The sequence below is a fragment of the Delphinus delphis genome, chromosome 4 (genome assembly GCF_949987515.2).
Source record: "Delphinus delphis chromosome 4, mDelDel1.2, whole genome shotgun sequence".
In the NCBI taxonomy this organism is placed as follows: Eukaryota; Metazoa; Chordata; class Mammalia; order Artiodactyla; family Delphinidae; genus Delphinus; species Delphinus delphis.
In genome coordinates this window covers 39,784,177-39,856,265 of record NC_082686.1, presented here as the reverse complement: position 1 = coordinate 39,856,265, position 72,089 = coordinate 39,784,177, and the positions used below count along the sequence as shown (strand labels likewise).

General features: G+C 35.5%; 2 protein-coding genes across 3 annotated transcripts in view; one reads left to right on the top strand and one right to left on the bottom strand.

The window, feature by feature from the left end:
• The window catches only part of POU1F1 (POU class 1 homeobox 1), a 14,786-nt gene extending 177 nt beyond the window's left edge, over window positions 1–14,609 (top strand). Inside the window, exons 2-6 of one of the 2 annotated variants that reach the window (XM_060009850.1) lie at window positions 2,861–2,932; window positions 10,082–10,306; window positions 12,356–12,520; window positions 13,255–13,315; window positions 14,399–14,609. In XM_060009850.1, the coding sequence (XP_059865833.1) occupies window positions 2,861–2,932; window positions 10,082–10,306; window positions 12,356–12,520; window positions 13,255–13,315; window positions 14,399–14,609 (734 nt within the window). Of the gene's footprint in view, window positions 1–2,782; window positions 2,933–10,081; window positions 10,307–12,355; window positions 12,521–13,254; window positions 13,316–14,398 lie in introns of both variants that reach the window. The other variant, XM_060009849.1, reaches the window with a different exon arrangement.
• A 4,685-nt stretch (window positions 14,610–19,294) lies between these two features.
• CHMP2B (charged multivesicular body protein 2B) lies at window positions 19,295–46,345 on the bottom strand. The gene is made up of 6 exons (XM_060010482.1): window positions 46,072–46,345; window positions 30,618–30,709; window positions 28,390–28,584; window positions 24,574–24,676; window positions 21,199–21,305; window positions 19,295–20,994 (listed from the first exon to the last, which is right to left on the bottom strand). The coding sequence occupies exons 1-6, from the start codon at window positions 46,103–46,105 to the stop codon at window positions 20,884–20,886; spliced, it is 642 nt and encodes a 213-aa protein (XP_059866465.1). The 5' UTR covers window positions 46,106–46,345; the 3' UTR covers window positions 19,295–20,883.
• Window positions 46,346–72,089: the final 25,744 nt, after the last annotated feature.

The following is a 72,089-nucleotide window of genomic DNA, read 5'->3' as shown; positions in this document are numbered from 1 at the left end:
CCTAACATGTCAGGGTGGACGCTTTGAATCTTGTTAGTTTAGAATCTCATTGCTTCTTTTATTTTCATTGGTGTTAAGTTAAATATTCAGGATATTGAAGAGGTCAAAATGCCTAAGAAAATTTTCAAGAAATATTAGTAAGTGTAGTAATTTCTATTATTGTTGGTTTTATTATAAAAAGAGATCTGTTTTCTATATAAGTAAACAGTGAGTCTGAGATTTATTTGGTTTTTAGATTACATTTACTACCATGTCTAAAAACAGTCATACACCTCACAGTAAACACAACTGAATGATTCCAAATACCAACAACAATGGGTTTCAAAGAATAAAATAATTAAGTGTTTAAATACTTAATTACTTTAATTACTTAAATACTTTAATTACTTAAATACTTTAATTTAAAGTATTACTTTAAATACTTTAATTTTTAGCATAATTAAAAACTCAGAAATCAAATCTAGAGGCAATATAATATTTAGAGCCCATGGACTGAGTTGAATTTTCTCAAAATTGAGTTCTGAAGAGACTTCAAAGTTTTTATATTTTCTTATATAACTTTCTTAAATGAAAATTAAACTTGAGAATTCAAATATATTGTCTCAAACACAACCAAGCAAATAAGTATATTTTTTTAATGTGTCCATTTTTTATGCAGTAACAAAGTGTTTTGAAGTTGATTTATAAACAGTCTTGAGTTGAGTAAATGTCTTCTGTTTAACAGCACTTTCCACTTGTTTTAAAAGCAATCTAAATATGAACTAAATTTTATACATTTAAAAATCAAAATTTGAGTTAATACATTTATATGCTGATTTAAAGTATTTTAGCCTTATCTTTTGTTATAATTAAGCAGCTTTCAAACTTATACGTAAGTTTAGCATTAATCTTCAGCTGAATTTTAAAGTATCTAGAGATCATATATTTAGACTCTGAGAAAATTATTAATGTAGTGATTTTTTATATACTAAACATTCTCAGAATTTAATTTAAAATGTACTAATGAAAATATCCTCAAACATATTTTTTGGAAAATGTAATAAAGTATTTTTATCAAAGAGGTGTGGTATAAATAAATTTAAACAACCATCACATAGCTAATTGTATATTTTACATAATAGGCATTTATATAGGTTGGTGATGAGAAGGAAAATGCATTGTTTGCTTAATCTACTGTGTGTGGATAGTATTTGGCTAGAATAAAAGTAAAATTTGGAATTGAGGTTAAAATTAAGCAAGTTTAGGTCAAAACCCTATTTATTTATTTAAAAATAAGTAAATAATGTATAAATAAATAATTTATAACTAAGTTATAAATATTTATAACTAATTTATACATAATTATAAATAATTATGTATAAATAAATAATTTAAAAATAAATAAATAGTGTATTTAGTAAGTTAGCCTACCCTTTTACACTACTTCCCCACATCAGAAAGACAAAAGGTATTTAAACCTTGGAAGTAAAAACATTCATAATCAATAAAAGTGACCTAACGTGTTTTAAATAACAATAACATTGATTTTTATAATTTTTCCATCAAATTGTAATCATATACATCTAATTTTCTAAGTAAGGAATTAAAAATAGTGATTATAATGAGAAGAGCACTTAGATATTGAATGCGTTTCATGTTTATTTGTTTAATTTTGGAATGCATAGTAATCATTATAAAGTAAAATGATTTCAGTTCTCTCTCTGTGTCAGTTGTAAAATGAAAATTTATGCAGATATTTTAAAATATTAAAAATTGAGTTATAGTTAGAGAAAATATGTTTTACGTTCTGAAGAAATTTTGTCTTTAATCGGTAGAACATATATTTTCAAAGGATTCTAAATCTATTCTTTATAATATCTCATATTATTCAAGAAGATAAAACTTTATTTATGAAAATCCACCACTACATTCAGGATATCATGAAAAAAAAGCGAAAATAAAATACATAAGAAAACGTTGGCTAGTGATTTTATTGTCAGTTGTCCATTGTTATTCATCTTTAAAGCTTGATAAAAGTTTAGTAATTCAAATTTATACTTTCAACATATACATTAATTCAATGAAACCTATAACTATTTATAAATGAGGTTAAGTTTATATGCTAGGTTCAACCTTTATAAACCTCAAGTTACTCAACAATCAACAAACTTATTTTTTGACCAGCTTCATCATTAGACTCATTGAATTAATTGTGTGCATGAAGAAAACCTACAACCTCAAGGTTTCAACACCAGCCTAAATACATCGTACATTGTCACAGGCTTTTCATAAGCCTCTGAACTTAGTGGGGTTTTTTATTATTATATCCAGTAAAAGGCTAGTGGCTCTGCCATTTCCTCTTTGATAGAAAAAATTTGTTAGGTGAATAAGCAGAAGTAAAGACTGATCAGGAGTTGATTTCTGTATTCATTGTTCCAGAAAAAGACCAGTATTATACTATGTTATACAAGAATTTTAAGAAAGTATCCTCTCGTCAGTTCTTTGCAATGTCTATATTGAGTGGAACCTGCGAGAATTCGGCTACTTCCGATTAGCCAAGTTTCAAACTGGTCAATCACCCCAACACAGAGCACAGGATATAATTAATGAAGGCTCTAGTCCACTTTGATGATTCATGATCTCATTATTTGAGACAAATTTCAACCTCTAGTTTTAACCTACTCATCAGAGAACCGCCCCCAAATGAGAATAAATTATTGGCATATAACTTTAAGAATAGCTTAAACGTGTACTTTTGAAATGAAATGAATGTGTCTTGAATCCTCGTACATTTTCTTACCAGTCCCGTCTATTTTTTCTTTGATCCAAACTCCTAAATGTTTGTGCACATATTTCTTGGTGACAACATTGGGAAACACAGCAACAGGACTTCATTATTCTGTTCCTTCCTGTCATTATGGAAACCAGTCATCGACCTATGGAGTGATGGCAGGTAAGAAAAATTGTCCTTACATATAAGATTGAGTTTGGGGACACTTGGATGGATTTCCTGAGTCTGAGGGAATCTTGACCAGAGTATATCATGAATTTCAGATCTCTTAACCTTGGAAATGCTGGTAAAACCACCGCTTATTGAAATGTTCTCTGATCTGTGATGTCTTCAGAGACCATAATAGTTATACCTGATTGCCCCTATTCTACCCAGCTCTGAGCTGCTATGCTTCTTAACTGTTGTGTTTGCTTTGTGTGATTTTTATTTTAATTCTCTACTGCCAAACTGCTCATTGTCACTTGTTTATGCCATTAGTGGGCTTGCCTACAGTAATAATAAGGTAGCTGCTAGCCTTATGTGTCTATTTAAATTTAGATGTAAATTAACTAAAATAAGGTCAAATTTAAAATTCAGTTCCTCAGTTGCACTAGTATTTCATATTTCAAGTGCTCAGTAATCTTACGTGGCTACCAAAGCAGATAGACCAACTTCTAGAGCATTCTCCTCACCACAATATTTCTTCTGGCCATTTGGTCCATAAAGATAAATAAGACATTGAAGGCTAAGAGTGATTTGCAGCTGCTTTAGCAATAGTTGAGTCTTTGGCAGCCCTGTCTGAGATGCTTCTGAGTCTTAGATGAGATTGAAATAGTTGAAGTTACGTATCTTTTTTCCCTTTGAATGAGTAAAACATCACTAGATCAAGATAAACTACTTGTTTATTGACACTTGCATGAAGATATTGATAGCACATTTCTTAAGGAAAAGAAAATATGACCTAAGAGATCCACTCATTACAAAATTCATGACTTAATTTTAGGATATGGCCATAGAAACAATTTTGCTGGGCACAGAAGTTTTTTGGGGGTATCCCTTAATCTTTTATATTTATTTCTGCAGCAGGGAGAGAAATACTGTGGGTAACAATAAACTACCAAGGATCTATGGGAGAATGTGAGTGTGTGTGTTTGTGTGTGTGTGCACGCTTGTGTGATATTGAGAAACTCTGGATAGAGAAATCACATATTAGGGAAATCTTTTCTTGTGTTTTGTTATCCAGAGTAGGTAATAAAACATCAAATATGGATTTATGCTTATACATTTGAAATAAAATTGAACAAAGAATTTAGTTCACCAACCTTTCATTTCTCAGAATTTCTCAGTTTAAGACTCAATAAAACATTAAAACTTTAAAATAAAATATTTCAGAACAAATTAGCTTCTTTTACCTTCTATTAGGCAGCATTCTGAATAAACTAGTATCCTCACCTTTATATAAAATGAAAATTGATGTTCTTAATGGTTACCTGTAAATCCTAATGTCTCTCTTTAATAAGTAAGAAATAAAGAAAGCCATATTTTTTCTTCCTCTTTGAAAACAGATCATTTATGATTCATATACGTAGTAGTTAATCAGTATTCATGGTTAATGAGAACAGCCCTTGATGATGAACTATTTTCATTATAAAATAGAATAATATGCATTTAGCCACTAGAGGTGCACGCAGAATTCTTTCTGTGGCCTCCACCACATTTTGATTATGGAGACTGGAAATAACAAGCTCATGGCCACGTGCTGCCCTTTCTTGGAGGAAAAAGGCCTTGCTCTTCCTTCACAGTAAGTTCCAGGAACGCCGGTACAACTATAGGCTCCCTCTATACCCAGCAAGTGGCAGGAATGGATTGAGGTTGGCACAAAGATAAAACCAGCCACAAACCAAATACTTTTAGACGGACTTTGCTACCACCTCCCTCTCACCAGATCTAGGCCAGTGTCTGTGGAGTTCACAGCAGGCCTGAGAAATCTAACACCCTTCCAATTTCCAGGATTGGAGACAACAGGCCCAGGTTCACACTGAGAGTTCACAGGCAGCTCAGATTGTGCTGGTACAAGTTTCCCTGGCAGGCTCAGCAAACTCTCTTCCTCATTAAAAGTTAAAAAGGAGAGGCCCCTGGAAAAGCCCTTTAAAATGATCCAAAGCCTGGGTTGGTGATAATCACGAGAAAACTTGCCCTAAGATTTGGAGGTATTGTTGTAGTCTTAAAACAAAGTTAAATATATTTTGTCACTGAAAGAAATATTCACCATAGCAAGCATAGAGATTATATTTGAATATTTTTTGAGAGGGATATCATTAAAATATGGTGTGCTTTATAATTTGTTACAATGTCACTATTTTGACATATATTTGGTAATTAGCCTTTGCATCATGGCCGATTAGATCTCAGAGAATCTGAACCTTTCTGCCATCATCCCCAGAGAAGCTACACAAATTGAGTTGTAAAACACAAGAATTCAGAAGTATTCAGGAATTCAGAAAAGGTATAAAAAACACAAGAGAAACCTGGCAATGTCATTTGAATTTTCTGAGAAGTCTCAAGGCGTTCATCAAATCAGCTGCTTCCACACAATCCACAGAAGCGTTTAATCATCAACAAAAAGGACAGATGCATTGTCACATACTCCATATAAAAGCGAAGCTGCAGAAAGAACCATATTTCAAAGGGTGTGAAATTGCTTTATTTGAATACGGTTATTTTGTCACTATACTCTGATGCTTACATTTAGTTTGAGCATTTCATTAAATTAATAACCCATCGGAAGACAAGAGCTATAGCTAATATTTTGTTAAGGTTGGTAGGGAGGATTCTAATCATCAGATGAATTCACTGTGCTTCATAGACCAGGTGTGGGCATACCAAAGAGAATGACTGATTGGATGAAATGAATTAGCCACACCAGGAACTAATTACAAACCTTGTTCAAGTCAGCATCTCCAAGTGTCAGTCTCTTCATATCCAAGTTGCAGTGGGTACCACAGGTCTATCAGAGTTGAGTTGTGGCAACTTCGTACCAACTCAACCTGGCTTTCTCCTTGATCTTCTCTTCAGATACATTCCCAGTTACATTTCTTCTTCTGTCTCTTTTCTCCTGAGAACTTAGATAGTTCAACAGCCTACAGTATAGATAATAGGAAACAGGGAATTATAAATGGTATTCAAAAATCTCTTCTGGAAAAACACAAAATAAAGCAAAATAACAACAAAAACCCTTCAAAACTCTGATTCCTGGGTATCTGACATTGTGTCTCTTCTCCAGTTTCTAAAGCTGGGTCCAAGTTAGAAAATAAGCTTAATGAGCTGTGTACTTTGTCCACCGTCCTGTGGAAACTGGGCAAATCAGCTACATGTTAATGATTGCTAAATCCAGCAAAGTTATGACATAATGGCCACCCAAGATGTGCTGTAAGAGTCCTTGCTTAAAAATGAATTTTATCAGGAAAGCAAAATAGCTGATATTGGAGAATTAATCAAGAAGATGGATGTTCTTTTCTTATGAGAAGTGGATAATAAGAGAAAAGACTAGTATGGCTGCAAGTGCCCTTTACACCTGGGCTAAGGCAAAGGGTAACAGAAATCTGTTTGACAGTGACATAGAGAAATAGTCTACGTTGGAGCCCATCTCTTCATTCTTAAGTTGTCTTTTTTTTTTTTCTGTTTCATTTTTTTCTTTTATTTAGTCTTACTTTTCCCTAACTTATTCTGGTTGTGTTGACAATAAGGGAAGGAGTAATTCTGACCATCTTTTGCCTCTGGATCATGAAAGGACTTTCAGTAGCACTGACTCTATGTATTTTCCCTAAATTTTGTATCCTCTGTCTCAACTACACAACTCGGTGATTGTAAAGCAGCCACAGGCAATATTTAAACAAACAAGCATGGCTATGCTCCAAATCAACCTAATTTATAAAACCAGGAAAAGGACCCTGTTGTACATGAATAGGATGTACAAATGCACAAAAGAGAAAAAAAAATCACAATTCAAATTTATGATTTGTTTCATGTTGTCATGCATGAGGACAAAAAAAAAAAAAACAAACAGAAATGGAGATATTCAAATGTACTTTGCTGTTCCAGTCTACAGCAAGGTGGGTGCATTTTACTGTGTCCCTCTGCTTCCCCTGTTTGTTCTTTTAAAGCTTCATAACCTCAGAGATGTTGTCAGTTAGCATCTGGCTGAGCCACGTGATGCAGAAGAGCCCCCTGCCCTGTATCACAGAACCTTGAGTCAGGTCCCCGCAAGGCAAGACCATCGCCTCCCCATCACCTGCTTTAAAAGACTCACCTCTGTTCCTCTCCCTCCTCCGCCACCCAGATGTACATGCAGAGCAGTTCAGAAAGGCTGTGGTAGATTAATCTGCAGTGTGAAAATACATCTTGGGCTGTAAAGAATGTACAAACACTTCCAAGATATTTAGGTGTGCACTTGTTCTAGGCTTATAGACAATTTTGCTTTAGCAATGCTTTGGAAATTGTTCATGAAACTTCTGCGGCACACGACTCAATGTATCTTATTCTCCTCCTCCCCAATCTGACTTTTCAATAATCCAGGCTTTAGAAAAAAATTTTAAATATCTTGTCATGTATACCATACCAATCACTCCCCATTTTCTGCCAAATATAGAATCATATGATAGAAACCACAGGTTGTTTGGCTGTGCTTGTGACTGTCATGAATTTCTGTTTAAGGTTAGCTCCAGGAAAACCGTGTCCTTGTAGATAATTGTGGATACTTTCAATTAACGGAAAATAAAAACATGTCACACATTGTGCTTTCCTTTTTCCTCTGGATGCCAGACTTTTGAACATGGTATTTTCTGTGTACTTCTTATGGACTCATGTTCAAATTTATTTGTTAAATGTGCATTTCTCCAGAGTATTTATAATGTATAAACTAGCTTTAAAATTTTCCAGAAATAGAGATGGCACACTTCCAATATTTTATTAAATAAATATAATACTTTTGTGTGAAAGCGTTTGTTTAATGTAACCAAATATGTTTAAGATGCAGAAATCCTTAAAGTCATTTGATTTCCCTGAGTACAGACTACCTGAAAAATGGACTGATTATTTTGATGTGGTTTACTGCAATGTTCATTGGAATTCACTTCTAGTTTCAACTGTGTAGTGAATTCATCATAGCACCCAAGAGAGAGTTATTTAACTTGTTTTCATTCAAATTTTAAATTGTGGGTAAAAAATACATATCTTTTCTACTTCATTTGTTTATATAAGGATAAGAAGATGACAAATGTAAAATGAACACAGCATGGAGATTTGTAGCAGTGCAACTATTATCAGCAAGAAAAATTGAAAAGAGTGATCAAGATTGCTAACAAATTCAGACCTTTCTGCATCTCATGTAAACGATATGCAACAAATTACTTATGTGAAATAAAAATAATTTGACACAGATTACATGAGTTATCCAAAGTGCCTTAAAATATATTAAATATGCAAAATAAAACAGCAGCCTGATTTGTCTCTGTTTTTACTGTTTCTCAGAGTATTTCATCATTAAGTGTATTAAGTAGCATTGCTCTTTCTGAATGACGAAAGAAGTGAAGATTTTTTCATATGTGTAAGATTCAACTCTGAAAGCAAAACAAAAGAAAAGTCTTGAGATAAATATTAAGTAAATGTAAAAATAAAAGTGATCAGTTTTCTTTTTTATATATTAGTCCTTTCTTTTAGTTCAACTAGCAGAAATCTAAAACTAATAGAAAGCTAAAAATGAACCCTAAAGGTAATAAACATTAACAAATTGAGTTATGTAATAAATTAAAAATTGATATTAAAAAAAGAATAAAACTGGATAATTTTGATTTTTAGAAGTAACATTAATTGCTCTAGACAGGAATAGTTTCTTTTGTATATTTTTTACATCTGTGAAATGGCTAAATTTATTTTATGCTATTTTGTTTAATTTCTCAATTGTGTGTGTATTTTGCTTCAGAAAAGTAATATAGTCTACTGGAGTACACTATATAATTACATATTCTCATGTAAATAATATAAGCCAACAATTTGCTGACTTACACTATTCTTTGCTCATTATGTGTTGATATATTAATGTAAGCTTTATATATCCTGGCAAAATACACTATTACTCATGTCTGACTTGTGAATGTATTTATAGAGAAATTATAGGTAGCATAAACTTGATGTATTTTTTCAGTAAGTTTCTAAGAATGATTACTGCAGGTATTCTGTAGTCATTTATTTTTAGTTTAAATACTTATTTGTACTCATAAGAAAGATTATTAATTATTGCATATTTTATTTACATCAAAATGTCTTGGTTATACAGGTGTCATTTAATATAAATTAAAGTTAAATCTCTGTGAATAAAAATGTAAAGTACTGATGAAGAAAACAAAAATAAAATGTGTGGGAGTTTGGCTTATACCATCCTCTCACCCACGCTCCACAACTGAGGCAGACTCTTCTTTCCAAATGAAGAATGAAATCTAGAAGCAATTTAAAAATTAAATCTTTTAGTTTTTTGGGATTTATTTAACTCACTAAATGGATTCAATGCTTCATCATTTATGGGTGATTACCTATCATATCTAGAACTGCACCCTTCCTTGCCACTTATTTTTGCTTCCTAAATAATTGTCGAGAAGTGATTCCATTATATTTTATACTTTTCAAGAACTCTTGTTGCTGACTTTTTAATAGAACTTTAAAAATTACTTTTTGTTAATGTCTGACGCTTGTTAACGTCGAATCTATTTAAACATATTAATGCATTTTGTGTTCTCATAATTTTATTTTTACCTGCCTGTACTAAATTAAGCATTTACTGAAAAAACAGTGGGGTTTCTTAATAATGTAAAATCAATTTTTCAATCCTACGAAAACTTCCCAGCATAGCCTTTAACCACGTGCCTGATTATAACAAACATCATAGATTATTTGTTCAATGAATTAAGAAAACAGAGATGAATATGTACATTCTGGTTAAAGTTGAACCTCAGATTCCCAGGAATAGATGTCTTTTAAGAGAAAAAAATGATGGAAAACTCACACTTCTGTGAAATTTGCTTATTTCTATTTTAATTATTTGCAAGTCCCTGCTTCTTCCCTTTGGCTTTGCAGTATCTTTGTTTTTGCTGCTCCCAGGAAGGTGGAAAATAAATCATCGCATTTATACTAAGTTACTCTTCTATTTCAGAAGACTGAATGTCAGGTAACCTTTCAGAATTGAGACTGGCTGTCACAATAATCTTATGGGCCAAACTCTTGCATGTATAGAAATGGGGGATAATTACAAACGGTCCTTTCCTTTTCTTGCTGTTACAGGGAGCTTAGCCCCTTGTCTTTATAAGTTTCCCGACCACACCTTGAGTCATGGCTTTCCTCCCATGCACCAGCCTCTCCTGGCAGAGGACCTCACAGCTGCTGATTTCAAGCAGGAGCTCAGGCGGAAAAGCAAGTTGGCTGAAGAGCCAATAGACATGGATTCTCCGGAAATCCGAGAACTTGAAAAGTTTGCCAATGAATTTAAAGTGAGAAGAATTAAGCTAGGTATGTGCTTGTTATGAGCAGTGGGGCACACAACCTGCTCTGCAAATTCTTACTCGGTTACTGTTCAGTCTCTTACACTCTGCTCAAAAGTCCAAGACAGTTCTCATTCTACATATCTACTGTGGATGTAAGTTACTCGAATGATGACACACCTACAAAAACCTTCATTTCCCTGTAAATTCTTAGTAGCCAAAATACATAGATTTCTAAATTAATGGTACTCTTTTTCAGAGATAAGTTTTGAAGTGCCTTTTTTACCTATATTTTATTTGAAGAGATACCTTTGTATGATTCAAAGGCTAAAAAGGTATAAGTGAAATATATCCCTTGTGCTTGTTTTTCCTGTTTATCAGTGTTGTGTGGCCTTCCAGAGGTATTTTATGCATATACATACAAGCAGATACATATATTTCTTCATACAGATTTTTTTTCATTTAACTATTTGTTTTGGAGAGCTTTCAATATTAGTTTTTTAGAGAGCTTTCTGTAATGCATCTGCCAATTTCCATTTTATGAATATACTACCAGTCTCCTGCTGATGGAATTTGTATGGCCTTTAATCTTATGCTACTGAAAACAATACCACAATAATTAACTTCATAAATGTCATTTTGCACCTATATAAATACATGTGAAGGGAAAGTGTTAAAAGCAAAATTGCCTGATCAAAGAGTATTCCAAAGTTTGGAATCTCGATAGATGTCAAATTGGTCTCTGTAGAAGTTGTACCAAATTTTACTACCACCATAGGTGTCTCTTTTGCCACCTTTCAGAATATGAGCTCCATGAAAGCAGGAGTTTTTTGTACTTTGTTTATTTATTTCTTTTTTGTTTTCTCCTTAGGGGCATATCCTCAGCACTTAGAACAGTGACTGGCACATAGAATAAAAAAATAGTTGTTGAAGGAAAAAGATGCTTAAATCTTTTGGATCTTTGCAAATCAGATAGGTCAAAGTGGTGCCTCATGGTAGTTCCATTTTAAATTTCTCTTATTATGAGTGAAGAGTGAAAGATGTTCTTTCATGTGTTTGACAGTCATGTGTAATTCCTTTTCTGTGAACTGTCTGTTCTCAGCCTTTGCTCACTTTCTATTGAAAAGTGTTTTTAATGTAAATAACCATAATAATTAACCTTGATTTTAATGCATGAAATGTATTTTTTAATGGATTGAAATGATGGTGCAAACTTTTGCATTTGTGAAATGAGCCACTGGTAATTTTTAATGATATTTATTGATGGGCATCATATGTAATCATTTTGTGCATACAGGTATATAGCCTTAGGCCCTGAATTAATATGTAGTAACTATTTGTCATAAACACGCAGTAGGCATCTTTATAACATTCATTTTCAATTTGCTATTTATATTGCTGTGAATGTTTCAAATTCTATATTGATGGCTTATATCAACTTGTATTCTAAAAATGTTTGAGACAATCTATGAGAACTTTTTGCCTGGAGATAGAAGCATTACTGAATGATATCATAAATATGCTTGGAGGTATACATAAAATATTGTGTGATCAAAGTCTCATAATAAACATGTTTTTAGGGAAAGTAAACACAATTCTTAGTTTTAGGGAAAGTAAACACAATTCTTAGTTTTATCTTCAACATGTTGAATCTTTCACTCTTAAAGTTGAGATAAAAATATTTATGATATACCACCATGTATTTTATGCATTATATTTAATATACTAGAGATTTTGAGTATATATCATCAGATGTTTAATAAAAATGATTAAGAGAGAATTTTTAAATGTCTTCTAAAGTGTTTATGACACATCTAACCAATCTGGCTAAATATTATGAGTGGCAGATGTTCCTACCTGAATTCTTTTGACTTCTAAAAAAGTAATTTATTAACTAGAAGGAATTTTTTTTTGAAATACTGAACAGTTCTACACTGAACCTTACTGTTATTCTAAGTTGCCAACAAATATATGGTTAAAAGTGGTAATTGACAAAGATACACAAAATTGTACAATAATGGACCAAAATGAATGCTTCTTGAAAAACAAGTTAATGGCCTTTGTTGTTTTTTCACAGGATACACCCAAACAAATGTTGGGGAAGCCCTGGCAGCTGTGCATGGCTCTGAATTCAGTCAAACGACTATCTGCCGATTTGAAAACCTGCAACTCAGCTTCAAAAATGCATGCAAACTAAAAGCAATATTATCCAAATGGCTGGAGGAAGCCGAGCAAGTAGGAGGTACTAAAGTTGTTTCTGGAGACTCAGTGATGTTCTAACCTGAACACAATGCCTTCCCTTGGTTGGATTAATGCTAAAGTGAGAGGCTTGAAGTTTGGTTTGGGTTTACTTTTTCTCTTTGACGTGAAAAATAAATATCTTGTTTCATCACACTAAAAAAAGCAAGGCCAGAGCGAGTGTAGAAATAAGCTTACTGGGAATGTAAATTGTGAGAGAATAAACGGTATAAGGAGAACTTCTAGACAATATGGCATAGGTGTGAAGTGGTAAAATGATTCTTTTTAACACATCCAGATTGTTTTGCCTCTGGGCTATATACGGTAGTAATTATACATGAATCATTTTCATAACCTAATATAAGTGTAGCCAGAGCATTTGCACACACAAGCAATTGCTAGATGAGCAATTTATTGTGATAAAATTATCTACTTATATTAATGTCAAGGCTGGATAAAGAGCAAGGTTTGAGAGCATTCAGAGCAAGTGTTCCAACCAAAAGTAGGGATATGATTTAAAAGACAATTGTTTTTGCTAAGTTAATATTTATTTCTGTGTTAACATTTTAATCTAGGGCTTGTAATCTAAAATGATGTAGACTGCAAAACTTTAAAACAAAAATGTGTGGTAATTTTATTTTGCATTGTTTTATAAAGAAAATTTTGAATCCAAATCTGATAGTTAAAATAAAAAGACTTACTTTGTTTTTGTAATTATTCATCTTTTCCCCATCACAGCTTTATACAATGAGAAAGTGGGTGCAAATGAAAGAAAAAGGAAACGGAGAACAACTATCAGGTATACTTTTGAGATATTAAGAGTTACTGGAGAAGAAAAAGATATTTTACAAATGGAATGAGCATTTAAGCATAATATAGATTCAATATAACATAAAAATGAATAGAGTCAATTGAGAAAATAAGATAGGTGAAAAAGCATAACATTTAATAAATTACTGGTGAGATATAGCTGGAAATTTAAAATCTGATGGAAAAGTATGTATTGTTTGATTCAAGAACAGTTTTACTCTGCAAGTTTTGGATAAAACAGAAACTGGACAATCACTTCTAAATAGAGTGACCGTTTCTATTGTCCTTTTTATTTTATTTTTTGCGGTACGCGGGCCTCTCACTGTTGTGGCCTCTCCCGTTGTAGAGCACAGGCTCTGGACGCGCAGGCTCAGCGGCCATGGCTCACGGGCCCAGCCGCTCCACGGCATGTGGGATCTTCCCGGACCGGGGCACGAACCCGTGTCCCCTGCATTGGCAGGCAGACTCTCAACCACTGCACCACCAGGGAAGCCCTCTATTGGCCTTTTAGACATAATTCTTGCTCTGGCAGTATGGTATCTATGTTATTACAAATAACAAAACTAGTCATCAGTATTTTAGCTGCTTAAAGTTCAAGGTAACTCCTTGCATTCAAGCCAGAAAGATTGTTCATTGATCTTTTTGTTATTTCCATGAGGCTCACAGAGGAATTGCTAAAATACAGTTTTTGTTTTAGTGGGTTAGTTGTACACAAAACATTTCATTTATTGTAAATAAATGATTTCTGGGGACATTTAGAAATGCCTACAGAATTATTTCCTTCTCAGTAAGTCAGTGCCCTCTTGTGGCACAAAGTGGGATAAACACAATGTCTGGGTTCCCCTACTTATTTCTTCCTGTGACTCCGGTATAGGTAGCCTACGTAAGACTAGCAAGCATCCAAATGTTCACATTTATCTTTGTTGAAGAGCTTTGAAGGTGTTTTCGGAGTCTTTAAATTTCCTTTTTATGTTAATATTTAGGAAATTCAACCTAACAATTTTGATCTGCCAAAAACATCCCTAAAAATATCCTATCTCCCTTTCTCTCCTGTCAACTCCCCACCTCCCAGTATTGCTGCTAAAGACGCTCTGGAGAGACATTTTGGAGAACAGAATAAACCTTCCTCTCAAGAGATCTTGCGGATGGCTGAAGAACTGAACCTGGAGAAAGAAGTAGTGAGGGTTTGGTTTTGCAACCGAAGGCAGAGAGAAAAACGGGTGAAAACAAGTCTGAATCAGAGTTTATTTACTATTTCTAAGGAGCATCTTGAATGCAGATAAGATTTCCTATTGTGTAATAGCCAGTTTTTCTATTTTTCATTCCTTTCTCTTCTCTAGCCAAAATACAAATTCCTTTTTTGGTTAGCTTCAAAAAAAATCCTATCAGTAACTTTTGCAGAAGCTTTTCTTTTCTACTTTAAAAATAAATACAATTTAAATTATATTGATGAATTATTCTCAGAAGCCACGTTGTACTTTTTAAACCAAAGACTAATAGGAATAAAACAGTGATTCTCTCTCTCAATATATCTCTCCCTCTCTCTTTATACACACACACACACACACACACACACACACACACACAGGGGAGTGGTCTTTAGTTTAAAGTTTCCTTTTCCAAAGGCTGTGTATTTGCTTTTTAATGTTTTAGTCAGTAATGTCACATAAAGAGTATCACCAGAGAAGATCCAATTAGAAAATTCCTTAACTGATGTCCTGCTTACCATCAGCTCTAATAGTTTGTTTGAACTAAATTTTTTTTAAAATTTATTTTATTATTTATTTATTTTTGGCTGCATTGGGTCTTTGTTGCTGTGTGCGGGCTTTCTCCAGTTACGGTGAGTGGGGGCTATTCTTGTTGTGATGCACGGGCTTCTCGTTGCAGTGGTTTCACTTGTTGCAGAGCATGGGCTCTAGGTGCACAGGCTTCAGTAGTTGTGGCACGTGGGCTCAGTAGTTGTGGCTCGCGGACTGTAGAGCGCCGGCTCAGTAGTTGTGGCGCACGGGTTTAGTTGCTCCGCTGCATGTGGGATCTTCCCGGACCAGGGCTCGAACCCGTGTCCCCTGCGTTGGCAGGCGGATTAACCACTGCGCCACTAGGGAAGTCCTGAACTAAAAGTTTTGCACTTAAGAACCACATTTTATTCTTGCATTTAGGAATAAATCTTAGAAGTGACACCATTGAAGTTAACATTTAGGGCATAGAGCCCAAAGAAGTGTTTCAAAAGAAATTTGTAGAAATACTGTTATGTTCTTTTTATTCTTCCCAGACATTAGCTTTTTTGATGTTTAGCTTTAGAAAACATGCTTTATTGATTCTTGAGCCCCACACTGCTATTTCTGTAAGCTGTAAAAGTGCAAGGAAGATGTCTGGCTTGTTTGCTGTTGTTTCTCCAGTGTCTGGGAAAGCCTGTGCTCACAAGGGGCATGCAGTCTTTGTTAAATGAACAAAGGGGTGTGCTCTTAACAATGGCTACAAACTTGAATGGAGTCTAATTTAATAACATAACTTATTTTTGAAATCTCACAACCTAGAAAATCACCTGGGGTCCTATCAGAAAAGATGATCATTTTTTATGTAATTGGTTAGAATATGATTTATTATTAATAAAAAAGTTTACTATATTGAGCTTTTCAATTCAGAGAGTTGTACCTTGAGGGACATATTTATTTAATTTATAAGAATGTGCACTGTACGGCACAGGGAATATAGCCACTATTTTATAATAATTTTAAATGGAGTATAATCTGTAAAAATATTGAATCGCTATGTGTACACCTGAAATTAACATAATATTGTAAATCAACTATACTTCAATTTAAAAATAGAATGCATTTCTTTAAAACTTGTAGGCAGAAGTAGACTGTAATGTGATAGCACTATCAAATAATGACTTTGTTTTGCATTTTGAATGTCAATCTGCTGGCAATGTTTATCTAACTTATTTTATGGAACAATTAGACTAAATTTTTTTATTTAGAATGCTTACTAAATAAACTATACTGTCCTGTCTCTTGCTTTTTATAATATTAATAAAGACCAAGCATTATACAGGTCATAATCTATGTAGATTATGTTTGTGCACATATAATCAGCATTAACTGGATGGCTAGAAACTTTGATATATCATGAACAACAAAAAAAATTAGTTTTCATGGGATTGACATATATACAGATATGTATAGATAACTAATGAGAACCTGCTGTATAGCACAGGGAACTCTACTTCATGTCGCTGTATGGTAGACACTAACACAACATTGTAAAACAACCATACCCCAATAATTAAAAAGAAATAGTTTTCAGTGGCCTGATCATCCATGCTTAAGCACACACCTAGCACCCAGGAGGTGTTAAATAATATATATAACTGTATATTTAATATATAATATATATATATATTTACTATATATATATAAAGGTTTTTCTTATTTGAGAGTAAATTCCAAATTATTCAGCTATGTGGATTTACAAGTACTTTCTCTTGATAATTCACCTGCTTAAAGCATACATTAGCTGGGGGGAGTGATTCTTTAGTTTGCAAAAGGCAGGGCAAAATGTACATACATATATACACACCTAAAAATACATATATGCATGCCTTTGAAACTTTCAAATAGAAGCAAATGTAATGCAATATAAATCTAGAATAGTTTTGCACTTAAAATCCAGACATTTTGCACTTAAAATATGAAACTGCTGGGAATGTTTTATCTGACATTATATAGCAAAAAGCATGTATACATGCTTAGTAATCATTACAGATGTATGTTTAGATCATATTGTCAGACATTCATTTTGAAGGTCATTCTTTGCAACTTTAGATACAATTAGCATTGGAAACCAATTTTCCTCCCTAAAAATATTTTGAATCAATACTTAATATTGAAATAGCAATTCCTTAGTTATTTAGCTATTCATTGGTTGTAAATGCACTGGTATTTGCTATTAACTCATTTGTATAAATGAGTTTTGAGACTATATTTTCTAACTATATTGATAGAATTTTAACAGATACTGGCCTTTTAAAAAAATAGAAAATGGTTAATGTTATTTAGAATCCTAAACTGCAATTAAACAAATGACAAATGTGATTTGCTGTGCAGTATCTACATGTTCATACATTTGGGAATAAACGTCAAAAGCTGACTTTAGCCACACAGGCTTTCCATCTCATGTTTTTGTGAGCTCTTCTGTGGTAAATCTTCAGGAATTCAGTAGAGTTCCACTAAAATGGGAAGATCTGTCACTTAGCTATTGGTATACTCAATTTTACCCTGTAGAGGTGGTCGAGAAACTCATTCATGTAATTTACCTTTCCATATCTAATGGTGGAAGTATTTATTTGTTAAAGGAAACATTTTCAGTGTTTGGGGACAGAGGTGTGTGTGTGTGTGTGTGTGTGTGTGTGTGTGTGTGTGTGTGTGTGTGCGTGTATGCGCACGTGTGTGTCTGTGTGTGTGTATGCGCACGTGTGTGTGCGTGTAGTGCGTTTTCAGACTCTTAGGAGGATGGCTTGTGGGGGAGGAGGAAGTGTGTGTGCTGTTCCAATTGCAGGGTACCTCAAATCAGATTTCAGGATCCTCAGGCTTCAGTCCAATTGACTCTTGAAGGAACTAAGTTACAGGAATGGTCTTAAATACCTTTATGGGACTCAGCTTCTACAGAAAGGAAATTGGAAAAGATCTATTTTTTTGTAGCTGCAAAACCCTATTCATGTAGAGTAATGGCATCAAAGGAGAAAGTCATCACAGGTCTCTTTTCAGATCTGCACATACACTATTTTAACATGGGAGTGTCTGAAATAGGGGTACATGTTTAAATTGGGCCCACTGGGATCAGGCTAGAAGTGTCGCTACTGGGCTAGTAAGGAATGCACATGTGGCCAAGGGGCAAGGGCAGGCTTCTCCTAAAGGCATTCATTACAAAGAATAAAATACACATCACTGTGCAGGTCAAATAACATAAAGCTCACAGGCTACTAGATTCCCCACTCTGGTCTACAAGGTCACTTATCTTTTAAAAAAAAATTTTAAATTTATTTTATTGAAGTATAGTTGATTTTCAATATTGTGTTAATTTCCTGAGCCCATTTCCACTATCCCTGCCATGACCAGGTGCTCCTCTCAGAGCACAGAGTACAGTCTGTGCAACACAGTCATGTGACAGATGGTCATTTTATGTTTTCTAAGTTGCGTATTGACATTTTTGTACCACATTCTACTTCTCTGAGACTCAGCAATCTCCTCCATCCATGACTTTTACATCCAGTAATAGATTAGGACATAGGGCTGCATCCCTTTCAGTAACGGAGAAATTGCTATACTCCTCTGCTCTTTCTACTGGCAAACTTTTGTTTGACTACAGCTGTTAAAGAAATCCTTTTGCCAAAAGTAGGAAATCAGGGAAATCAAGTTTAAAAAAAAAATCAGTATTTTCATTAAACTCAGTGTGTAAGAATCCTTGTTTCCTAATCTTAAGGGTCTAAAAGGAAATTTTATTTTTAGCAAAGGATAGTGTAACATTACAAATTTATAGTGACTGTTCGTGAAAACTGCCACTAGAGCATTTTATAAATGTAGCCAAATCAGAATGACTCTACTTTTTCCTTTGGATCCCAAAGTCTTCTGTGGCATCCATTTTTGACTGAAATTTAAAAAATAAGCTCTAAGACCTATCTATCTGTTTAAAAATGGTTATCCCCTGGAAGTTCTAGGAAAGAAACTGTCAGATAAATGTCATGTAAAACCATCAATTCTTAGACTTACTCCATTCACAAACATCAGTCTTGTATCAGCTGCTAATTCTTAAAAAGATAATTATTGCTAAAATGTAAGTAGCAGAGTTATCTAATTTTTCCTTCCAAGAAAGTAATAAAAATCAGTCTTTTGAAAAATTACCAGATATGCATAAAACTTTTAACTTTAGCAGAAACCAAAAATAGAGTTAAAGGAAAAAAAAAGCATAACAGCAATAAACCTTTATTGGGATTTTTTTTTTTTAACAAAATAATTTTAAAAACAAAACCCCCCACATGTAAACAAGAAAGTAAACAAGAAAGTTAGTTAGCATTATTATGTACATCCAAGAATCAAAACAAGTTCTGGGTTAACATTCCATAATCCAGTAAAATGTTTTGACCCATCAATGTTCAGGGTAACTGCATTTAATATTATCAATAACGGAATCTTATCTTTGAACATTATAAAATGGTTTATGGATTATAAACTGTAAAGTTTAGGTTTTTGTTTTTCCCACCAATCCATATGCCACATGTCTACTAGTCCTAAAATGTATTGATGTTCTCCATATTAGTCCAAAATATCCATTATCCGAAATTAACCAGGTTACAGCTATCTGATCTCCTCCAGAAGAGTTTTTATGGTGGGATGTGCTAGAACCCATATATGACAACATCATTTTTCAAAGCTAACCTAATTCTAAATTCTAACTAATCTGCCACTTCTTCACTTATTCTCACTTTCTATCCATACATTAAATACCATAGCAACTTTACCTTAAAAAATGCAGCTAATACATGAATACACATTCAGGCAGTAATTTCTGACAAAGTTATAGTTTATTTACCAAGAAAAAATGCTAATTTTTAAAATTTAGGTTGAGTACTGTCATAGTAGTGTTATTTAACTGAGAATGATGGCTTCAATTTAGAGGGTTCAGTGTACACATTAATACAGTTCAAAACTAAGGAGATTAAATTATAACTCATATGGAGAAAATCTAAGTTCTTGGAAGAAAGATCAAAATATATTGTTTTATTACTAAAAAATGTTATTAGTTCAGTGTCTCTTTTTGCTAATTATATTTAATTCACTTTTATAAGCTTTACAAAAAAGAGCCTGGATAATTTTTGTAAAAGGCTTCAATTGGAGTTTAAAATGTAATTCTTTTCTGTCAGTTAAAATGATTTAAAGATGTGCACAATATGTTTGTGCTATTTAAGGCAGGTGCCAAGCACATTTTGAAAGGTAAGAAACTTACCAACTAGAATGTTCTCCCAAAGGAAAAAAAAAGAAAAGAAAAGCTCATAACAGTTTTTGTTTAAGACAGATGTTTAAATAGCACTCTTCTTTTAGGTAATTTAAAAATAAGTTGGCAGGTGAACCACCTATGGTCATAACACATATCGCTTACAAAGGACAAGTTAACAGATACAGAATTAATGATATACTTTTAATATTTTTACAGGTCTCTTTAAGCTGGTGCCTAGTGGCTTTAACAAGATTTGTATTCAGTGAAAAAGATTTAGAACATAAACTACGCTAAGTAATGAATATAATTTCTCTATGCCATGCAGAAGTCAACATTTACACATCATCACTCCTAAACAGTTTTAATTAAAATCCAAACTGTTCCCATTTTTGCATCATTGTCATTCTTTGGCAAAAGATTCAAAACAGCCATGGGTTAGGAAACAACTGTTTACTCATGGTCTTCATTTTTGCAAAATAAATGTGTTTTGTAAAAGGAATCTGCACTGTGCCTGGTTTATACTAAATAATTATAATAGGCAAAATATAATGGCTTTTTTGATTAATCTACTCCTAAAGCTTTGAGTTGCCGTTCAATCTCTTCATCGGAGATTGTAGCCTTTGAAGTAGAGGCAGATGGTAAGCTTCGGGCTGCTGATGGAGCTTTGGCCATCTATATTAAAGAGAGAAAAAGAGAAAAAATGTGTATTATCAAACTTTTGGGATAGGACATAAAGGATGTGCTGCAAACCAGTGTAATTTACTTTTCAAACAAATATTAAAAATATGCAACCTAACATAAAGGAAAACTTAAAACAATTAAGTGACACAAATGATAGAGAAAATATTTCCAACTGAGAGAATAAGACATTCATACCTTTCCAGAGATTTCAATTCCAATTTCATCAAGAACTTGATTCACAATATCTTGGCTTTCTTCTTCATCATCAGAGCCATCAAAGATGTCATCAAGTGTGTCATTGACTTGAGAGGAGGGGAGGAAACAAAGCAGTTACTTTCAAACAGATTTCAGGTTAGGTTTATATTTTTAGAAAAAGGCCCAACTATGTAATTTACACAGTACAAATAAAATTTATGAATAGATGGAGAAAAGTAAAGATCTTAGGTAGTTTACACTTAAGTAGAACAGAAAAAAAAATAAACAGTTTGTGATAAATGGAAAGGTAAATGATTATAAAGCTTCAAAGGGAAGAGAGTATATCCACCTGGGGGGAGGTAAAATGTGAGATGGTCCTTGAAGAACACATAGGATTTAACCAAACAGAGATAGCGTAGTGTGAGCAAAGACAATAGGGAATATATATAAGAAAGAGTAAGTTCCTCTGTTTATTTAAGATGTATATAAGAAAGAGTAAGTTCCTCTGTTTATTTAAGATGTATAAATGGAAAATGGTTGAGAAGGAAAGAATTAAAGCAACTGGCCTGTGATCATTACTAACATGATCACCGGGGAATGCCCCCAGAGAAAGGAAGACAAGTAACCTAGTCTGATCTCTCTGTAAGCACACTGCGAATTGGGCTCCTGGTAAACAGACTAATATTTGCTAGCAAGAGAGTCCTTGTTTATGGAATGCTCCTAGCAGGCTGTTTTTGCTTTGGTATTGCTATAGCTACTATCTATGGGTTTATATCCATGACTCCCTAGAAAATAACATAAAAGGTAGGTGACCATCTGAGGTATAAATTTAATATATTTCCTAAAATGCTCTTTTCAACATGAGATGATAAGCAAACCTATTGGACACATCATCTCTTATGCTAGGTCAAAGAGCTTATGTCTGATATGGAAAGAAAAGGTTTGGAGAGTCATTTGGGACGTCCACCACTCTCCTTGTTTTGCATGTACATCTTAATAGCTTGTATCCTTGACATTGCTACTAAAGCTTGATATTGGTTAAGATCTCTGATTTGTATGAGCACGGTTTGATAATTTAATTTTTTGTGTTAGTTTAATAGTATAAAGTCAATTGGAAAAAGCTAAACAGCTAAAGGCCAGAAAAGTGGAATATCATCTCCGAAGAAGTAAAATGAATGTTAAGACTTTAATTACAATCTCAATTCTTCCACTTAGTACCTGTGCAACTTCGGGGGAAGTCATTTTACCTCTCTGAGCCTCAGTATTCGCACTGACAAAATAAAGGGGCTTGACCTGAAAATTGTTTCTGATTTATAATGTAGGATTTTATTTTGTAGTCAGAAAGAAGCCACTGTGGGAATATGATCAGCACACTCAGAGGTAAGCTTCTAGAAAAATAATTTAGCAGTGATACTCAGATTATAGTGAAGTAACAAGGGAGGTGGGGAGTCCAGGTCAGAGTTTATAAGGGCCTGAATGCAAAACGACTTGCAGAAAAAATGAAAGAAAAGGATGGAGGAGAAACACCAGAATGGTGTAATCAGGATGTAATAAAAATTTCCCAAAGATCTTGTTTCCAAAATCTAAATGTGAACAAGCGTTGGAGCAACACTGTACAATATAAATTCTAATTGGACAAAGACATGTCCATTTAAACCTTGAATTTATCTTTGGGTGAAAATACTAATGTTAAAATACCTTACTGAAAAAACAAGTAACCACCAATAACTACTATTCTTTCAGACTCACTTTCAAATTACTAAAACACAAACAAGAATTGTGACAGATACAAGTTTTAAGTACAAGCTTATGATTCTCTTCATTATAGCTTAATGGAATAGTTAATCCCTCTGTTAAGATCTGCTCACACCTGTGTCACCACTGGAGTCCACATAAACATATTAGATACCGTGATCATTATATAAATGACAATTCCCTCAGTCATTAAAAATTCACTAATGATGTCTTCGAAAAATTATATTTTTAAAAGTAAAGGTTCAAAGTAAAAACTAAAGTAAACAATTTTTGGAACTATCAAAGATACATGTACAGTATCATTAAACCTTAGAAGGAAAATAGATACTCTGAAATAGAATACTAGAACAAAGGTAAATTTAGTAATCCTAGTAATTTAATTAGATACTATTTTATGCAATAAATGCCATTAAATTAAAATGCTAGCAGATAAGCAGAACTAAACTGGCATATCCCGACATAGTTGTAAAACAATTAGAAAATATCTTTGCGAAATAATGATGCCAGCTTTGACATATCATACAAATAATGATTCAATGTTGACCAGGGTGTTGTGAAGGGTCACTCATTTATTATCGGTGAAATAAAGATGGGTATAGTCCTTCTGGAAAAAGTCTGGCAGTATGAATCAAAAGCTTTATAAAAGTTAATACTCTAAGAACATTGAAGAAATTCAGACAAAGAAACATATTTATCAAAGGATTATCAAATACATTGAACATTTTAAAACAATCTTATTGACCAATGTAAGAATGGTTCAATAAATTAGGGTATATTGATGTTACATAATATTAAAGCCATTAAAAAAATAGACTTCAGAGAAAATTCAAGGTAATGAGTACATGTTTATGTTATACTACTGTTTTTTAAAGGCAAGGTAAGATTCAAAATTGTCCATGTTATATTATCTCATTTTATAAGATATGGAGAAATATAGGAAAGACATATACAATGTTAACCCTAACTATATCTGGGTGGTGTGATGATAAATTTTTTTTATAGCTTTGTTCATTTTATTCCTCATATTTCCACCACAGCCTGTAGTTTATACTCAAAAAGAAGAAAATTAAATATTAAATTTAGACTCTGGAAAGGGAAAAAGAAAAAAGAAAGAACTCCGTTATCTCTACCTCCAATATAAATAGATTTTCTATAGCATGAAATATATACATTAAATTTATATATAGATAGATATACATTAGATATTCTATAGTATGAAAAAATAAAAATATATCTTCTATATATATTTATAGATCTTCTATAGTATGAAAGAATCAACACAACTCTTAAACTATCTAACTTATACCAGGAAGAGTTATTTTATTCACAAGTTGGTTTCGGTCCTCTAATCAACAAAGTAAGACTGCTGAGGCCAATATGGCATAGAAGTATGGCATCACATATTTTATATTTTTCCTTCAGTTAAATGTTAATAGAATTTTGAGCCTTATATAAAAATACAATGAAATTACAATATAGTCATCTATCTAGAAGGGAGCTGTATCATTTCTTTTCTCATCATTTGTGCCTTCGTGGATGAGAATATGAGGTTGCTAGTAAATAAACTTGCTAATTCAAAGAGAAAAACCTGTAAATTTCATTACAAGTTATTAAACTTACTCATTTCTTCAGTCATTTCCATTTTCATGTTTTCCTTCTGGAAATTCTGCATTGTTTGTAATGTCTTTTGTGGATCCATCTTCTTGTTAACTGCCTGCATTGTCTAAATATATGAAAAGATTCACGTTAGCTACATAATTATGAAAATTTTACTATGGAGTAAGTCCAAAGGGAGCACATCAATAAAAGGCAGGTTTCTTAAAGATATTCTACCATAATCAAACATAATAGCGTTAGTATTCTAGAAAAAAAATGAAATGCTCATTTGGAAACCATCTGCTTAACATCTATATAATAAAGACAACTGCGAAAAACCTCATCTGAACAGTAGGCAAAAAATTATATAATAAAAAACACTGGGGCTTCCCTGGTGGCGCAGTGGTTGAAAGTCCGCTTGCTGATGCAGGGGACACGGGTTCGTGCCCCGGTCCGGGAAGATCCCACATGCTGCGGAGTGGCTAGGCCCGTGAGCCATGGCCGCTGAGCCTGCGCGTCCGGAGGCTGTGCTCCGCCCGCGTACCGCAAAAAAAAAAAAAAAAAACACTGACAACATAAAATCCACTGCTACTCAAATGGGAAAACTACATTTGCCTATAATGTGGCAAGCAGGTAATGTCTAAATTAAAAAGAATTGTTTAATTTTTTCAAAAAATTTCAAAAGTTTTAATGTCTAAATTAAAGGATATACTAGCATAGATATTTAACCTATTAATTCATTTTAAACCATGATTTCAAGAAATGTTCAAAACACTGAGTTTTGCAAAAATACGTGAAAAGAATTCTCTTACATTTTATATTCACAACTACTTTTGTTAAAAGAAATTAATGCTACCTAGTAAGGCCAAAATATTTTATTATTATATATGTGTCTGTGTATATATTATATGTGTGTATTATATGAAATATGTCAGTTTCAAAGATACAAAGCAAACACGGTCTTTTATGCATGCTGCAGCCAAAGTAATCTTTGCAAGTATGACACTGTACCCCCCAACCCCCACCAGCCTACACATACCTAACTCTCCAGTGGCTTTGCATTGCTTTTAGTATTAAAAGCCAAATTCCATAATTGACCTGTGATACCAAGCACCATCTGAACTCTGATTAACAAGCCAGTCTCATTCTACACCACTGTCCTCTAGACACACTGATCTAATATTTCCTTAAATGTGCTATGTTTCCTCCTGCCACAGGACCTTTGCATATACTGTCCCTCACCTGGAATGCTCTTCTTTATTTGCTTTCACTATCAATACTTCAGATTTCAGTTTACATACAACTTCCTTAGGGAAGTAGTCCCTGACACCCTAGGTTAGAACAGATACCCCTGTTAAATCCTACTCACTATAGATAAAATTTTATTTATTGGTGTAAATTACATTACTTTACTCGCAAATTACATTACTGTTACAAAAATATACTAAAAACAACAAGGATGCTGACAGTGATAATAGAGCAGCTAATGCCTATATATATTAGCTTTCTGTGTGCCAGGCACTGTTCTAAGCACTTTACATACAATATTTAAAGTTAATTGACATTTAAACCTAACAAGTCTTTATGTGCTAGGTATTACCATTTCCCCTCCATTACAAATGGAGAATGAAGGTATAGGAAGGTGAAATAGCTTGCTAAGGTCACATAGCTACCAAGTGAGATCTGAACCCAAGTAATCTGACTCCAAAGCTTATGTTTTAATCACTGCACTAAACTACATCTCAAATGGGCTGCCTTTTAAATAGACTTTAACCTATTACAGGTTAAGCCCTTGCCTGGTTTTACTTTCCATTTCATCTCCATCACTTATTGTAATTCCTACTTAGGGGACCTAAACAAATATTTCCTGAATTAATAAATTTCTGAGAAATTTAAGTGAAAACTAATTCATACATTGCTATATGGCAGGACCACATTAGGTACCTTTTCCTCCCCTGTCACATGCAGAAAATTGCAAAATGAGTAGTCTTCCTCCTCAACATTATTGAAACGTTATCCAGTCCAGGTGTGTGATCTTCAGATATGACCTTTTCCTCAAATTAGACAGACATTTAGTTCTGTCAATTTGGTAAAACCAAAAAAGGAAAAAAAAGTTTTTGCCTTTAACTGTGTTTTTCACTGTAAGATGACTAAGATTCCTAGAGAGTAAAAACTAACAGAACGAAGGTATATTGAAATATTGTTTTTTTAAGGAACAAATGTGCCACTGTACATAAGATGGGCACATTCTATTTTCATGTGTTCTGCAGTCTAAAAGGCAATTATACTTGATCCTCATTATTTCTGGATTCCTTAGTTTTGAATTTGCCTACTCACTAAAATATATTTGTAACAAGTCAACACTTGCAGTACTTTTGTGCTCACTTGTGGACATGAGCAGAGCTGCAAAACATCTGAGTCACCCAACACACGTTTCCAGCTTTGTTCAAGCAAGGTGACACTCTGCCATCTTGACTCAGCACTAATACTGTAAATTAGTGTTTTCTTTGCGGTTTATTTTGTGCCTTTGGTTGGCTGAGGGTTAAAATGTACTGAAGTGTGGTCTAGCGTTTCTAAGTGCAAGAAGCCTGTGACGTGCCTTGGATCAAATGTGGAAAAATTGGAAAAAATACAAATGTGGAAAAAATACATTTGTTAGATAAGCTTTTTTCAGGCATGAGTTACAGTGCTACTGACCATGAGTTCAATGTTAATGATCAACTATGATAAGTAAGGTGTCTTTCAACAGAAACATATAAAACAGGGTTAGGTATAGACTGGTTGACAAAAATTGTGATCAAAGGCTCACAGGAACCTAAGCCTGCATTTCCCCTAGGAGCAATGGTTTGATATTCCCTAATTCAGTATTCCTGACTTTATAGAACATAACTACTGCAAATAATGAGAATCAACTGTTATGTACTATTTTCCTAATATAAACCTGTACTTTCTCTCCTCTGTAACTTTTCTTCCTTTTGCTCTTCACATTCATATTCTTTCTTCCCTTTATTTAAAGCCTATTGATATTTAAGACGTAGGTCTTCTGCAAAGTCTTTCAGATCAAGTATGATTGCCTTTTAAACTGCAGAACACATGGAAATAGAATGTGTCCATCTTATGTACAGTAAGTACTATTCAGGGATCTGTGCAGTTTACTGAAACCTAGCATAGACTGATGCATAGTGAGTTTCCTTGTCAGACACATCTTAACCTCCTCCCATCCCCGACTGAACTACATAAGATCTGTGAGGGCAGAGCCTTTGTCTGGAATTTCTGATTTCTCACAATTCTTAATATACATCAAAGAGCTCATTACTTATTAAATGTCTGAAAGGCTCACAGTCCATTAAGGTCTATAGTAAAAACACTAATTTTTTTAATGTAAAGACTGTAAGTTAAACTTAAGTTCCTGATAAAAATTAACTGATAACTTCTTCTCACGATACTCATGTGTCCTTTTGACACATTCATGAAAATGAATCAAGAGAAAATTATTATTCAAATTATTATACCAAAACTTACGGCATAATGAAATAAGGCCAAAAATCTTAAAAGGATGTTTTAAGTCAATTTTAAAAATTTAGAAGCTACATATAATCTTGCAACAGTGGAACTGCCCTGGAACAAAAATTTTTATATTAAAACAAATCAATAAAAAAATCTAGAAATATTTATCTGGATTATGTAGTATTATAACTCATTTTATTAAAAATTAGAAAGATTCTGTAACACATATATATCAGAGGGTGCTTTAAATTTAATTTGAATCTAATCTGAATACTGACATTTAAATATCTCAGATAAAATCATAAAGCTATGGATATAAAGGTTCCCACTTACTTTTGCTGTAGTAGACATTGCTCCTGCCATCTTCATCTGGGAGTTCATCACTTTTGTTTGTGTGGACATAGACGTGACTTTTGAACTTACAGCAAAAGTTCTTGTTTTCTGTTTCCTTAGATGTACAAGCTGTTTGGCTAAAACTCTGCAAGCTTCTTTATTACCAATCTTGGCCATTTTCTTAATTTCTAATTCCTAAGAGAAGAAATAAAAAGAGGGGAACAAAATCATTAAGGGGAAGTCCTCAATGATTTAAGAAGAATAGACTGAACATACACAATATACCATTTCACCCTGATTATGAAAAAAGAAACAGGCTAGTATAAAGTCACAGAAATAGTAATATGAGAGGGAAATTTATTCTACATGTCTACATGGAAAAGAGAGAACTAGTACCTTCATCCAGAAATACAAAACAAGTCTACAAAACAGTACTCACATAAAGCCCAGAAGAGAATTTAGAAACTCAACCCAAAAGCAGGTAGGAAAAAAAGGAAAAAAAAAAAAATCAAACAAAGAGTTGGTAGGAGATAGCAAAATAGAAGACCACAGTGGTATATTTAAAGCTAGTAATATAGACAATTATGTTAGGTGAAAAGATCCATCTCCATCTCAAATAAAAGGCAGACTGTTATATTAGATAAGAACATAAAGGCAATTATATGCTATCTCAAGAAACCAAATTTAATTACCAAGACAAAGCTAAATAGAGCTAAGTAAAAGGATAGAAGAATATATTCTATATAAATACTTACTAAAATCTGGAAATTTGGAGTGGTTACATTAACCAGATCAAAAAAACTTAACTTACCAGAATAAAAAGGCATTTCAATAATAATAAAGGAATTAATACACAAAGGTGTCAAAACAATCCTAAATGTGTACGCACCTAAAGCAGAACTTCCAAATTTATGAAGCAAAAACTGATAGAACTGAAATGGCACATGAAAAGATGCTGAACATCATTAGTGATTAGGGAAATGCAATTTAAAATGACAATCTACTAAACACCACTAGAATGGCTAAAATATGAAGACTGTAAACTCCAACTATTGGCTGGGATGTGAAACAATTTTATTCTCATATATAACTGGTGGGAACAGAAAATATTATAGTTATATATATACTCTCATATATAACTGGTGGGAACAACAACTTTAAAAAATTATTTAGCATTCGTATACAGTCAAACATACATTTAACCTGTGATCTACCAAGCAATCCCACCCCTAGGAAACATACGTTCAAACAAAGACTTCAACTGAATGTTTATAACAACCTTTATCAAAATAGCTGAAACCTGGAAATAACCCAAATGTCCACTGGTTGGTGAATGGGATAGACAAACTGTGAAATGTCCACACAATGAAATAATATTCATCAATAAAAAGGAGTTAGTATTCATACATGTAACAACACTGATTAATCTCAAAATAATTATGAATGAAAGAAGCCATATAAAAATGAATTCACTTTATGATTCCATCTATATAAAATTCTAGGAAATGTAAACTAATCTACAATGACAGATCAGTGTTGCCTAACTATGGAGGGAAACAGGGAGGGATGGGTAGAAGGGACTACAAAGGGAAAAAGGAAACTTTTGGTGATGATGGATATGTTCATTATCTTGACTGTAGTAATGGTTTCATGAGTTAATACATATGTTAAAATGTATCAAATTGTATGCTTTAAAAATGTACAGTCAACTGCATGTCAAGTATACCTCAAACATGCTGGTTTTAAAAAAAATTTTAAGCAATATACATTTAAAAGCATAACATAAAAATACAGAAAGATAGCCAATCTATTAAAAAAGTACATTTATTATCACAGACCCAATAACAGTTAAAATATCAAGTAAGACACCTATGAGTTAACATAATTATTTTCTTGTAACACTCTCTTGTTTTCTAGGACTATTTTATCTTTGCTGTTAACTGACAAGAAGGTGGCTGCTTTAAGCAGTATTTCTTCCTAGGCATTCATTCATGTCTTTCACAAACTGAAGAATATAATCAGCAGAATACACAGAATCCTGATAAAAGTCAGCAGAATGACACAGTAAACAAAGGTAAGCAGAAATTGCAGGAAGACGTTAAACGTCATTTCTTAATAAAGTAAATCACTTACCACCTGTCGTGTCTTTTTCCTAGTTAGCTAATTATTCCAACACTGATTTCTAAATTTGTTTGAAAAGTTAAACTGAAATTTAATGTTTTACTTACCAGCTGTTTTTCTTGTTTCTCTAAAGCTGCTCGATCTCTGATTATAGCCCTCTGTGTTCCTCGTAACTCTCGATTCTGTTCCTTTATTACATCTAAGAGAACCACAAAAGAAACCTAAATGTATGAGCTGTAAAATCTTCTTCAATACCATTTAAAATACTGGACTCAGAAACCTCAATTAAAAAAAAAAAACCAACCTTAAATTACAAGATGTTAATTTTTTTTGTTTCAATTCAATATACTAAAAATTAATCAAATGTTAAAACAAATTATAAATATCGATTATATAAAAAAGTACAGAAGTGCAAATATGCTATAGTTTAGCCAAAAGTATATATAAATCACAGTAAAATACTCTCTTAGAGAACTGATTATTATACAATGTTTTATATGGCATATATATATATGTTATATGCATACACACATGCACACACACACACGTGCACACACACACACATGCACACACACACACACACCCCCTTCTTATCTCTCCTTACTCCAGTATTACATGAAATTCCAAGAAGGAAGACAAGCAATGTGTTTATTAAATCTTTTTTTTCTACACTAAGTCATCATAACAGAGTGAAGCAGCCGACCTTCCAATGAAGCAGACCTGGATTTGAATCGCACCTCTGCCACTTGATAATTATATGATGATACCTTGCAAAGTTAGTTAACACTCTAAACCTCAGGTTTCTTACAAAATTAGGATTGTTGTTAAGGAGTAAATAACATACACAATGCCCTGATATATTGGAAGTGTCCAGTCATTGTTAATGTCTTTCTCATTTATCTCAATTCATCTGGATCCACCGGTCTCACCTTTTTGTTTAAAAGATTGTTTTTTGATGTGGACCATTTTTAAAGTCTTTATTGAATTTGTTACAATATTGCTTCTGTTTTATGTTTTGGTTTTTTGGCTGTGAGGCACATGGGATCTTAGCTCCCCGAGCAGGGGTCGAACCCACACCCCCTGCATTGGAAGGCGAAGTCTTAACCACTGGACTGCCAGGAAAGTCCTAGCCTTACCTTTTGAAGAATTAAAATATTAGTCTGAGACTGACAATCATTTGGGTTAACTGTTACTAAATAGTGATTTCTTCAAAGGATCACAGATATGGATAGTAATGCTTGCCAAAACTGTTCCCTCATTGTCAGGAATCTTGCTAAGTGCTTACATACAGTATACAGTATAATGTTCACAATAATGCCATGGAGTTGTTTTTTTCTATTATTTTATACATATGAGAAAACTAAGTGTTAGTAAGTTTAAATAATGTGCCCAAGGAATCCAAGTGTTGTCTCCTGAATCAGTTATCTTAATCATTTCACTAGAGTACCTTTTTAGTAAAGAGGTAGATTTAAAACCACCACCACCACAATAGAAAGAATAGTCTCTTCATCAAATGGCACTGGGAAAACTAGATATCCACATGACACACACACACACAAAGAAATTGGACCCCTACCTCACGCCATATTTAAAAATTAACTCATAAAAGATTAATGACCCAAATATAAGAGCTAAAATCATAAAACTCAGAAGAAAACACAGGAGAAAATCTACATGATTTGCGATTTGGCAACTGATTCTTAGATATGACACTAAAAGCACAAGCAGCAAAAGAAAAAAATAGATAAACTGGACTTCATGAAAATTAAAAACTGTGATTAAAGGACATTACCAAATGAAAAGACAGTGTAGAAAATGGGAGGAAATATGGGCTTCCCTGGTGGCGCAGTGGTTGAGAGTCTGCCTGCCAATGCAGGAGACACGGGTTCGGGCCTTTGTCTGGGAAGATCTCACATGCTGCGGAGTGGCTGGGCCCGTGAGCCATGGCCACTGAGCCTGTGCATCCGGAGCCTGTGCTCCGCAACGGGAGAGGCCACAGCAGTGAGAGGCCCGCGTACCACAAAAAAAAAAAAAAAAGAAAAGAAAAAAGAAAAAAAGAAAATGGGAGGAAATATATGTAAATTATATATGAGTCTAGTATCCAGAATATATAAAAAACTCTGATAGCTCAAAAACAAAAGACAAACAACTCAATAAATGAGTGAAGGCCTTGAAAAGACATTTCTCCAAAGATACACAAATGGCCAATAAACACTTGGAAAAGATGCAAAATATCATTAGTCATTAGGAAAACCAGATACCACTTCACATCTGCCAAAATCGCTATAATCAAAAAAAGGAAAATAAGTGTTGATCTGCCAGTAGGAATGTAAATTATTTCAGCCACTGTGGATAACAGTTGGGTGGTTCCTCAAAAAGTTAAACATAAAATTACCAAATCACCTCACAATTCCCCTCGTAGGTATTCACCCAAAAGAACTGAAACAAGTACCTAAACAAATACTCTCTACACAAATGCAGCACTATTTACAATAGTCAAAAGGTGGAAACAACCCAAATGTCCGTGAACTGATGAATTGATAAACAAACTGTGGTATATACATATAATATAATGGAATATTGTTCAGTTATTTAAAAAAATGAAGTACTGATACATAGTGCAACATGGATAAACCTCAAAAGCGTGCTAAGTGAAAGAAGCCAGTTACAAATGGTCTTTTATGATTACACTCATATGCAATATCCAGAATAGGTCCACAAAGACAGAAAGCAGATTGATAGTTGCCAGGAGTTGGAGAGAGGGGGGATGGATGAGTCACTACTTAATGGATATAAGGTTTTATTCTAAAGTGATGAAAATGGTTTGGAACTAGAGATCATGGTTATACACCATTGTGAATGTACTAAATGCTACAGACCTGTTCACTCTAAAATGATTAATGTCATGGGACTTTCATCTCAATTAAAACAGCAGCAAAGCCAGCAACCGTTATCCTTTCTAGTGATGGAGCATCACAACTTATATTCTATACATTTCTGTTTTAATGATACTTTACTCAGAATACAAATAACGAATTACACTGAGTAATAGGCACCATACTAAGTGCTTCACAACAACCCCCAAAGGTAGGTACTATTATCTCACTTGTTTCAGAGGGGGTAATTGATATTTGGTGAGGTAATCTGCCCCAGGGAGAAAAAGTGGTAGGATTCACATACAGCCATTCTGATTCCAAGGCCTCTGATTTTAAATATGCTATTACACTGTGAAGCTTTTAGGAAAACAAAAAGTAAAGTTATCAGAGACATAATCCTTATAAATATAGATCCATATCAATAAAAATACTGTTAAAACAGAATGAAAAACATTTCATGTTATTATATAGAATATAACTAATCAACTACAATGACTTTCTGAATAAAAGTTAAAATAAGATGCCAGAGCTCCTATATCCTACATACAAGACATCTATTTCTCCTCCTTTTCTTACTCTGTCTCTCAATGAAGTTATATTGGTGGACATCTCATGCTCAGGATTTACTAAGAACACATTCTATATGTTCCTTAAATATAAGAATATGAAACCATAAAATATCTATATGGGAGGAGAAAAGAGAGGGAGCTCTCTCCCTCCACCAACTTTCTTCTGGATGGGAAACATGTTTCATTTAAAAAAGAGGGAAGGAGATATTCTACAGACAAATATATCTGGGAAATGTTCAAGTTGGAAAAAAAAAATAAACCGATTTCTTTGCTTCAAGGCTTCTAAGAACATTTAACATAAGAATATACACTGTCAATCTTTAAGGGGAGAATATGTGATAGATTGTTTCCCAAATTTATTAAGCCAAGGATCCCTTTTGAGAAATCTCTATTAAAATTTCTCAGATACAAATGTTTCATGGAGCATTGGTTGGGATCTTATTCTAAAATAACATGCCTTATTAGTTTGCTAGGGCTATCATAACAAACACCACAGACTGAGTGCTTAAACAACAGAAATTTGTTTTCTCCTAGTTCTGGAGGCTGTAAATCCAAGATTAAGGTGCTGGCTGGGTTGGTTTTTCCTGAGCCCTCTCTCCTTGGCATGCAGATGTCCACCTTCTTGCTGTGTCCTCACATGGCCTTTTATCTGTGTGTGCCCATCCCTGGTATCTCTTCCTCTTCTTATAGGGACATCAGTCCTATTGGATTAGGGCTCCACCCTCATGATCTCATTTAACCTTAATAATCTCCCTAAAGACCCTATCTCCAAATACAGTCACATTAGGAGTTGGGGCTTCAACATACCAATTTTAAGGGGACATAATTAGGTCCACAACACATGATATTTTTCCTCTGACATCTACAGATTCATACTAAACAAAATAACAAAGAAAGCGCTCATTTCCCCTTTCAAAACAGTCATTAGCCTTTTCATCCTCAACATTTAAACCCTCCAAATTTTTATCTTTTGGTCTTAGTTCCCTATTTTGCCCAAGGCAATGGATTGGTATGAAAACATTCACCACTTATCCTACTATTTTAATAGAAAATATGCCCTAAATTTAAAACTATGGGATTACAAATGAACTTTTAGAGTACAGCCCCTTTGTATACTAAAAACTCCCTGAACTCAACTAGGATAAGATGAAATATTAAAATAACGATGACGGTCTCCTAAAGTTACAAAAGTACTGGGCTGAAAGAGAAGTCACTGTATTGATAAGTTGAATTGTGACCAGGTAATTGGCACAGTGCAAAGCACTGTGAAACACTACTGAAAGCCTTGACTGCTAAGATCTAGAATGTTACCCACATACATTTATTTCATTAGTTGGGTGGCATAATGAAAAATACATTATTTGGTCTTTGGCTTGAGTTCCTGGCACAAAGGTCCTAAAACCCTTAGAATTTCCTGAGTGATAGAAACATCTTTTGACTCAGAGAGGGGTACACCTAGATAGCTTCAGGATGGGGCTGGTTACCAGAAAGGCCAAATATTTGATTAGAAGGTGGGCAATTTCAGCCCCATCCCTCAGGGGAGGGGAGTGGGGCCAGAGGTTGGGTTATAATAACTCTTAAACAAAGAGATTGGAAGAGCTTCTGGGTTCGTGAACATATTGATGTTCTGGGAAGGTAACATGTCCAGAGAGGGCAGAGAAGCTCTGAGCTGCACCCCTCATCCCACCCCCCCTGCATAATAACTTGCTTCCGTTTGGCTGTTCCTGAGTTGCATCCTTATAATAAAATGGTAATACTAAGTAAAGCACTTTCCTGAGTTATGAGTTGTTCTAGTGAATTACCAAACCTGAAGAGGGAGTTGTGGTGACACTAGAATTTATAGCTGGTCGGTCAGAAGTACTGGTGGTAATCTAGGACTGTGACTGGCCTCTTAAGTGAGGACAGTCTTGTGGACAGAGCCCTTAACCTGTGGTGTGGGGTCTGTGCTAACTCTAGACAGTTAGTGTTAATATTGAACTGAACTGCTGGAGACACCCAGTTGGTGTCAGAGAATCAGAGTAAAGAACAGATATAGCCATCTTTCTTGAAAAACAAGTAGGACATGAAATTTTAACAAAACATAATTTAAATAGTTTGACTTCACTTTTCTTAATTTTATGGAACTATGTGTACCATAACTGTCACTGTATATAAGAGAAGGAAAATAAAGAAAATTAACTACTGCATATTCCACAGCCTATTGTTAATAGACCTATTAATATTTAAACAGTTCTAGGCTATAAACCAAGAGCATCTAATGTTATACTAAAACAGAGTCATAACACTTTAAACCATATTAAGGTAAGTAGGAAAAGACAGTAAAATATTTTTTCATATGAGATGACAGGTATATCTTATAAAACAAATTACTCTTTAATTTTCTTTAAAAACAATCCCTACACTAAACCCCCAGTTGGTCTTCTAGATAATTCAGAAGGAATAACATGAGAAAGATTCTGAGACAATTTTAATGTTTTTAAGGCCAAGTTTATTTCCAATCATATTTATTTCTTAGTAGGTCTGATTGATTCCTAAGATTACAAGCTCTTTAAGAGCAAGGAACACATTTTATTTTATTTACCTATCTGTATTCCCATTTTACTTCGTGTCAACAACTATACCAATATATTAGTTAATGGTAATCTAAGGCAGCACAAACATATATATCAAAATGTAAAAGGATTTGCCTTATAGTCATAATTTAACACATTTCTTTAAAAATGTATAATAAAATCTATTGGTTATCAAGAAAGATGGCTGATAATTTAACAAATTATCATAGTAAGATCTGAACTATGATAGGTACCTTTCTACGATGGAAAAATGTAACACTGAAATAATCAGATGTTTCTAATTTTTTGCTGTCCCCTTTTCTCCTTCTGAGTTATGACCATGACAGAAATATGTGCAGGTACTGCTGACCTAGGAGAGACGGAGCACTTGGTTTTGCCTAACCTGTGCTTCCCTGTCCATCCCGTTTCCTCCTCTAGTAAAGATCACTCCCTGAACTCTCATATGCCAGCACTTCTTCTACCTCGTGGGGCACTGTGAAGTGTTTCGTAACAGGTGGCTATAGGGAACTTGCACAATGTGAAAATACATGGGAGTGCCTGTGGCGTGCTCTCTCTCTTACCATTTGGTGAGGTCCAGAGGGTCTGGGAACTCCCCCACCCACCACCCTCTCCTCACCCACACCCAGCACAACACTGAGAAAAAGCCACTCAGGCCCGCTCCACTCTGGGAGCTAAAGCCTGTCTCAAGCCTTTCAGGCTCTTTTTAACTGAACAAAAGAAGGCATGTATACATAGAGTGATAAGATCACTGATGCAAATTTTGGACTTAAGAAGATACAGACAGAAAAGCTCATTCTGTACTCTTTGGTTCTGAGCCAATAAGGCCTATCTGCTTACAGAAAAAAGAAAGAAAAAAGCCAAAAAATAAAATCTAAAAGAGCCTCTCATGTGGCCTAGCTCACTAGAATTCTCTACTGGGATTTGAGGCCAAGGCCCAACTTGAACTATGGCTGTCCTTCTAGACCCTGCTCATTTACATGCTATTTGCATATCTGAGGCTTAAAGCAAAAAGTGGTTACCAACTGCAAATACAGACATTCATTAATTTGTGAGTAATATCCTCTAAAGTGCCTATCATTTGAGAAAAGGGAGGGGGCCTGTCTCAAGCTTTCCGGATAGTTCAGGATTACTGCCCCATGAGCGCTAAGGCACAACTCACCGACTGTACCACTCAGCTGGATTCAAGCTGCTCTCTTCGACAGCATCCGCGTACCATGTACTGGGTTTGCCACTTTACTATAAGGTCATGATGGACTTTTTAATCTAATATATTTTTTCTGCTTTTAAATGTATTTCTTCAGAGACAAATCATTTTGATTTATGCAACTTTATTGCCTACCAATTACCCTGAATCTAATGATCACATGGGTTGAGAAAGGAGAACAAAATGCTCCCACATCCTGCTTTACCACCTCCATTAACTGGGTTTTGGAAATCAAGATCCAAGAGGAAAGTGAGCTTCCTCTTCAGATTTCATGTGCAAGCTCTGCAAGCTAGTATCAATGGAAATAGTGGGTACTCTGGCACTGGTATAGTGGGACAATGGATATTAGATAAACCCTGATCGTGGCTATGAACAGAAGAGCTGGGAGTGTGAGTTCAGCTAAAGCAGTCATGGTGGAGCTCACCAATGAACAATAAAGGGGGATGGGGGTCCTGGCCATTTGGGGCTATACCATTTTCTTAGGTTGATGAGGAGAAAAAAACTGCAAAAATGCTCCAAACTCAAAGGTTAAGGGGTAAGAAACAAATACTAAAGGCCAGTAACCAGAAAATACCAGCTCTAAAAGCCAAATTTACTCAGAGGCAGAAGGACAATGACAATGAGAGAGTGGGTGAGGAGAAATCAGAATTTGATATGCAAAGCAAACTTGTTTCTCAGGCTTTGGACATGATATATGAGAAATCAGGGAGAAAAGGTATCAGCTTAATTAACCAGTTTTAAACACATGAAAAACAAAAAATAAAAACAAAAATAAATAAACTGTAGGAAACAGAAAGGACAGTACAGAATCACGCCAACAGCTTTACTCTATACATAGATCCACTTAAGAACAAGGTTGAAGTTGAAAAACTCAGCAGGACTCACTTGGGAGGAAGAGGTAGAACACTAAGAAGAGAATAGGAGTCTCGCCCTAAGGTAGGATAAAAGGAAGCAATAAGGAATGTTTTTCCCCCCACCAGTAAAGTCTCAAAAGTCACTCAAGCCCTGAGGAATTCATTGAAATGAATTTGTTCATTATTATTAAAATATCAGTGTTTTCAAGAGCTGAAGGAAGGTTTTGAGATGTCAGCTGTTGGCACATCTTTGGGTCTTATGTGGCTCTCAAAGACACAGCCTTTGGCATCATCATCAATAACAGCTTCAGAAAACTGTCAAAGGGCAGTTTTCAGCTTAGATAAGTAAGGGAATGAGGGAATGACCCTTTGAAAGAACAGTCTCACAGATATATGGATGGACTTGAAGGTAGAAAAATGGTAGCATGAAAAGAAATACCAGTCTTTGGTATCATGCTTGGGATGGAGAAATACAGAGGAAAGATATTTTCCTACAGAAATATCTGTTCCTAGGCTTCTGAAAGGGCCTCCTGCCTTGCTGTTCTCTATGCCTAGGAGGTTCACGTACCAGATCATCACATGACTATTTCTTCTCAACATTTTGTTTTTCCCTCAAATGCCACATAAGTAGGGAAATCTTTTTTCATCACTCAGGTAACCACTCTCCCACACACACAAACAACAACAACAAAAACAGCAATAATGGATTTGGGGGGGGGGGCAATAGAGGAAATTTTGAATTTCATTCCATATTAAATAATGTTATTGTATACTATTAAATTTTTTGAGAGTCATCATGGCATGTGGTTATATAGGTGAACATCCTATTTTTGGAAAATATTTGGTGGACTATTCAGAGATAGTTTCATTATGTCTATAACTTACCCTAAATAGTTCAACAAGAACCCACATGTGTGTATGTAAGTACATATAAAGACATACAAACATAGAGGAGGGAGAGAGAGAGCAAATGTGGCATAATGTTAATAACTGGTGCATTTAGGCAATGCGAAAATGGGTGTTCATTGAATACTGTCACTTCAACTTTTCTGTAGATTTGAAATTGTTCAAAATAAAAAGAGAATAGTCTACATTCCTAAAAATAAACACATAAATAAATAAAAGTATGAAAAATTTTTGCCCAGAAAAATGCTCAGAAGAGAGAATGGTGCTCCTGAATTCCTTATTCAATTATTTTTCTTTGGTGTGCCAAGAATTTAGGGACCAAACAAAGTAACTTGAGTTTTTAAATATTCATAATAATAATCACTCTGGGAACACACAACACGCTAGGAAAGATCTGGGTACTTACTGTAGGTAGCACCATAAGAATTTTGTATTTTACTTGGAAGAAAGCAGAATGTTTCTGAAGGGGATCTAATTTATATAGATGGTAAATTTTATTCCTTCTTGAGCTATAAAAAATGTGGCATCACAACTGACTCTTGACAGATTTATCCAACTTAGTCAAAACTTCTCAGGTTCTGAACTCTGGAAAACTAGCATACATGGATACCACCCCAATGAGGCAAAACCCAAAAAGCTTTGTTCCTCTACTGTCAGTAACATTACTCAAATTATCTCTAAACTTGTACTAAGGTTCGAGGTGAGTGGCGATAATATGGATGTAGATTATAGTAAGCTCTGGATACTGGAAACACAACTTTTGGTTAGTAAATGCTACTATTTTGGAATTTACTCTCTAAATTCTAAACTGCTGCAGCTATTTTCATTTATGCTGAAGACTCTCTGCAACCTTGCAAATGTGGAATGAAGGAAAAACTTAGAAAAAGCATAATCCAACTTTGGAAGTGCGTGAGGATCTACTTTGATTCTGGCGAATGCAAATCGGGAAGCAGATGGGAATTCTCTGCAAAAAGTCATCATAATTTAAAATATGTCAGCGTGAGAAAGAGTATGGTATATGCAGATGAATGTGAGAAGTGTTCTTGGAGAGTAAAATGAAATGGCTAGAAAGGAAGACAAGGACCAGATCAAGCAGGGCCATACATACCTTATTAAAGGGCATTCACTTGATCCTTTTAGTGCTAGAGACTCAATAAATGGATATATACCTAGGAGTAGCATAGTAAGATTTGGATTTCATATATATCAATCACACAGGCAACTTTGTATTGAGTTGGCCAAAAAGTGTCTTTGGTTTTTCCGTAAAAATAAAAGACACATTTTTCATTTTCACCAAGAACTTTATTGAACAACGTATTCACCATTTTGTTCCACTACTTTCTGCCATTTTTCAGGCAACTTCATAATTCCATCTTCCCAAAACTTTTTATTTTTTTGAGAAAAGAACTGTTCCAGGTGCCTTTTACAGTCTTCCAGGGAGTTGAAATTTTTTCCATTAAGAGAATTTTGTAAAGACCGAAATAAATGGAAATCCGAAGGTGAAATGTCTGATGAATACAGCAGATGAATCAGAACTTCCCAGCCAAGCTGTAACAGTTTTTGCCTGGTCATCAAAGTAACATGCAGTCTAGCGTTATCTTGATAGAAGATTATGCGTTTTCTGTTGACTAATTCTGGATGCTTTTTGTGGAGTGCTGCTTTCAGTTAAGTCTAATTGGGAGCAGCACTTGTGGGGATTAATCGTTTGGTTTTCTGGAAGGAGCTCATAACAGAGGACTCCCTTCCAATCCCACCATATACACATCACCTTCTTCGATGAAGACCGACCTTTGGTGTGGTTGGTGGTGGTTCATTTCGCTTGCCCCATGATCTCTTCCGTTCCAGTAGCCAATCACATGCAGAAATACAGTCAAGAAGTTTTTTTTCATTAAACTTATGTGGAACCCAAACATCAAAGTGATTCACATAACCAAGCTGGGGCAATGGATTTTCAGCGCTTGATTTGGATATTTTGAGTATGTTGGCTATCTCACAAGTGGTATAACATTGATTGTTCTCAATTAATGTCTCAATTTGATCCCTATCAACTTCAACTGGTCTACCGGACCGTGGTGCACCGTCCAGCAAGAAATCTCCAGCAGGAAACTTCGCAAACCACTTTTGACACGTTCGATCAGTCACAGCACCTTCTCTATACACTGCACAAATCATTTTTTGCATTTCAGTTGCGTTTTTACCTTTCTTGAAATAATAAAACATAATATGCCGAAAATGTTTTTTCTTCCATCTTCAATATTAAAATGGCTACACAAAAATTCACCAACTTTGAGTTGTAAGTAAGTAAAAGTAAGTAAGTAAAAAGTAAGTAAAAGTAAAAAGTAAGTCTTTTTTTTAAATGCACGCTGATATGACAGCCATTACACACAATCTAACAAAATTGTTTTGAATGAAGTTAAAGACAACTAAGTGCTACTAGAGCCATCTTACAGAAAAAGACAAACAAACCTTTTGGCCAACCCAACAGATGAATGATTTAAAGGCTATGAAGTTACAGGAAAGAAACACAGAAAAGTGATGTAGTAAAGTGTAAGATAAATGGGATCTGAATAAGAGCAAGGAAGATCATATGTGCCAAACATTTAAGAGGCATAAGGGACAGGACTTGGTAATTAGTTGAAGGTACAGGGCAAAATCAAGAAGTGCCAAACACTAGAAGAGGAGAACCCAGTAAAGGAACTGACTTGAAGGAGATGGTGATGAATTCTGTTTGGGATCTGTTTTAATTTGAGGTATTTGGGACATCAAGGTGGAGATACTTAGCAAACTATTGGATATATTGGTCTGAAACTCAGAAAAATATATCTAGAGATACACAATTGGGATCCATCAGCACTTGGATTATATCTAAAATAATAAGAGTTTAGATAAGATCATGTAGGGAGAGAATGTACAATTAGAATAGTGGTAGTTCAAGATGGAACCAAGAAAAATACTAACATTTAAAGGGCAGGTTCAAATAAGAAAGGAAGAAAGGAGGAGAGAAAAGGAAGAAAGGAGGGAGGAAAGAAGGAAGGAAGAAAGAAAGGAAAAATGAAAGAAAAACATAAAAGGAAAAAGAAAAAGGGTAGTCAGAAAAATTTGAGGAAAATTAAGACAGTGTTACGTCATGCGAGCCGAAAGAAAATTTCAAGGAAGAAATTATTGTCAAAATCAAATGCAAAGCATAAGCCCAAGAGACGATCACTAAAAAATGACCACTGGATTTGGTGATCTAGAAGTCACTGATGATCTTAGCAAGATCTCATTCATTACATGAGATGTAAAACAAACTGCTGTACAATGGGGGGCATCAGAGAAGTAAAGAAGTGAAGATAGGAGACACCACCACTCCTTCGAGAGGTTTCGATGAAGAGCAAAAAGAGACTGGAAAATACTTCCTAAGAAAATGCTGGGTTAAGGGAGAGTCAGGAAAAGGAGGGTTGTTTCCAGTTCTACCACCATTAGAAATTAAAGTTCTAATACTAACTCTGAGAGAAAAGAGTCTGCCTCACAGACAAAAGGTAGGTGTACATGGTACCTACCAAAAGCTGAGAATTCCATGTACTTAGCAAGAACAGCAAAATTAAACTGTGCCACAGGCCCTCCAATAAGAAGAAATAACAATGATAATACCCAAAGAGATGAGGTCCTGGCTCTGCTGTAGGCCCGTACCCAAGTGAATTTAGTAGCTGTGTGATCTTGGGCAAGTTACTTAGTCCTTTGCCTCTCAGTTTCCTCATCTATAAAGTGGGGATAATAATAGTACTTATAGGTTTTGTAAGAATTAAATAAGATACTGATACAAAATGCTAAGTGCTGGCTTAGAGTAATACCTCAAATTTGTCTTTGGTCAGGATAACAGACAAAAAGTATATAGTGCCTAAAGAACTTCACTTTTTAAGAGGCATATTTAGTTGTGCATTCATGACAAGTCCTCATGGCATCCTGATTCACAGGTTCATAATTAGCTTCAATAAATAGGTCACCATTAGTCCACTTAGGAAAAAAACAAAAGAAAAACAAAAAACAAAAAAACACTGTAGATAAACACATTGCCATATATACGCCTTATATATATATGTGTGTATAACTTATAAATCAGTAAAAGTACTCAACTGTAATTTCAAATTCAAAAGAATCTCTTCTTTAGCACTGAGGTACAATTCTCATTAATTTTTGTAACAAAGTATACACTGCAGAGACTTGTTCATCTTTATGTCAAAAATGAATTAAACATAACTCTGGATAGTAATAAGTGCTCTAATGTTGTCTCCCTTTTTAATTTACATGTGCAGTATTCTTTAATGATATAGTATGCAACTCTTCTAGCCAATCCAAAGAGACAAAAAGATTCAATTATTCTCCAGCTCTATAAGCAGTTACATATTTTCTTTTATATCAGAATTCATTATTGCTGAAACAGATAAAAAGACAGCATACAGTAAAAGATCTTGTGATCAATAATCAACGAGTCTAAGGATCTGGGAGAAATGCATAAGAATACATTTAATTTCATAATATATAGCCTCATTATTGCTAAGAAGAATGCTGTCACCTTTTAAACAAAACACCTGATTTTTGATAAAACAAAGAATAAAAACATCAGTAAATATCTAGATCAAAATAATGAAAGTACAGGTCGACAGTTAAGATGTCATTAAGTGATCTGAACTGACATGATAATTTAAGAAAACATCAAGTATGCAGTTTGGTAGTTATAGTAAATGTACACAGTAGCCAAATTTATATTCAGAAATTTCATACACAGATCTTTAAGACAGTAGTATAGTTCCTGCCAAAAGTCCTTAGGATCTTTTTCTCGCAAATAAGTGTATTTAGCAAAAACATTATTTCTTGGATGAATTAACCCAACTTCAAATAAATATACAGTTAAACACCCTCACTGCACATCCTCATTGTCTTTATTTTTTCTGCTCTATACTTCAAGTACAATAATCCCTAGATTGCCAAAAGCACCAGGAAGCACAGCACTAAAAATATAGAACTGATATTTATGTCTTTGTAAATATTTTACAGATATCAAGCAATTAAAGCTAGGCTGTTTGGCTTATAACGTTAATTTTTAAAATTTAATTTGTAACATCACAGTAAGAAAGATGCAACCCTTTTCCTCTGTTTAGTAAATTCTCACTCTATAAAACTGAAACAAAAAAAATGAACCTTTTTTTCCCCTGGAGTACTATACAATGACTGAAAATCATATTACTGGTACTGAAACACTGAAAAACTAAAGTGCCATGCTAAAGATTAAATAGGATTCTCAGGTAAAACACACATAAAACTCATTTCACATAATTGTATTACTTCCTATTCCAACTTGGTAGTTATTTCAGGTGTTGTAAGTGGTATTTCTCAGTTAATAAAAGGTCAATTTCACCCACTCAGAATAAGCAAAAATATTATTATGCTCTGTGATAAATTAGGGGTAAAATGACATTATGTGTTGAAGTAAAGGGTAGGGTGGCAGGGTAAAGATGATGTTTTTGTCATCCTCCACAAAATAATTGTGCTGGCATTGGAAAAGTCACTACAAAGGAATGAAGGAGTTACCCCAGGTCTGGACTGAGCACCCTGTTTGTACCAATCACTGTCTAGCTACCACTGCTCCTTTTGTGGCAGAGTTAGACCCTTACAAAGAAGTGATTCTTCGACTGAACCAACAACAACCTAGATTCAACATGTAATGAGAAACACGATTTTTAAATAACTTGAATGAATTTGATTCCTAGTAGAGTCAATGAAAGTATCAAGACTAATTAAACAGTTATATAAACACATATTACAGTCATTCCTTATAAATACCCATTTGTATATTCCTGTACATTCACTTCTTTCCCCCTTAACATGACATTGAGCTAAATGTCTGAAGCAATGCAAGTATCTTAAAATATAAACTTCTATGCAGATAATGCATACCATATCTCTTTAGATAGCAAAAGATAATCATAAGGGAGAAAAATCTACTATGAAAACTAAATCCAGGCACTTCCCCTGGATTTCTTTAATTTTTCTACCGGTGTCAGTCAAGAAGCATTTTTTTCACGTCTCTATTGATGGGGTGTTCCTAGGGCAAGACCGGTCCGTACCCAAGTTCATTTTGTAAGAGTAGCCTATTACACCCTCCCCCACCTCAACACAGGTTTCCGGTTTGGATGCCCAGAAGTAGTACGGCTCCAAACTGAAGGAGCAGTAAACCAAGCAGGGGAAACCAATAAGAAATTCATCAAATCACCAAATCTAATGACACTCAAGGGTCAGCCGCATCCTGCCTCCTTGTATGCTCAGGATCCCGCTAAAGGAGAAACCTGGGGGCGGGGCCGTTAAGGACTGTGTTATCAGAGAGAGGAAGCCAGACTGCCCAGGTGAGGTTGAGGTGGGGCGAGTCAGAAGAGATAGGGTAACAGAAAAGTGACGCACGAGGTAGGTCAAGTGGTTACCTGTGGGGCCACTTGATCCAGCCCCGCCCCCAGGGACAGCAAAAAGAATCGCGGCCGGAAGCCCGCAAAATACACCGGGGAAAGACAGAGCTGGGCCCCTTCGGCCCGGCCTGGAACTCACCATCCACGGTTTTCTTCTTGAAGAGGGACGCCATGGTCAGGGACCGCGCCCGGGCAGCCCGGCTCGGCCCGGTCCGGCCCGCGACTGGGAAAGAACCGGAGGGAAAGGACAGGCCTTTGGAGGGCTCGGGATGGCGGAGCGGATGGGCAAGAGAAGAGGGCGGGGTCTCCAGACAGGACCCGCGGAGGGCGGGTATCCACGAACCCTGCCGCAGCGGAGTTGCCCTCAGCTCAGGTGACCGCGAACTAAGACACTTTTTGGAGAAGTCACTTGCAGGAAGCGCCTGCGCGATATGCGCGCGCGCCTGCGTACTGCGGCGCCTGAAGCTGCAGCCGGTGCCCTCAGTTCAGCTGCTGCCCTCTCTCCTGCTTGCGGCGTCCCAGTGTGGCGAATCATGCGAGGCTAGAGGTAGTAGCAGTGCGTAGGAGACTGCGGGCTGTGTCAGGTAGCTTCTAGGTGCGGGTTCCGTGCTGAATGCTGACAGAGATGAGCCTTACTTAGCGCTCTTCTTGCCCCGGAGAAGCTGGAAGTAAGGGGGTCCCCAGAATCCTAGGACAAGCGTGGGTCGTCCTGGAACAAGTTGATTTACGACCATCCCCTTGCTGTCTGTATCAAGGCATTCATAAGTGCAGGGGCTGGTGTTAATGCTGAGGTCCGAGCCCCGGTGGTGTTTGTCTCGGGAGTTCACGCTCTTTTGGGCCCTGACTTGCTCAGCGGTCTCTCCGACGCCACCCACGCAGCCCCCTGCCGGACCCGAGGCGCTCACTGCGGCCCTGAGCCCGAGGCTCTGACCACCAGGTGTGGGTCTCCGGGGATCAGGTTTCTAGGCTTGGGAGTGGCGGGGGAGGAAGGGAATGGGGAGCAGCTTCCTTAAGGCAACATTTTTTATTTAATGTTCTTGGCTGGAAACATGAAAAAAATCCATACACATTTGTTGTATACCGGTTTAAATGTCTCCAACTCTATTTCTTTAATATCTCAATTTCTTGTAATTGCTCAAGGAAAATTTATGGCTACACTGTGAACCTATTAGAATGCTACATACCTGTACATTGGTATTCACTGTGGAAAAAAGCTCCATATTATGTAAAAGGAAAAGCATAATGAATTATTTCAAGAATCCTGTGTATAAGTGTAAATATGGGAAATACTGTCTTTGGATCAAGACCTTGAGTTCATCGTTCATTTTGTGAGTGTGTGTGTCTCTCTTTCTGTGTTTACACATCTCTGTTTAATATATTATTTTGCTATTTGGAATCTTAATTTTGCTTTGAACTTTTTTCTCCCAATCTATTAGTGCTTTAAGCAGCACTGCCTTCCAGAGGATGAAAATCATAGTACCTGTTTTACAAAGATGTGATTTATGATAGGAAGACACCTCAATAATAGTATCAGTATTATTAGTCACCTCTGGCTTTAAGAATCATGTCTCAAGGATTTTTAAGTATTTGGGGTAGTCAGACTTTCCTTCCCCATTTTTCCGCCTCTTGAGACATCAAAGCCCTCAGAGCCACTGATCATCCCGCTGTTGCTGCTAAAATTTAGCTAAGAGTCTGCTCATGAAAACTTTCTCAGAATAACATAGTTGTATGCAAGGTATAATTATTTTACTCCTTCTCAAGTTATTTGAGATATTGTGGGAAGGTGAAGAAGTAAGGAAACAGGAAAAAAAAAAAAAAAACCATAAGCAGTAAACAGCCTCTGCCCCCAAGTCCCGGCCTTTCTTGGGGTAAGCTCTATAGCAAAAAGGCGGTTTGCCCTGGTTGCCTGTTGTAATGAACAGCATTGAGCTGTGCTTGAGTGCCTGAGAGGCAATAAACTGTGATGTGTCTAGTGATCCTATTCCTCCCTGATGCAGTCACCCTTGTTTTATTACTCCCACACAATCCCCCCCACTGACCCAATTGTAACAGTTGGGAAAATGCCAAAATACTTAGCAACCATATGGAAGACCCTCCAAAAGTGCACAGCAGGAGCTAAAGGCAGGGCTTCCTCATTACAATAAAGACAAAATACAAATATGCAGTATTTAAGCTCAGCACTCAAATAGTTTAATTCTCCCCTGGTTTGAAGCAGGCTGATATGCAGCTGATAAGCAAACTGGCATCCATTCTGATTAGTTGCTGGCCAAACTACTGGTTTATATCTTGTAGATCACTCCTTATGGAAGGGCATGTACACTTAAATATAACTGAGACTTAGGACACCAAGGTACCATAAATTAGAATACAATGGTGTTTTTCATTTGTTCAAAACCACCATCATCGCATACAAACTCACTGAATCAACAAGACATATATATAAGCATAGTGGATAGAGAAGATGTTTTAATGTTATTCTTTTTAAACCTCATTAAGAAATAATGAACTAATATCCTATGGTCATTATGACCCAATAATAGTCTTCCAAACTGCTCAGGCAGTGAAAAATATATTTGTTATATACCTAATGACACATACCATGTTTTGTGTGAAGAAACAAATACAGTTCGTCCATCATTTTCTCTTACCCGCCTTCCTACCAGGTTTTTCATCTTTTATCATTTACTTGTTACTCTCTGACACGAATTCCGACATGTGGGATTTTTTTCCCCACACGAAGCCATTCTCCAACACCAGCTGGGTGTCCTACGACTCAACTCAATTCCGACACCATCTACTCAGAGATATAGCATCAGATCCACAGCATAAGGGCTCAGTCCCAAAAGATCATCCTCACTTCAGGTGCCAGTCGCAAGTCCAGGTTGTTACCTGTGCTTCTGACCAAGCATCCGTAAATCAGAGGTTCCTATGACCCCCCTCCTTGGGTTTAATTAATTTGTTAGATTATCTCACAGAACTCAGGAAACCAGTTTATTCACTAGACTACCAGTTTATTACAAAGGATATTAAAGGAATCCACAGCCAGATGAAGAGATACATAGGGCCAGGTCCTGAATGCAGGTTCTTTTGTCTCCATGGAGTTTGGGACCCAGGCACAGTGGCATGTGGATGTGTTCTGGTTCACCAACCTGGAAGCTCCCTAAACCCAGACCTTTTGGGTTTTTATGGAGCCTTCCTTACATAGGCATGGTTGATTAAATCATTGACCCATGGTGACTGAACTCAATCTCTAGCCCCTTTCTCCCCTCCAGAGGTTGGAGGAAGGAGACTGGAAGTTCCAACCCTTTATTCACATGGTTATTTCCCTTCATGATCAGCCCCCATCCTTAGAGGCTTCCCAAAATCACCTTATTAACATAAACTCAGGTGTGTTTGAATGGTGTTTGTTATGAATGTCAACATACATTTATTGCTCTTATCATTTATGAATTCCCAAGAGTATTAGAAGCTTTGTGTGAGAAATGAGGAGGGAGACCAAATATATATTTCTTTTTTATAAATCATAATAGCACACTTGTCCATCACAGAGGAACAGACGTTAGCTCGGTATAAGAAAAAGAGCTTTTAAAAGCAGAGCTTCTCTAAAATAGGATGGGTGCCATGTGAGACAGTGAGTTCCTTGTCACAGAAGTGTTCAAGCGGGAGCAGGTTATTGTAGAAAGAATTCCTTTGAAGAATCAAAGGTTTGATTAGAAGGTTTCTAAGGTTCCTTTACATTTTGGAATTTTATTATGAATAAAATATAGCTCAGGACAAATATCTTGGCGTATGGTGTCCCATATCCTACAGGTAATACCATCAAATCTTATTGGCTTCACCTTTAAAGATATGGGAAGCCAAAAAAATATAGCATTTTATGCTGGAGAGGGTGTGAAGAAAAGGGAACCCTCTTGCACTGTTGGTGAGAATGTAAATTGATACAGCCACTATGGAGGTTCCTCAAAAGAACTAAAAATAGAATTACCATATGACCCAGCAATCCCACTACTGGACATATACCCTGAGAAAACCATAATTCAAAAAGAGTCATGTACCACAATGTTCACTGCAGCTCTGTTTACAATAGCCAGGACATGGAAGCAACCTGCATGTCCATTGACAGATGAATGGATAAAGAAGATGTGGCACATATATACAATGGAATACTACTCAGCCATTAAAAGAAATGAAATTGAGTTATTTGTAGTGAGATGGATGGACCTGAGACTCATACGGAGTGAAGTAAGTCAGAAAGAGAAAAATAAATACCGTATGCTAACACATATATATGGAATCTAAAAAGAAAAAAAAAATGGTTCTGAAGAACCTAGGGGCAGGACAGGAATAAAGACAAAGACGTAGAGAATGGACTTGAGGACAAGTGGAGGGGGAAGGGTAAGTTGGGACGAAGTGAGAGAGTGGCATGGACATATATACACTACCAAATGTGAAAGAGATAGCTAGTGGGAAGCAGCCGCATAGCACAGGGAGATCAACTCGGTGCTTTGTGTCCACCTAGAGGAGTGGGATAGGGAGGGTGGGAGGGAGACACAAGAGAGAGGATATATGGGGATAAATGTATAGCTGATTAACTTTGTTATAGAGCACAAACTAACACACCACTGTAAAGCAATTATACCCCAATAAAGTTGTTTAAAAAAAGATAGCATTTTACCATTCTGAATCATCCCAATCCAAGTAACCTTCATCTTTCTTCTAGATCATTACCATCTATATCAAGGTTCCCCAGCCCCTGGGATACCAGTCCACAGACTGTTAGGAACCAGGCCATACAGCAGAAGGTGAGCGGCTGGCGAGCAAGCAAAGCTTCATCTGCCGCTCCCCCATCGCGATCCCGAACCATCCCCCCCAACCCGCCCCCGTCCATGGAAAAATTGTCTTCCACAAAACCGATCCCTGGTGCCAAAAAGGTTGGCGACCGCTGACCTATGTTATTTTTCTGTTTCCATCCTTACCTCACTCTTCTTTTGTCACAATATAGAGACAGAGTGGTCCTGTTAAAATGTGAATCAGAGCATCCTGATGATGCTTATCTGTTTCTCAGAAAGAGATCAACATAATCTCAATACTTATGTCTGGACCACACATACATATGTGAATGTGTACCTACACACACACACACACACACACACACGTTTTACAGATTGAACTTCTGTTATTCATTCGTTATATGTTCAAAATTTTACCATCCATGTTGCCCTCCTAATTATTTCCCTTCATCATGAGTCACTCACATGGAACATAATTGTTTACATGCGATCCTAAAATTATGCCATCTATCACCTCCCTTGTTCTGTACATGGAATTTCTGATAGCACTCTCTTCGACTGCATTACCATTTTTGACTATCATGTTCTTTGAAATGCGTCAAACTTTGAGTCAAGTAAAACTTTTAGCATTTTTTAAAAATATAAATTCCTACTCAGTCCACTCATCCTATTCTGGATTACGGATAATATTAACCCAAATACAAAAGTTTTCATGCATCACTAGAGACATCCATTCATCTGTGTATTGATTCATTTATAAGTACTTCTGAGGCATTGTAGCTATCTATGAATCTATTTATACAAAATCATCAAGATTTTATTTAATTTTCATTTTTAAGATCATTTTGAAGATTTTTGTAATCTTTATTAAGACAGAAAAACTTCTGCTGATATCAAGGTACAAGATGCCTGTTATATCACATTTTATCAGTTATAACAACCATAAAGATAAAAAAGATGAGTTTGGCGTAATTTATTCCAGAGGAAACAACATTCACTCCACATGCTCAACAATTTGTTTTTCGAGTATTAATAAAACATAATTTAATAATCTATTTAAGAGTGTTTTCTGAAGTATTTTATAACATAGTTTCCTCTTTGAGAGCCAGAATATTTGCCATTCTCCAGTCTTTTGCTGACATAGCCTATAATTTTAATGGACACCCTCTTTTACTCGTTTGGCTGCTATACAACATCATGGTTGAGAGTGCTGACTTTGGACATAGACTGCCCAGGTCTATAACCAGCTCAGACACTTTCTAGCTATCAGACATGGGGCAAGTCATTGAACCTCTCCATGTCCATTTCATCACATGTAAAATAGGGATAATATTAGTACTACCTTCAAATGGCTGTTGAAAGAATTAAATGAGCTAATACATGTAAATACTCAGAGTAGTGCCAAACACATATTAAGCACTATAAGATATTAGGTCTCTGTGTTAATATTCCTACATCTTACCTTTCCATGTTTCCTCAGGAGTAATCACTTCACTCTGAAATTCACTGATCTGTAATAGAGAAAATATAAATCTTCGATTTGTGTTTAATAATTCTGATTCTGGTTACCTTCACTCTGTCAGTCACCACACCTTACTTATCCCCCAATTAGCCAACTTCCTTCTCCTTAATTAAAAAAAATCTGTTTTTCTTGTCTTTGATTCTATTATATTTATAGAAGTTGACTTGTTATAGGAATATGTGTCTAACATTGGTATTTATTATATTGGGAGGATCCATTACAGGTTTGTTTGTGTTCGTCTCTTCTCACCAGCATCCCATCCTAAGCTCCTTGGATTCAGAGAGACTATCTTGTCATATGCTTCAATCATTTCCTGTTGGAATATAAATATATCAATATTTAGTCAAAACTTAATAATGCAGTAGCATCTTCTATTACCTGTGTTTCTGTATTTTTAATGCCAAAGGGACATAATGCGTATTCAGTACATTTGTATTAACTTGACATACTCAGTTTCGAGACTTTATATATATCTGAAAGCAGCCAACATTATCCATCCCCATAAACAACATAGATCTAGACAGCCTGGTTCTGAGTCAATAAATAACCCAAGGATTAATGTGGATAACCCCTTTTTTGTTTCCTGTTTCACTTAGCTTCAAAATTGAGCAGACCATAAGCTGTTTTGCTATTTCACTAACTACCTTACACAATACATTCTGCCTTATTATTTAATAATGCTACAGTACAGAATATACACACTATATTCTTACACACTATATCTTGCCTTATATTTAATAATGCTATGGAAAAATAACATGTCAACTTACGTAGCATTAAAAATCATTTTAGAGACAGAAACTTAGGACAGAAAGAGTCATTGGCAAAGTTAAAAAATCTCTTATTTCTTAAGAGATGTAAACAGTTGAGAGAAATAAAAAGGCTTTTCAAAGTCATATAGCTAACAAGGTGTTGAGTCAGAAAATGTGAGGACAGACTCCTTTGGTGAGTTCATAGTCAATGATGCTGACTCTGTTTGTCAATTACCATGTGACTGTGACTGAGTAGGTTGTGTGTGCTCAGGGGGCAGGACATCAAAGAGTGTGGACTGTCTAAGGTTGCTACTTCCCACATTTGCTCACAGAGAAATACAAGGTTTGATTTCAGGGCAAGGAAAGTTAGAGAAGGACCTCCTGTTTTACCTTTACTTCCTGGTTCCAATCTCTTGTCAGGGCTCAACATCTACACGTGGATCCCCCTCTATCAACTTCTCCAAATTCAGTGCAGAAGAGGCAGCACTTACTCCATCTGACTAAACAAAGGACAACATTCAAATGAGATTATCTCAAACACATAGATAATTTTTTGTCCATTTCAAACCAAATAATGTATGCAACATTTTCCCATATTTTAGCATGTTCACCATGTTTTGGCATTAAAATTTCAAATTTTTCCTATAATTTCTGCCTCCATGCTTTTAGGGTTCTAGAAATTCACCTCATTTTTCTCTTTGTCAAATCTTGCTTTTAAAAATATCTGCCATAGAGAATGCGTCAAACAAGTCAGACATTCAGTCAAGGAAAAGCTAAATGAGTAGCCTAAATGTGAATGGCCGCACATCATTGGTTTTACAGTCAAAAGGAGTTCGTGTGTTATTTAGAATATGTAAAAACATGATCCTTTTTGAAAAATAAACTAAACTTTGCCCTGAATTTCTCACAGTGTTAATGGAGTTGCACATGAGTAAATCAAGACAGGATTTGTGCCCCCTAGCACAACACAGCATATGTATATATTGGTGGGAGTATTCTTGGTGCTTTCTCACATCAACTGTAGCAGATTTCTAGGAAAGGGAGTAAAAGACATTTGGACAAATCCTGACATGGGATTTTTCATTGGAACGGACTTGGTTTAATACTTTGTTCCAAATTCTTCCTTATGGATATAGTGCATGTGTATTTAATCAAATTTTATTTAATTGATATTTAATTTTGGTCTCAAGCTGCATTTATAGTGTTGACAATCAACATATTTAAATGACTGACAGCCTTTTCCTTTTATCTTCCACATATGTCTGGCAAAAAAGGTTTCAATAAACATGTATTACATCAAGTCAACAATATTCAATCAACATTTAGCATATAATTTAAATACATTTCAAAAATGCATATTGGGGTAATGACACTCAATTTTATTGTAAGAAAGACAAATTAGGTAGAACTAGATCAGAATGCTCAATAATTTATTCAGTCATTTATTTGTTCATTTGTTCATTCACTTATGCTAGACTTTTAGAGGTGAGAGGGATCTTAAAAGTCATCCATTACAAGCTCTTCATTTTACAAATAGATATCAGGACCCCATAACAAGGAATTGCTGAAGCTCACAGTTCGTCAGTGGGAGTTCTACAAGGAACCCCAATGACTCAGATCTCAAGTCAATGCTTGTCCTGTCCTATAGATATGTCTTAATAAAGGAGCAGTAAGGACTTCCCTGGTGGCGCAGTGGTCGAGAGTCCGCCTGCCGATGCAGGGGACACGGGTTCAGGACCCGGTCCGGGAAATTCCCACATGCCGCGGAGTGGCTGGGCCCGTGAGCCATGGCCGCTGGGCCTGCGCGTCCGGAGCCTATGCTCCGCAACGGGAGAGGCCACAACAGTGAGAGGCACGCGTACCGCAAAAAGAAGAAGAATAAAGAGACCATCTGGAAGGCAGTCTCTGAGAAATCTGCAGGCATTGTTGATACATTTACACATTTTGGCTTATGAAGAAATAACAGAATGTTCCCACCACTTTCAGTGCCCACGATATAATTCATGTAGCTCATTGAAACAGGTTGTGTAAATATGAGAAACCAGCCCTTTGGATAAGCTCCCCATTCTCTTAGGTACATTTGAGCTAGGAAGTTTCTCTTTCAGCAAATTATTTCTGCCATTCAAAACTGAGATTCAGGAGAGCACTCGTAAATATTTTTATAAGTATATTCTGATTTTAATGAAGACAAAAGTATTTTAGATCAGAAGCATAAATGTCAAATTTGAGATCGATCAGTCCCTGAAAGGAATGATGCCAAAATGGGATTGTGATTATGGAAATGGGATTTTCTGAAGCCCTATCTACAATCTGCTAAAGAAATTAGAAAGTGATGTAGGCAATTCCCATGAACAAGTCAGGATGTACACAGGTACCCAGCTCATCTTTTAATTTCTAAGCCGTCAGAAACAGTTCTTAAGTCTCACAGTTCCCTCAAACCCAATGTAAGGTTATCCAGGTTAGGGTGGTGAAATAGAGATTGGGAGAAAGTACTAGTATTTCTGTGGGACACATTCTTCATAGAAGAAGCAAAAGGCACAAAAATAAAAAGGCTTTTATTTATTAAATTAAATAATTTTATTTAATTAAATTTTATTTAATTTAATAAAAATTAAAATTTTTAAATTTTACCTCAATTAAAATTACGAAGGTTCTTCCAGAATATGGTTTAAAATTACGAAGCTTCTTCCAGAATATTGTTTGACATAAAACAAAAAGTTTTATGTCAAAAGAATGCCAAATGACAAGGAAGACTTTTCCAAAATCAAGTCAGACATGTTGGTCAGATAACTTATATGAATACAAATATAAATTATGCTTAATCTTAGTCATTTTAGTAATATCTGACATTACAAGAGAGGGCAGTTTCTTTTTCTGCATTTTGCTCATAACCCATTACGTAATAAAGCAGATCTAAGCACAGGGTTGTGTTACTAAGGGAGGTTGGGGACCCTCCCTTTGAGGGTCATAAATATAGTTTTCCATCTGCTGGAAACTGTTTAGGGGAAGCACGCCTGAAGTCAGGGGGCTGGATCAGATGATCTCTGGGGGTCTCTGCCAGCCTTTTGAGTCTTTGAGAGAAATTTCTAATCAGCATGCTAATGAGTACTTTAAATTTGTATTCTGGTTTCCTTGAAGATAATTACCAGAAACACTAAGCAGAGAATAGCATTTCTAAATGCCTGTTTCAAATAAGCAGAGAAAGAAGAAAGAAAAAAACGATTCTGTTTCAAAAGAAAAAATAGAGGTAATAAAATGTGACCCACTTGATGTCAGAGAAGGCAATTACCTGAGAAGATAGTATGGTTCAGTGGTCTTGTTAACGTCTGAGAAAGTCCAAGGTTGCTGGATCTTTTCCTTGTTCTTATGATGTCTTGCTGTGTGACCCAGGGCAAGTCACTTGACCTTAGTTTCCTCATCTGAAAAAGCAAGACCCCAGGAGTTGTGCTTGATTACCTGACTAATATCAAGCTACAGGAATTAAATGAAGAATGGAATTTCATTTTGGGCTTCATCACTGCTGCAGAGATGACAGATGGGAATCATATGAATTAGGTTAGCCCCTGTGCTTCATTAACTGACAGAAAAAAAGTCTGAATGACATGGATGGTAAACTACACTTTGAAAACCCTTTAAGAAATCTTAATTTGGGTATTATATAGATGATAAGCACAGCAAAGATGTATTTTGATTTCTACCTTATGGAAAATCAACTGTAATATTATTCTATATGTTCTAATTTAGTTACTCCAAAATTGGCCCCAGAAAAAAAGGCATGGGAAAAATACATACATTAGACCAATATCTTTTCTTCCCATACCTAGTTTTTAGAGGGGGAAAAAACTTTTTTATTAATATTAATGTATAGCTGCTTTATAAATAAGGCCAAAAATGTATCAGTCCAAATTATTTTCCTCCTTATGTACTCCTTTTCTTTACCAGTAGTAAAATGTTTAATCTGAATTTTCATGTTTCTGGCACAAAACATCATTTGCCTTGGGTGACTAAGCTGACAGGTTTCCAAACCTGGTACATAGGGTTAAATGCTTAGCTCCATGTTATTTCCAACAACACATTTCTCCCACCAGAGATCACTGCTTGCTTTAACGAACATGCTCCAAACAGAAATCAAACGAGGAAAGAATTAAACTTATGCCTAACACAGAAGATAATGATTTCCCAAATCAGCTAAAACTTATCTCTGGGTACTACTGATAACCATTATCTACATTTTAATAAACAATATGTTCCCATCACAGTGAAAGAACCAAACCCATTCTGAAAAAGTAGCTGGCATTTATAAAGATTACAATTATATGCAGCCTTTTGTTCACAAACAATAAAGAGAGGGCAGGGATATCACAGGAAATCCTGCTCTACATGAGGTTTGGGGAATCATAAATTCTGGTTCTGACTCTGCTATTCAGGTTTTAGATGGCATTATACCTTAGTCCCACCATCTGTATGGTATGAATAATCATATTTCTCTAACTCACAGGTGTGTTGTAAAGAATAGACAATAAAAAGTAACTCTGAACATATAACCATTCTCAGAGCCCAGATCATAAGGAAAATAAATGGTTAAGAGATACAAAGCAAGTGAGTTGAACTTTCTAATAAAACTCTGAGAGTCACATTTAACCCGATAACAAATATATATTCTAACAGTGTTTACCTACCAAAATTTTTATATGGCTCAATTTTATCTACAAAATGTGCATGATTTGGACTTTGGCATTTTATTCCAAAGTCTGTGAGGAACAACAAAAGAGAAAAACACAGCCCAACCCTACATTGTTTTGACATCTCTTACATGAGGGATCAGCTAATGGTACATTCTCCCTGTAAGTCTATGCAGTATTTAATATCGAACTACATCTTTAATTGAAAGATTGAACTACTTTAGTTGAAGAACAGAGACTAGGGAAATTGTTACGAGTTGAAGAAATGCCTTTTTATTCCAGGTATTGGCACTTATTAACATGACACAGGCAAAATGCCCAGCAAGACTTTGTGTTTCTTTCTTCTAAATTTTGAATTCCAAGGATACCAAATCTATATTCCAATTTAGAGCAGATATTTACCCCTAGATATTCAGAGACACTCAGAATAGAAAGGTTAGAGTATACATATGGCCATTAAGCACGATTTTTGCTTATTAGTGGGTTATTTGCAAATATAGGAAAATTCATTGTGAACCAAGGAATCACCCCCGGTGCTGATTTCTAAAAGCATGTTACTAAATGTATATTACTAAATGTTATTAAAAGCAAATTAGCATCCTTTGGTATATGAGAGAAAGGTAACATGCTGACTTTCTTCTCTTCATGCTTGAAAGAACATTTCCTATCTCTGCTGCCTGATAAACACTTTTTTGTCTTAACTCCTTTACCCTCCATGGAAGAAAATCAGAGCTTAGAAATGTGGAGGTGGAAGTTGTGTGTCTCCAGTTCCTTTCTTTGTATAACTTTCTGGGAAGATTTTGCTCTCAACAAACCTTTTTTTTTTTTTTTTACCCTTCTCCCTCAACTTCTTCCTTTTGTGAAATTTGAGCTTCATCCAAGAAAAATAAAATAAACAACGCAAATAAATAAGTTGAGGATCTGTGGTTTAGTGTTAGGAAAGTCAGAAGGAAAGAGAATTTCACGGATGGGTAGTCAAATCTGTGAAAATCACATACAGTAGATGGAAAGTATGGGGCAGAGAAAAAGGCCATTTGATTTTGTGATCATCATTGGTGACCTTCAGAAGTGCAGTTTCACTAGTTTAGGAACAAAAGGTCAAAATGCTTAGAGATAAAGAGCAAATGATTGTGAGAAAAAAAGTGGAGTCATTGAATAAAGAATACACTTCAAAATTTTGGGAGTTAAATAAAAGGAAGTAGATTGTTTTCAAGATTCTTGAAATATAACCTCACAGCATCTGGTGGGGTGTGTGTGTAGGTCCGGGAAAACTCTTTTAGTTGGTGGACCCAAGCATATTTATGGAAAAAGTGAGAAATGCCTTCCTGTTTTGTACATGGCTGTCTGTAGTCCTAGCCCTGTCAACCTTGAATAGGTGCCCATGAGTACTTTTACTTTTTTTTCATCATTCATAACTTATCTTTTTCATCCTTCTCATCTCCTCACCTTCCAAGGACCAAGGTCAAGAATGTACCTTGAAGTCAGGGCAATGAATTTGGTTTTGGGGTTTCATCCTGTCCTGAGTTTGGAATAGTTTAGAGCATCTGGATTCTTTTCAGTGTAACATCTAAGAGGTAAACATTTCTTTACTAATATTGACAATCTTAAAGGAAGGAAGTGCACAAAAGGAACAGGAAACTTCTATTCCCCAATGAGTGTATTTATAACAATTGTGGAGACAGAGATGAAAGATGGTAGCACCATTGTTTGTCAAACTGAGCTGAAGACTACCTGCATCACAATCATCTGTGGTGTTTATCTATGTCACTGATTTGCTGGAAAGATCAAAGGAAGGTTTATCTTTAGAAAGGAAAAGGAGTATCTTTGCCTCTGAGATTTAAGAAAAAAAAAAATAGAGGCTGGATGAGCTTTAAGGAAAAGTGAACAAGTGAGCATATATATAGCTTACTTATAACATCTTGATTCTCTAAGTGATGAGGAAGTAAAGTCCTCTACTGAGAAAGAAGTAAATGGGTGGAATTGTGAGTAGACAAAAAAATAGAGAAGTTTTGGAATGGTCACCTTGCTGAACTCCCTAGGAATCAACAATATTTTGTTGTTTATAAGGCATAATTTTTCTAACGATTGATGGCAACTTAAAATCAGTGCTGGCTAAGTCTTAATGTAATTCCTATTTCCAGCACATATGAGAATTCTATCATGGCTATCCATATTGTCACTTAAATTGAGTTATGTGCATTGCTGAAAATGTCATCAAGATGATTACTCTGTGATTCAGCATTGAAACAATGAGTTATTTTGTACTTAGAAAGGCATGGAAACAGAGCAGTGGGACATGAATTTGATATTAATGAAGCAAATATTCATCGGAGGAGGAATGAACACAATTCTATAATTTCTTTCAAAGAACAACCAAAAGTTTTAATGAAATCCAAGAACATAAGACATGCATATTTTTATTACTGAGATGTTTGTAAAAAGATTGGCAATTACACACCAGACAATGTAACTGAAGGAAAGAGACATTTCCACGTACCTCAGCGTAGATGAATGAACTTTCAAATCAATGAGAAGTTAGTGTGACCAATGCAACTGTAACACAGGATTATTTTTACAACATGTGATTCAGTTGAATCAAACAGGATAAACTGGTGAATCCTGCAGCTCTTTGACATGTCCCCAAATTAGACAATAAATACCAAAGCACTAAGAAGATGAAGATCATGAGGCTGGATGAAGAAAGGCAATGTATCACCATGAAGCTCTGCATAATTGCCAACGGCCAAATGTTCCCTCCGTGTTGCATTTTAACCTCAAAATATTTCTGAAAACTATCTCCTCAAAAATGTTACTCTATATTTTCATGCACATACATAAATGCATGTGCACATGCACCTGCACACACACACAGATGGTTGGAAAATGACAGCTATTAGACTGGGCATATGTTTTCTGAAAGAGACACCTAGGAACCTTTCCTAATGAGTATCAATATTTTACTTCTTGATTTATTTAGTGGACATGCACTGAAATAGTTTAAACATAAACTTACCCCAAACTATAATGACTCAGTTGTTATTGCTACCAGTATGAGTGGACAACTGCAACCTCATGATTTTTCAATCAATTAACTATTTAAGGACTATTTTAAAAAGGGCATGAGCCCTTGTTTCTGAAAGAAAACTATCTATTAGCACCTGCTAGCAAGATTACTGAAGTGTCAGATATCAAAAACTGCCGAATGACAGTCAAGAACTTAGATGAAAATCTTGAAGAAAATAGTGAAGATGTAAGACATAATCATGCATCAAAAACATAGTTAGCAGGACGGAAGATGATAATTAATATGAAAAAATGCTCATTGATGAAGGAGTCAAAAAAGAGATTCAAAAGAGTAGGCTCTGAAAGTGAACATTTCAGGAATTCCATACCAATTGAAATGGAGACTTAGAAAATTATGTGTCCTCCCCAAAGTGATATAGTTTATTATACTTTTCTTTAAATGCATGCATAACATTATATTTAAAAAAATTTTACATCTAAATAAGTCTAAAAGAGCTCTTTCAACATGTGTAAAATAAAAAAAATACATAAGTTTCAGGAAAGCATGTCATATTTTAATTGACAGAATTTTTTCCTTCTCAGTTGCACATAAAAAAATGGTACTCCTGAGAACTGATGGCATCTTAGATTAAATAAAGGATTATAATAGGGATTTTTACAATGTTATTTGTCACTTTTTCTACGTATTCTCACTCATTCATCCATTTGTGCAACCCATAATAAGTAGCAATTTTGTTCTAGGAATTCTACAAAAACTAGGGATAAAAAGTCTTGTGATTAATGTCTTCATAGTCTAGTTGGGGAGAAAAGTAGAAGTAAATAACTGTAATATAATGCTATAAGCACTATATTAAAGTATTACAAAAAATGCTATTATTGGAGTAACTATGAAGAAGTCACTGGCTCTGCCTTGGAGATTCTGAGAAAACAGAAGAGAGACTAGGGATTAAATCATGGGTAAGTTTTATTCAACCACAAAAGGAACACATTTTGAGTAGAGGGAACAAAATATGCAAAGATCCATTGGTAGTGAAGTGTCTGAGAATATTCAACAAATAGTGTGAAGGTCAGAGTGACAGAAACACCAGTATCAGAGGAACTTAGAGGGATAAATTGGAACCAGATTTTGAAGTATTTTGTTTGCAGTGAGAAGATTGTAGTAATTGGAATCACTGAAGACTTTTTTTCCAGCATTTGATTTTTTTTAAGATTTATTTATTATTTATTTATTTGGTTTTTGTTTTTGGGTTTTTTTTTTGGCTGCGTTGGGTCTTCGTTGCAGCAGACGGGATCTTTTCGTTGAGGCGAGGGCTCTTCGTTGTGGAGCCCGGATTTCTCTCTGGTTGTGGAGTGCGAGTTTTCTCTCTCTAGTTATGGTACGGGGTCCGGAGCGCGTGGGCTCTGTAGTTTGTGGCACGTGGGCTCTAGTTGAGGCGCGAGAGCTCAGTAGTTGTGGCGCGGGCTTAGTTGCCCCACAGCATGTGGGATCTTAGTTCCCCGACCCGGGATCGAACCCGCATCCCCTGCATAGGAAGGCGGATTCTTTACCACTGGACCACCAGGGAATTCCCAATGCATTTTATTTTCAAATTTATTTTTATTTTGGTAAAGTATACATGACATAAAATTTACCATTTTAAGTGTACAGTTCCATAGTATTAAGTACATTCACGTTGTAGTGCTAACATTGGATTTTTGAGACAGTAATTTTGTGGCAGGTAAACTGGAGTGCAAAGCCACTAGATAAAGAATGAATTGAGGGGCTTCCCTGGTGGCGCAATGGTTGAGAGTCCGCCTGCCGATGCAGGGGACACGGGTTCGTGCCCCGGTCCGGGAAGATCCCACATGCGGCGGAACGGCTGGGCCCGTGAGCCATGGCCGCTGAGCCTGCACGTCCAGAGCCTGTGCTCAGCAACGGGAGAGGCCACAACAGTGAGAGGCCCGCGCACCACAAAAAAAAAAAAAAAAAAAGAAAGAAAGAGAGACAGACAATGTTAGCATCAAGAAAGGAAAGTATTTCAAGTGACAAGAGCATCTAACGGTATCAAATATTAATACTCAAACAGGATAAAGCTTTTAAAATAGTTCATTGGATTTGACAATTAGGAGGTCATTGGTGAGTCTAGAAAGGGCAGTTCTATAGGATAACTGGGGATGAGGTCATGGGCAAAAGTGGATTATAGTGAGTTGAAGAACAATAGTAGGAATAATAAGACTATGAAAGAATAAGAGTAATGGCAGATAATATTTATGGAGCACTTACAAAGTGCTGGGTACTGTGCAAGTCTTATGTAACATTATGACATGTAATTGCCCTACCAAATTTTCACAGTAGGTATTAAAATTTTATAGACTTAAAAAAGTTACATAACTCACAAGGACATATAGATTTCTATAGCCTTCTATAAAGGCAAAAGCCAGGTTTATACTACTTTATATACCATTGACAAGGAGTAAATAGAAACTTAGGATGTTTACAAAAGTAAGTACAAAGTATTGTTTCAAGACTTTTGACCACAAAAGAAAGGAAGGAAGAAGATGAAGGAGGTGGTAATATTGAGGAAGGTTTTTTTTTTTTGAGGGGTTTGGGGTGAGAGGCAGAGTTGTTTTTATATTGAAGACGACTTGAGTTATTTTAATTAGTTAAGAAAAACAGAGTTTCAATAATGCAAAAGAGAAAGAGGATAATTAGAGGAATGAGAGCCCAGAGACGGAAAGAATAAAATTTCTAGTTCATGGGTCAAAGGTTTACTCTCTGAGAATAGGACAAATCTGAACTCACAGAAGGAAAGGAAAAAAGAAAGTGTAGCATTATATATAGATAACTGAGTACGGTAGTGGAGTTATGGAGTTATTGACTGATACTCATCTTTTTTTTAACAGCGTAGGATATGTTTGAGGATTTGAAGAGTGTAGTAAACATTTACAACAAATGTCTCAAGGAACTGGAAAATAAGAGAATTACAATAGTAAGCACTTTATTGGTGCAGTTTAAATTAGAAACTATAACTTCTGTGAACTCCAATAAACATTTCCGTGTGATTCATCATTACCAGTGTGTAAGGCATTGATAATAGAAGAGAATTGAAGGTGGTTCTTGTATTGATCCATAGATAGTGACTGGTTACTGAGGGTGCAGCAGAAAGATGAGAAAGGGAGAGAATTCAGGAAAGCGGTGAAAGTACCACTAGGGTGAAATCAGCACAGAGCTGCTAAGCAGGGTGTGGTTAATTATAGAATTGCTAGTTGGTGTCAAAGCAGAAATGCAGTGTAGACAAACAGTGAGAAATATGAAATAATAGGTGGTTGTGAGAAGAACACCAGAATTTCAGAGTTTAAGCTTTCAGGATCACCCCTGAGAGTTGACTAGTCCTAGTGTTCCATCTTGAAAGAATTTTGCTGAAGTAGGAGGAATGAGAAATCCCCAAGTTAAAATCATGTCTGGTAAAGTAAATAGAGTTTAAAGAATTTGAATTTTACTCCTGGTTGCGTAATTCTTCCAGCATATCTTTCAATAGCAGCTTTTTTTTTTTTTACATCTTTATTGGAGTATAATTGCTTTACAATGGTGTGTTAGTTTCTGCTTTATAACAAAGTGAATCAGCTATACATATACATATGTTCCCATATCTCTTCTCGCTTGTGTCTCCCTCCCTCCCACACTCCCTATCCCACCCCTCTAGGTGGTCACAAAGCACCGAGCTGATCTCCCTGTGCTATGCGGCTGCTTCCCACTAGCTATCTACCTTACGTTTGGTAGTGTATATATGTCCATGCCTCTCTCTTGCTTTGTCACAGCTCACCCTTCCCCCTCCCCATATCCTCAAGTCCATTCTCTAGTAGGTCTGTGTCTTTATTCCTGTCTTACCCTTAGGTTCTTCATGACATTTTTTTTTCTTAAATTCCATATATATGTGTTAGCATACGGTATTTGTCTTAACAGAGAAAAGTAATTCTCATGAATACAGCTCTAACAAAAACACAGAGATTCCTATGCCTAACTTTTGATTTCCTGAAAAGTGATCCTTTTTCCTCTCATCACTCTCTAAAACAGACCTTCTACTAGTACACAGGACTGAGAGTAATACCCATTGGACCCCAAATTCTGGTTAATGTGGCTACTGCTGTTAATCTACTTCTAGAAGCCTGTATTTTCCTCAAGGTTAAAGCTTGGATCTATGAGAACAATAACCATTGCTCTTCTTCAAAGGTTAATCTTTGTATTCAAGATCAGTCACTGAAGATTGGCAATCATTTTTGAAGAAATGTGCTCATGGTTGCCTACCTCTTTATTCCTAAGACCAAGCTTAAGCATTTGCGTAGTATAAATTTGCATAATGTACTCCATCAGCATTTATGTGATATTTTATTATTTTATCTCTTCTATTGTTTTCTCACCCTTTGCTTGTAATTGTTACTTTTTTTTAAAAAAGCTTATTTCAATGACAAAATCCTCCAAAGATGGAGCATAAACAAATATCCATGTCTACTATTTTAATATTTTACTATTTAGATAAAGTTCTGGGTAATAAGGCAAGAGATTTCTTACTTAGTTGCATCTGATTCACATTTTTTGTCTCAACCAAAAGTATAGAAACTATCTGAACACTGAAATCCTTATCCCATTAGCTAACCTCTATTTATACATTTTCTTCAAAATTAACTTACTTTATATGTAAGCAAGATGGGCTCTTATCATGCATCCCGACCAGTTCAAAGACTACTTATCACAAAATCTTTCCTGATTTCCCCAGGCAGAGTTAATTACCTCCTGATCTCAAACAACTCTGCTCATGTATGTCATTTATCATTTATCACATTGTATTGTGCAATCTGTTTATAGGTCTGAATCTTTCTTTAGACTTTGATCCAGTTGAGGATTGAGGCCGTCTTACTTATCTTTGAATCCAGAAAAGCAATAAATGTGTGACTCAGATTCTATGTAGTTCAAAACAAGTCTTTAAACATTTAAGTAACAGTATAAATTATAAAGGAAAATTGTACAAATCCAAGTGTACAACTTGAAATGACACCCCAGAATCTTTCTCAGTCACCTCTCACTCAGGGGGACCCTGCAGAACTACCCTCATGACCCCTCAGTCTAAAACCTTCCCCTTGTCCAGTAGTAACCACATTCAAACTTTTAACATTATAGATTAGTTTTGTAGTAAATAGTAAGAAATTATTTTATATAGTTTTTGTGATCTTATGTAATTTTGAGGTAAATAAATTTGTACCTTCTTTATTTTTCCCTTTTATATATATATATATATATATATATATATATAAAAAACACAAACTGATGACAAGATCAAGACCAAGAATAATTCGAATTTAACTATGCCAATAAAAGTGTCAAGTAGTGTTAATAATGCTTATCTAATTTGAACACTCAGTTTGTATGAGATACTAAAAAGTAGCTGACAAGCATTTATCTTCCAGGAACAGAGAAACAGATACCCCCCAGTATGATGGTGTTTGGAGGTGAGGCCTTTGCAAGGTAGCTAGGTTTAGTGAGGACTTGAGTATTGGGTCCTTGTGATGGGATTAGTGCCCTTGTAAGAAGAGACACCAGAGAGCTTGCTCTCTCTCTCTCTCTCTCACCTTGTACACACAAAGAAGAGGTCATGTGAGCAGCCAGTGAGAATGCAGCCATCTGCAAGCCAGGAGAAGATCTCTCACAAGAACCAGATCATGCTGGCACCCTGCTCTCAGACTTCCAACCTCCAGAACTATGGGAAATACATCTCTGTTGTTTAAGCCACCCAGTCTATGGTATTTTGTTATGGCAGCCAGAGAAAACTAAGACAACGGTATTTACAAATGTTCATGGTATTTGGACCTTAAGCTTCTTGTGTATGCATAATGGTATTTCAGTTTCCCAGAATGTGTACAGGAAATGTACATGAAGCCAAGCTTTGTCTTGCCACAGCTGGTATGTGTATCATTTTCAAATTTTGCAACTGAGAGTTCAGCAATAGTTCCTTTCTCCAATGTTAATGATGCAATTAAACATTATCAAATTTAGATTAGGTCTTGCACTTAGAGCAGTAGTTCTCACTGAGGGTGATTTTGCCCCTCAGGAGACACTCTTGGTTGTCACAACTCACGGTGTAGTGTGGAGGGTGCTAATGAAATCTAATGGCTAGAATCCAGAGATGCTGGTAAACATACTATGGTACATGGACTGGTCTCCCACGACAAAGAATTATGTATCTCTAAATGTCAATGGTGCCAAGGCTGAAAACATCTGCCTTAAAAGAAATTTCCATAGAAATAATTTGACTTTATGCTAGCTTGTTATTTGTTGGATTTTTGTGATGCCTAAGCTTTTTTTTTTTTTTTTTTTTTTTTTTTTTGTGGTAAGCGGACCTGTCACTCTTGTGGCCTCTCTCGTTGTGGAGCACAGGCTCCAGACGCGCGGGCTCAGCGGCCATGGCTCACAGGCCCAGCCGCTCCGCGGCACGTGGGATCCTCCAGGATCGGGGCACGAACCCGTGTCCCCCGCATCTGCAGGCAGACCCTCAACCACTGCGCCACCAGGGAAGCCCCTTGCTTTCCATTTTTAATTTCAAAGGAGGATAATATAAATTTAGGGAAACAGGGAAATTAAACTAGAAATACCTGAAGAAATTCAGGAGCTAAAAATGTGCAAACATCAGTTCTCATACATTCTATCTTGTAAGTTTCAAGAAAGGGGCTGCCTTGATTTAAATGTGCTTTGGACCATACTCAGTTCCAGGTAGATGATATTATTTACAATAGTAATTATGGATATACTGAGGCATCAAGAAACATTGTTCACCTCTTATTTACACTACTGCATTTTATTTCATGAACTATGATACTGCATTCTAAACAATTATTTTCTTGAACTTCGATTTAACTATATTTTCATTCTCTGTCTGTGAAAATTAACAATATTTGAAAACAACTTTTCTAGTGGAAAGGTTACCAGATATAGCCTACTCTTTAGAGCATGAGTCGTAGAATATTCCTATACTTGAATGTTGTATTTGGCTTTAAAAAAAAAATGGTTACATATAAGCAGTGACTCTTTATATGGCTTTGCTGAAGGTAAAACTCCAACCAGTGGTGTCACTTTGGTAGAAAAATGCTGCTGTTTACTGCTTATTATGCTTTACAATAAGGCATGTATAGTAGTAAAGAATGAGAGGAGGAGAGAAGCAAAGAAAGAGCAGCAGAAGAGACAGATTACACGGGGCTGTGTATATTATCACCCTGAAGTCAGTAGGGCTGGCTGCTAAATGCTCTTACAACTATAATAGCCTATCTCATGTTAATTCTAGCCTGAAGCTTCCTGATACTTCTTGTTCAGAGATAATGGGGACAAAACTACTCTTTTTTTTTTTTTTTTTCTTTTCTGGTTGAACAGCAGATTTTTTTTGTCAAGGACATCAAATAAATCAAGCAGTCTTTGCAAACAGCAATACAAAAGCCTTTTGCTTTGTAGGAATTCCCAGTAATAACATGCAAGAGTTATTACCCTTGATACTTAGTAGATTTTTTAATGGCTAGCAATAATCGTTTTGATTGAATATTGGCTTATAATAGGCTTGTAAAGGAATTCAAGCACCCTTAGCTGCTTTCAGCTTTAGCTTCATGTGCCTCAGGAAAATCCTTGAAACAATAGATCTTGGAGTCATTAACATGGAAATATTTTATAAAAATGAAAGTTAATACCTATTAACCTCAAAAGTGAAGCCAATTAAAATGGACTCCTTATATTAATTTTTAATACTTTAATATATTAGTGATCCTTTTCTTTGAAAGAGGAAATTATTTTATGGCAAGTTGCAGTTTAATTTTCTTGGACATTCAGCTTTTTTTTAGCAAAGAAATTTCATAATTTTCATAATTCCTGGTTTACAAATCAGCTGGAAATTTATACGCTTAATGTCTCTGTAAATATTCCAGATTCCTTCAACTGTTTGGGAAAAAAATTGGGATGTTTATTCAATGAAAATATATTGTTTGAAATATTGGAAAGCAAGGTTGTTTTAATATTTTGTTTCATATTTATGTCTCCTCAGAGAGGATGCTTATAGGCCATACTTCGTTTTACTAGACTTTGAGAGTAAGAAAGAAATACTCCAGAGGCTAATCTACTGAAAAATATGTGAAGTGATTCTACTGTGAGGTTGTAGAATCCACTAAAACTCAGCTTCCACAGCATGAAGGACTGCAAGAGAAGCAGGTGTGAGGCCAGATTGGACTCTGAAGAATTATGAAAAATGATTTCTTACTTGTTGTTTTATCACTTCCTAGCTATCAGGGCAGGATAGTATCAGTCATGGGAAAACACACTAGTTGAGACCCTGGAGTGTTTCTGCCCAAAGGACACCACAGCATAAGCTGGGGGGAAGATGGCTGCAAATTGAAAGGTCTGCATCTGCTACTCTTGGCTTCCTTTGAAGGTAAAAAATGACAGAAGTTCTTACATCACCAAGGAATTTCCATTATTATCAGTTTTTTTAAGACACTAAAGAAAGCACTCTGAACTACTCTGGCTACTTTCCCATGCAGATTTTAATATTTCTTTAGTTTTCACTGGTTGATGATTTTGATTCTATTGTATATGTGGAGTATTGAAACGCTTACTTTGTCTTTACAATATGGAAAAAGTTCATTGCCTTCTGGAACACACAGACTCGTACCATTACATAAGCATTATTAGGTCAGGAAACCATACAATAGGCCTTTAGCTAATAGTTCCTGAATTAGTGAAGAGATGCTCACATATTCTTGCATATTTAAACAGACCACTTGATTAAAACAATGTTGAAAAACAAAATAATTAAAGACCAATTGGTTATGATTTTAGGGTATACATTCCGACTTATATGTACAAAATTAATGGCAATGACCCATAATCAATATAATATGTAATTTAAGTGATTTTCCAGTGCTGGTGTTGGGTTATTCCAGTTCCTTTATTGATCACAAGGGCACATTTGTGATATTGACTTCTGGGCTGATGGTAGGGTCTGTCATCTTAACATATAAACAATGGGGTAGGGGAAATTAACTGCTCATGGTGTAAACCAAACATAGGTCTTTAGACCAATTAGCATCATATTCCAAGTAGGCATTTAAACATAATATTAAATTCCAGATTATCCACAACTTTCATATAAATGAGTGATCACCTGTCCTAATGCTTTTCCCTTTCCAGGCTTAGATCACCCACCCTTCCTTATTGTCTTTTCCCTGCCACTCTATAACTGTCTTGGGACTACTAGCCTCCTTTCTCTCCACCATACACCCCTCACAATGATGTCTCAAGCTAGACTCTTCGCTGACACCTGCACTAATAGCAGAGTAGATTATCTACTCTTCTTAATTATCTCTCCCACAGCTTGCCTCCATTAGCTTGGAAAATTGACTGTAGGTATAACATTCATAAGCAGAACATGTGCTATAGAAAAAAAAAATTAAGGGAGAGAAAAAAATGAATCTTTAGTTTATAAGAGATTAGCTGTGTGTGGTGTCATATATATGGTATCTGGAGTTTTGTGGGGAGCATCTGCTTTTATTTTGCTGGGAAAGTCATTAAGAATTTGGAATGAGATTTTTCAAAGGATAGGAGGAAGTGTTGCATAAATTTTTCATTGAGAGGGCATTCAAGAGAGAGTTTCAGTGAGGGAAAATTGTTGCACTCTCATAGTGAGAAGACTGGAAGCAGCAAATGATGAGAACTGAAGAACAGAAAGATTGGCCGTAAGTTACAGAGCTGCCGAGGAGGCCTAGACAGGGTGAGCGGGTGAATTCAGTGGAAACTGGTCATCAGCAGAGCAATCGTGGAAGAAGAAAAAGATTTTTCTTATATTCTTTGAGTCAGTCCTATAGATTACCCCTGTAAGTTTTGTTCCTATGTAATACGTAGTTATCCCTATTATATGACTGACAAATTCAAGTATTAAATAGATTTAGTGATTTCCCCATGTTGACAAATAATGAGACTGGAATTTAAACCCGTAGAGTATGATGCTTGAGGATGTACTGTGATTCAGTAGGCTATTTGAAACATTTGGACTGTTTCTAAAAATCATAGCTCAAAGTTGCACTGCTTTAAAAGCAAACAAATAAGAACAGCAAATACAAATAATATGAAATGATTACTACAAGTCTGTATTACCTTAAATACGTAAACAGTGAGTATAATATACAGGAGAGTGAAAATGAAAATAAATTTGTGATTTAGTTGTCAGAGCACTTTAAAAGTGAAAAAATCTCAGGAATGCTTAAATTGAAAACAGGGTTAGAGAATTGTTCAGCTGTAAATAATAATCCAACACTTTATCTTTCTTTGTGATAGATTAAATAACAGTTCAAACTTCTATAATTTTGCATATTTTCAAATTAATTCTCATAATAAAGATAAAGGTCAGTTATATACTTACCTGTCATGAGCCCCTTAGATGACCTAAGACTTCCCAGTATATTATTTTTGAGGTTTTAGAAAAAAAGGTGGAATTTTGCTCTCATACTTCTTTTGGGTTGACCTCACAAAAATGAGTATTCACAAAAGAAAGGACACGTTGAAGTGATTTATTAATTGATCTGGTGTGAGGTATAGTGGTCTAAAGTTTTTTGGAAAATTCAGATTTCAGCTTGCTCTGTTTGTTCTCATGTGTTTGAAGCCGGCAGGCTTTCATTTGTGTTTCTGCTGACTTGCACATTTCACACAATAGGCCTTGTTATTAAGGGCCTGATCATGGTCAGTGCAATTTGCAGCGTTAGCTAATTTTTGAAACTAGCAGTGAATTTGAAATTAATTACAGACTATTTTGGGTTTATTAGTGTCCATGAAGGGTTTTATGCCTGTTTGTTTGTTTTTAATTGAGTAGAGGGGACCAAAATAACAAAGGCTGCTTTCTCTTAAATGCAGAAATAAAGTGGTGCAATCTTCAGCTGAACCAGTGATAATAGCAGTGGCAAAGACAATATAAACCAAATGATTTGGCAATGAAAGAGCATATGCATCTATCCTGTTTGCTATTTGTACATCCCAAAGCATGGAATAAGAGGGGCAATGTTAAATTAATTAAGTGACCAAAGCCAAGAAAATAATACAAGTTTTGCAATTTCATGCATGTTTACCAAAAGGGGTCAAAGTTCTAAACATTCCATATAATCAAATAATTTATTAGGTTTGTGAGGTTAACTGCTTACAGCTAAACAACTTGTAGCTTAATTGCTTCTCATACTAGAGTAGAGTTAGAAATGTCTTTCTGCACCCTATCCCCAAAGCAGGAAAACCCAGCCTCAGGCACTCAAAGTGCTATACAGGAAACAGTAGGTAGCATAAGTCAGCCATGTCAAATTAATGTTGCTATCCTGGGAACATAGATAGCATAATGAAG

Coding starts and splice junctions, on each gene's coding strand:
- CHMP2B (XM_060010482.1), bottom strand. CDS start 46,105: ATGGCGTCCCTCTTCAAGAAGAAAACCGTGGATG. Junction 28,585..30,617: donor AGAAACAAGAAAAACAGCTG/GTAAGTAAAACA, acceptor TTCTTCTCTTAG/GAATTAGAAATTAAGAAAAT. Junction 20,995..21,198: donor GAATTGAAATCTCTGGAAAG/GTATGAATGTCT, acceptor TCTTTAATATAG/ATGGCCAAAGCTCCATCAGC.